At 40.9% G+C, this 53,194-nt stretch overlaps 3 protein-coding genes across 4 annotated transcripts; 1 reads left to right on the top strand and 2 right to left on the bottom strand.

The window, feature by feature from the left end:
* Nucleotides 1–3,575: 3,575 nt before the first annotated feature.
* On the bottom strand, nt 3,576–33,558 carry LOC147795235 (E3 ubiquitin-protein ligase TRIM33-like). Of its 2 annotated transcripts, XM_087132178.1 has the most exons (4): nt 33,382–33,558; nt 10,300–12,016; nt 7,486–7,594; nt 3,576–4,188 (listed from the first exon to the last, which is right to left on the bottom strand). In XM_087132178.1, the coding sequence occupies exons 2-4, from the start codon at nt 10,367–10,369 to the stop codon at nt 4,128–4,130; spliced, it is 240 nt and encodes a 79-aa protein (XP_086988304.1). In that variant the 5' UTR covers nt 10,370–12,016; nt 33,382–33,558; the 3' UTR covers nt 3,576–4,127. The 2 variants fall into 2 exon arrangements, with proteins under 2 accessions (XP_086988304.1, XP_086988303.1); XM_087132177.1 differs by lacking the exons at nt 3,576–4,188; nt 7,486–7,594; nt 10,300–12,016 and adding an exon at nt 27,312–29,439.
* LOC110978276 (uncharacterized) lies at nt 16,424–27,318 on the top strand. Its single transcript, XM_022233151.2, has 5 exons — nt 16,424–16,696; nt 20,262–20,651; nt 21,139–21,477; nt 21,808–24,035; nt 24,341–27,318. The coding sequence occupies exons 1-5, from the start codon at nt 16,621–16,623 to the stop codon at nt 24,626–24,628; spliced, it is 3,321 nt and encodes a 1,106-aa protein (XP_022088843.2). The 5' UTR covers nt 16,424–16,620; the 3' UTR covers nt 24,629–27,318.
* A 1,991-nt stretch (nt 33,559–35,549) lies between the features above and the next one.
* LOC147795234 (uncharacterized) lies at nt 35,550–39,204 on the bottom strand. Its single transcript, XM_087132175.1, is given in 5 exon segments — nt 35,550–37,762; nt 37,765–37,785; nt 37,788–37,848; nt 37,943–38,355; nt 38,548–39,204. Coding segments are annotated over 5 exon segments (774 nt in total). The 5' UTR covers nt 38,771–39,204; the 3' UTR covers nt 35,550–37,706.
* Nucleotides 39,205–53,194: the final 13,990 nt, after the last annotated feature.

The raw sequence follows: 53,194 nt of genomic DNA, 5'->3' as shown, positions 1-53,194 counted from the left end.
TATGTAACTCAGCCTGATAAATATTATTTAAACCATTATAAGTGAGGGCACTGTATGTCCTTTAATGCGAGGTTGGTAATGTACCTTGAATTTGCCAAATCTGAATCAAGCCAAGCCTGTCGCCCGATGAAGTAAATTTCACAGGACCCTGGATTGGATCGCAAGAGGCACAACATAGCCGGGAGGTTAAATCCGGTAGTTGAGGCTGTTTCTCAAAGCTTCGAAAAGAGAAATCATCGACTTTCAATTTTCCGACGTCTGTCTCACGCTCTGTGGCTGCTTTAATCCCAGAGTAAGTATCCCTTGGTCACATGGCATCAGTGTTTCCTAATCTCTGAAAAGCTCCATTGTCTCAGATGGACGTTGACCAGCGACGTACAATTCTACCGAGGACTTGGGGGTCGGGGATGACGTAAATCTATTTAAAAATTGTCTGGCAATAGAAATAGAGGCTTTGGTCAAAGCTTTCGTCATTGACAGTCCGTATGATAACCGACCGCAGTGGCATAATTTAAAATAGCCAGCTATCTGCAGCTCCTGGCTATTACGTGCATGTACAGGTATTATTTTTTTTTTAGGTCCATTTTTTAGGATATATATTTTTCCGACGTTGTTTTACAAGATATATTTTCCCAAAGTTCGTTTGTTCGAGAAATACATTCTCCAGTTCGTTTGGAGACTTTTTTCTATTTTGTTGGTAACGAATCGTTATTACGAGATGAGATTTTTTTTATGAAGTTTTGTTTTTTATGAGAAATTTTTTCCAAGTGCAAGGAGACATACATTGTCAGGTTTGTATTAATTTCTCAAATTTTTTTTAAAAATATATCTAGTAAAAACGATTCGTTTCCAAAAATAGAAACAACGTCTCTATCTATAGATTTTACGGGAACAAACTGGAGAATATATATCTTGAACAAACAAACTTAGGAAAGATATACTTTTTCTCTGAACGAAGTTGAAAAAAATATACTTTGATTTTTAAAAATATACACCTGATGGCATTCCAAGGCTGACTTATCAAGCACCACTGTCATGCAAACAAACGATATCAATTAATAATTTAAGTTGTGTACTTTTGGTAAATTTGAGCTCCTGACTATGCCTACAGTGCATATCAAGCTACCTGATGAATATACATCATAGCGTAAGTGGAGAAATATCTTTGGATGTATACATAGAATATTGTTAGTCGTGAGTTGGTTTTGTCATGATGGGACAGACCTTCCTATATAATCAGATATGCTGACATAAAAACAGATAAGCTGATAATAGAAAAAGGGAATTAATGCCCATGTGGCCTTAAAATTAATGAGACAAATGGATAAGTGGCCACTTTGTTCCTCCTTTTACGTTGATTGTCAAATTAGGGGCTTTACTGAGGGCAGACTAGGCGTGTCCAGAGCTTGGTTTCATGAGCAAATCAAAATTCGGTCATTTATCATAATGTTGTGGGCAAAAAAAAAATCAAAAGCCTTATCGCGGTCCCGACATCCTTGTTTTCATTGCATGGTGTTATTTCTTAGGGTTTTTGGGCTAAAATTTGATAATAAATATACCAAATACTTTTTTCAGTGAGGTAGCTAGGATTTACAAGTGGGGGGGGGCACAAGGGGGCACCAGCATCTCCCCCCCCCGTCCCCCTGTGCCGCTGGATACGCCACTGTCTTGGAGAGCTTAATGCCACACTGAACGAGTTCTGTCCTTCCCACGCACTGTTTATTTTTTCCATGCACGTTATTTTACCGTGTCAGTTGCTCAGATCAGTGACACACTAAATTTTTCCCTTTGTCTCGGTAGAGGGAGTGGCCTCTCCTGGCAAGTCCATTGGAGCTAATTAACATATTACTTTTTTTGAAGTCCAAATTCCACAACTACTTATCATATTGTGACGGAAAGTATATAGGACTAGAGCTAGTCTAATTTTATTAATGAGTTGCAGTGCACGTACCTGATTTGCTAGTGACTTGGTAACGCGTGCTGGCTAGGCATAGCGTAGCGCGCTGTGCGCACATGGTCGTGCTACTGCAGTGAGCGCTGCGATCGCATTATAGTTGGTTGCGTGTTGGACTTCGCAGAGTGAAGTTGGTGAGTTGGTACGGAGCTAAGGCATTGTGCGAAACGTTGCGTGGTGCTGATGCGTTGCAAGTACGTGATTGTATAGACTGTACGTGGCTGACTAGTGTGTGTAGCTGACGCGTTGCAAGTACAAAGCTGTGAGAGCTGTACGTTGCTGACGCTGGCTCGCATGCACGTTAGGTGAAGCTCGTACGAAGTTGTACAAGTTGTACGATGCTGACGCGGTGTGCATTGTTGATGCAGCGCATGTAGTGTGCATGGTTTACACAGCGGTGTGCATTGTTTACACAGAGGTGCGTTGCTTATGCAGGGGTGCATTGCTGACGCAGTGTGACTTTGTTGATGCGCTGTGTGTGGTAGATGCACAGTGAACGGCTGATGCGCATGGTGCATGTATGATGCATTGGCGTATTGCTGCTGCGGCCCTACGCTAAATTAGTGCTCAATCCAATTACGTAAATACACAGGCAACCAAACCAATCTCCCAATCACTTCATTGTACATTTCATTTGTTGATTTGTGTTGATTAATGTTGAATAAATTGAACGTCCTGTACCGACAGTTCTTCTGTCAAGGATTACTTTCTTTGCAGGTTGGTTGTGTAATTCAACAGAGACTAATTAACACTTGGTCACAATCGGCGGTATATTTCCTTCAAAACGGTCCTGCACCCTTTGCCTTGAGGTCGCTCTGTGTGGTCTCTCGTCTGGGGAAAAGCCTTAGGTTGGGAAGATCGACTCTGCCACTAATAGTGCTTGGTTTGATCCCATCAACTCAGGGTAGGCCCAGGGATGCCCGCCACAATATCCTACCACTGAACATGCTGAAAAGCCTGGTTTAGTCATTTTACAGCCAGGTCCTCCCCTAGCCAGAATAAATGCAAAAAACCTAGATGGCCTTGAGCCAGCCTTCAGGCAATTCCCATAGGACTGTGTACTAATGGGTCCCTTGTGCACAACCTAATAGGCTGTTTACAAAACGGTGTCTGGGGCAGTGTTCCTTATCAGTGACAGCTGTCTGGAACTTGTCAGAGGCGTCTGTCGGCTATCTTTGAAGTGTTATTTTTTGTTGGGGGGTGTGTGGTGGTGGTATGGCTTGGCTGGCGTGTGGCAAGGGGGCCCCCCACTTCAAAGCCGGTTAGCCTGGGAAAACGCCCCCCCCCGCGGTACTGTGATGTAGGTTTGGTGGGTTTTGGTGGTTTGTAAGAATTGTAGAGGCTGTGGAACAACCTCTAAAGCATTAATATACCTTCAGGACGGACTCAGGGCTCTGCAAACCGGAAAAATGCAATGGACTCAACGAAAAAGGCCGTCCCAGTAACCGTGTAGGTTTGACCTTGAGAACGCGTCGCAGGGTGGGTAGAGGGAACGGCATCTCCCGGAGAGGCCACTGGAGTTATTAGGGTGTGTGTGTTTGGATTTTTTTACGTCCATATACCAGAACCAGCCCCGGTTTATGCTGAGAAACGTGGTTTAGTCACTTAACCTGGCCTCCCCTTGCCTGAAAAAATTCCAGTCGGCCTCCAGCCAAATCCCATGGAAACGTGTGCTAAGGGGTCCCCTGTGTTTACACAGTGGGTTATTTACAAAAACCGTGGCTGGGCCAGGCAGTGGAATGTTTTTTATCAGGGACAGCCATCAGAAACTTGTCTGAGGCCGGCTTCGGCTATCTTTGAAGTATTATTTTGGTGGTGGGGGTGATGTGGCTTGGCTGACACGTGGCGAGCCCCTCCCCCACCTAAAATCAGGATAGCCTGGGAAATGAGGCCCCCTCGCTATGGTGGTGCACTTTTTGCGGGTTTTACGAGCTGTAGAGGCTAGGGGACAACCACTGAAGTATTGAAATATCTTCAGGAAGGACTGAGGGCTCTGAAACCCGAGAAATGATACGGCCTCTCCAAACGAGCAGCTCAAGCAACCGTGTGAAAACCAAAATATAACAGCGTCGTAACTAACAGCAGAATATGGACTTACCTAAACTGACAAGTTGCTTTTTAGCCTTGTGGAGATGGGGCAGCAGTCCATATGATGTCATAGCTGAATGCCATCTCAACCTTGCAAGGATTCCAGATTGTCTGAACCAACAGGCTCTTTGAACCTTTCCAAGAACCTGTGGGTGGTTGGAAAATGGCCCAACGATCAAATCCGTAGAACTGGTGTAATCTATTGGCGACAGATTGTCAGACAACACTGGTCGAGAAATAAACTGGTTAGTGCATGAACCAGAAGATTGGAAGGTCTTGTCGTATGAGCTATTTCCGGGTTTCTAATTGTAAAAGCTCGAGCCAGGCTAAAAATAGAACATAAGTGCATTCAGGATCGTGACCATTTTGGACTGTTGGTAGTGTTACTCTGCAAGGAAATTTTATGCAATCGGGTAAATGTCACATACTGAGGAATACAAGTGTACATGCGCAGTTCAGTCGAAGCACGTGCCACAAGGCAAACACATGTTCAGGAGGGAAGACGCCATGAAACAAAAGTTTGCCGTTTCACGGCAACTCTCCCCATCGCTTCACTTATCGCTTCACCTTTTCGCTCCTCATATAGCCGCCCCCGTTACTCTCCACGAATCACATATATTATCGAACAAACGCGTACAAAGGTTTGCATTCGTACACGTGCGTTTTAAGGCGAATGCGTCAACATGTGTGTTCACGCCCCATAGAGACAACGTTCACTACAAGGTCGCATGCGCACTTTAATTTCAAAGCGACAACAGCGGTTTTTAGTGTAAGCAGATGACGTTATAGCGCAGAATTTTTCAACGACTGACCTCGTAAAATACCAAAGTGTAGAAGCATGAATAAATTCCAGGAGGATCTAAACACGGTATCACGAACAGTTACACACACGTTTTACTTAAGTTAAGTTTTATTCGGACATAATTTTTGAGATAATGTGATAATTCACACAATTTGATGCGAAAATTTGGTTCAAATTGAAACTGATTTTACATACACGTTTATCCTGCGGCTTTCCAGTTTTTGAGTGCATCTATAAGACAGTCTTCTAGTTTATATGAATCCAATTTTATAACCAGGAAAACTCGGCATTTTTAATAGATATTGATCAAATTCGGTTACACTCAATTTTTCAGGTGAAAAATAAAATCATTTTATTTTCATTACTTGTTTAGGCAGGCCACAAATTCAATGCTATACTGAAAAATGAAACGATACATGTAATTTGGATTTGTCGTTTAATCTGTTAACGAAGAAAACGCCTCATTTTGCAATATCAGAGCGCACGAAATCAGACATAGCCAATATGAAATGAGACCTATCCCAGTTATTTATATGAATGAAATTTTACAACGCATACCAATTAGACATAGCCTGTTGGTATGCCGTTGCTAGATGAAAATCTTGCGCACGCTATTTTGGTAATGAGCGCCATGGAGGCAAGTCCACTGTGCTAGTGAGCACAATTACTCAAGTTTTTCGTGGGAGTATAAGGGTGGGACTTACAGGACCAATCTTATTAAATACCAAAGTCATTACGTCACAAGCACAATACATGACTTTTGTGTAAAATGCATTAGCACGAGAATTAGCCCATGAACCAAGACGCGCGCGTACCGTCCATTCTTTGCCTACACATCCTGGTTCTAAATGACTTCAGACTTCCGTGCTCCATAACAATAAAAGAGTTAAATTTCTTGGACTCGCCAATCCTGACAGAATCTGTGCTTGTCGAGAATCTGGAGGTAAGCTGAGCGGGGCAATGCCAAAGTGACCTATCACGACATCCGTCAGTTGGTCCAATGAACAGTCAATTGAATCGTCTGACACGAGCAAAGTGTGCAGGTTCAGGATTCCTGGAAAGAAAGTTCATCTTAGTATATAGTTTAAGGGTGGTCACTCAAAATGCTTAACGCTCCTACAGGTGTAAACTCTGACCGTCTTTAGTCCTCTAAAATTTTATCATAAATTACACCGAGGGGTGCTGCTACAATAAAGCAGCGTGTTTGATATACTAGTTTTTCCCGGCCGAATTAGTTAAAACAGCATTCAAATTCATGAAAGTGCATTTACATTCGAGCGATTTCTCGAAGCCCGTTACTCCCCTGCATGGTTGAGTTTCGAAACTTTGCGCATTCAGTTTCGTTTGTGGACGTCCAATCATGCACTGTCAAGAATTTAGTTTGGTATTAACACTATCATTCAATTTCGCGATGCACATGCGTCACTCAATTTCGCCCTGGGTGACTGGGAGGTGGATTCCTACCCGAATTTTACTTTCATAACCGTCAATGGGCACTCATATTCGCAATGTTAGATTTTCAAAGTATACGTACCCTAAGTATTGGAGAAGAGATAGAGTTTCTGTATAATTATGATACGTGTACAGTTCCAGAGACATCTTGATCGCCAGCGATATTTGCTCTGGATCTTTATTATCCCCAACCTTTTCATTTAACTTGTACTTGTATACTTTTGTTCTGTTAAATGCGTATGGGGATAATATCGAGTTGTTTTTTTGAAGTAGAAAATTTCGGATTACACGAAACCAATTTGTCCTTTTTATAAGCAGGAAAAATACAAATTACAAGATTACTGCTGAAAAGATTGAGTATTTGGTCATTGTTTTAACAATCATTTAGCCAGATAAAAATTTGATCATTTCTTTTTCTCGTTTTAAGCAGAAATAAATACATACATTATAGACAAGAGGTTCTCCCATCAAGGTGAGATTAGTGTACTGAGAGAGATTTTTTTTCTGCGAGTGAAACCCCTCTTCTTCATGATGTAATTTGAATAAATTAGTCCAGCATAAAATATTTCAAATTTGTAAATTAGATTTCGATGAAAAAATCGCACGGATAAGAGAAATGCTTACCTGTTCATGAAATCGTCTGGCTAATTACGAGTCACCACAGAGTGATCGTGCGAATTTGACTTCTGTTCTTGGGGTTTTCTGAACTGAATAGCGACTCAAACTTTGCTGTTTAACAGAAGTTTGCAATCGCTTGCTCAAGGAGTTAAATTGAACGATTATTTTGGCTGATTGAATGTTGATCTGGATCGTCAATCAATTTTTCGCTAAATTGAATGAGCCTGACGTTAATTGGAGCGCCAATTTTAAAAAGTTGACTGTGCGGGAAAACCTATATCTAAATAGACGGTCGCGATATACCTTCTCAAAGGCGTATTGGTTTGATTGATGATGTTGCTAATCTGATTCTCTGTGCGCAAGGAATCATTGAAATGACTGTAAATCTCGTAAAACAATAATTATAAAGGATTATTGTTGGTAGGCCTATTGCATATTCATATGCCTTGTAGGTCTGCAAAGGGCAATGGAATTTCAGTAGCCCGTCGATTCTAGTGCTTTGTTATCACTTTCTGGCACTGCATCACTCTGGACTTGATTGTTAATATCCTTCAGTGATATAATTATATACCTGAAACCATCCACACGTATTTGGCACCCGTACATCTTCTGGTGGTAGGCCTCACAGAAAACTCTCCTCGCCGTGCTGTCATAGAACTCAGAGACGATGATGCGAGCCCCTGGATATAGAGTGAAACATTAAGCGACTGTGTAGTTGGCAAGAAAGGAAAACATATTCTAGGCATTACCATGCACCGAACTTCAGTAATTCTAGATGAAATTTAAGCAGAATGCAGCAGAATACAAGACAGATTTTAAATCACTTGCTTGACACAGACATCTACACATTTAATTTATTGGTCTATTCTTTGTAGTTAAAGTTACAAAAAGGTATAAAACCGGACCTATGCATATCGTAAGAAATATGTTGTTTCTACTTGTATTTTGCTTTATCTGACGGAAATCAGAGAAATAGACCAGTTCACTAATGAATTCATTTTTTTTCCAAAGACAAAAGTGAAACAAGTGCAGAAGCTAAAGAGAAAACGACATTTAAATTTGTGCCCCTGCACATTTTCCATGGGCCGCTCAAGCTTATTGCCTTCACTTGCCATTTAAGCGCATGTGTGGATAAATTACAATTAATTAGTGAACTGGTTTATGATTATGATCTCAAATATGGCACATTATAAACAGTAGAGAAGCAAAGGCATTTTCCTTCGGGGTGTGCCAGCGTCAATTTGCTGACTTCGTGTTGCGTAAAATTCACGAAGTGAGCTATATTTCATGCCACAGGGGAAATACCGACAACTTATATCGTTTATGTGCCAATTTTGGATTTACTTGCCGACCGACGAGCTATTTGCCAACTCGAATTAATTATTGGGGAGTGCCGCAACCCCCCGAGCACCACGGTCGCTACGCCCCTGATAATAAATTAATGGAAACGTGCCACGGGTGTCAATTTGATTCTGTAGCTTGAGGTTTTCCACTTGCGTGGTGGGATTTTCAATGAAGGCCTCTGAGGCTATCACCTCGATCCCTGCTTCTTTGGCGTCTTGGTGGAATTCCAGCAAATGTCTGTGACAAAAAAAGGGCGGACAGTCGGTTTTTCCATGTTTTAAAAAGTCTGTTTTCTTCAGTTGGGAATGACCACAGTTATTAGCTGTTTTTGTCTGTCAGCGGTCCTGCCACTACTAATTATAGTGCCAGTGTGAGCACTACTCCGCCGGCCATGCCTTTGATTTCGTCTATGTCTGTTAGTGTTGTGCCATCCTTGTCTCATGCACATGACCGCCCACCTTTGACGAGCGTTTGACAAACTGGGGCTGGAATACCCAAGCAGACTCAAGCAAAAACTTGGAATGGCGAGTACGTTGATTTTGGCGCTTTATTGCGGCCGGTCCGCGGTGGATTTGTCAATAGCACTCCCCAAGATTGTGTGCTTTTGATCGGCTCTACTGAGTCACCTACTTGGCAAATTCGCCCTCCTGCCCAGTACACTCGCATCACGTTCACTCGTTTCAGGGAATCAGTTAAACTCAAGCGGTATATAAAACGTAGCCAATTAGTTTTGCAACCGTCCATAGTAAGTTTGACTTTTTGAAGAGGCACAATTTTGGATAAAATTGTGATATTTTCGATCAGTCGACCGTGAATGTAATGGGGAATTAATTGGATACATAGATGGACTCGATGTAAGGTATTGGTTTCTACACTCTTTTATTTCACGCCAAGTACAATGCAGGGATTGAGACCTTGTTTTGGCTGTGCTGAATGTCATGGTGTTGCGCTGGTTGCAACGACTTGAGAGAAATTAACAGGCGACAATGATGACGTACAACCACTTAAGTTTTCAGCTTCGCGGATCGCAACTACCGGAGGGTTATGAATAATAATAATGCTATAGATTGTTGTTTCGCGGATCGCAACGACCAGAAACAGTTGTGGAAGTTGGTTAAATTTCGCCGATCGCAACGGCCGGAAATAGACTTCCATGGTTGGTATTATGTTGGGGGTTTCGCGAATTGCTACGATTGGAGATTACATTTATGGTCGAAACTGTTGTGTATTTGCGGATCGCCGAGACCAGAAAACTTAGCTGATCTGACAATAAACTGCTCTGGCCATAGTGAACAAGAAAAAACTTTGTCGATGCCTGAATTTCTTACTGTCTTTTCGCATAGGGGAATAATTATCTCCAAAGGGGTCAATCTCAAACCTTTATTGGTTTTACAGGAGCTACAGTAGTCTATAGTAGACGTACCAATGAAACACAGGAACAGACTTGTAAATCTTTGCCACTTTCTTTCAGCCAAACCCTTTAATGAGAGCCAACTTGGCAACATTAAGCTTTGTCCATGGTGGATACAGACGGAAGAACTGTGGGAACAGTGATCGAGTTAACAGCTTTGGTGAGCCAGCACCGTTCGATATCTTAACAAAACACAGAATGGATGCAAAAGGAAGTAGATGTTTTCTGGATTTAATTACAGAAACGAACGGTTTGCCCAAGCTTCTCAAACTTTGCGGTAATTGAAAAGAATTGCAAGGTTTTGTAAGAATGACCTTAATTAATAATTAATAATTTGTAGTTTGCCAGGCTTATCCACCAACGCATCCAGTAAAATCCATGTGTACTACGCAGAAAACGAAAAAGTCATGTAAATAGCTAAAATAAAAAGACAAAACCAAAAGACGAAGAGAATGAAGGGAGACGACAACACTCTGAAGTCAAAGCAAACCAAAGAAAACTATGACATGATTACTATTCAGCCAAAACCTCACTGTAAAAGCTTGATCGGATAGAAACGCAATGAATCCCGTTGAAAGCAGAATCATAGTCTCGTTTGATAACATGGAAAATTATGTCAAAGATTTCTACCTGAATAAGGTTCCAGTAGTGCGAAGCTTGTGCTGTAGGTTCGGTATCTGGGGCCTCCTCCAATCACCATGACCTTGGTACCGTAGTGCCTTTGTTGAAGAGCTCTCGGTACATAGCTTTGCCACTATTGCACTGGACAAAAAAAACCCATCAAACTCCATGCTTCGTCGTTACTTTGCTCTTTGAGGCCTTGATCAATTTAATTATTAAAACTTATACAACCTTGTGTACAACACAATACAAAATGTGTTACCATGGTAAAAAAAAAAACAATTTTCTACCATTTACAGTGTTATTGTTAGGCTTGTTATTGTTAAAATTCAAATGATTTGAAAAGGAAATATGATCTTAGAATTTGAAGTAATGAAAAATTGTCTCTTATGACGTACGATACCCGGACAGTTGAGTCTGTCTTTGGATGAAAACGGTACAGGGCGTGTACATGCCTTCAGCCTTTGTAGTTGTGCGTTTTGTTTGAATCATTCTGCTCAGAACTGAAGACATACATTTTAAGGGGAAAAAGTCATTAAGTCATACTGCGCCAAGGGAAATGCACATACTAATCACCATAACTGGTAATCAGAAAAAGATTTCGTACAAACCAGAGGTTGCCAACACAAACACAGAAAACATGCACAACAATTGGTCAATGCATAAAATCATTTACATTATTTTAATTAACAAAATACACCACATGAAACAAACAATGGGCCTGCATTAGCGAAATTAGAAACAGCCATGCTAAGAAAAACAAAATTAATAAGATAGCCATGCACAAAAACATTAAAGTTTTACAGACACACAACTCAGTCAAGCAAAGGAAATCACTATTACAAGACTTTAACTTACCCTTTCTTGTATGAAAAATAAAGACCACTGCCCGGTCGGTGCAGAACGGTGAGCACAGCCATCAAGGCTGCACCCCCTAAACAGCATTGCCACACTAGCACGGACCCCAGTTGCTACGAAAACCAACCACCTCCGGCAGCCCACAGGCAGATCCCAGCAGCAGCAATGTATACAATCATCGGAATAGGGGTGCGGTCTTCAAACTGTGCTCACGCACGTTCACCATAACTGACACTGACCGAGGCCGAGCAGCCCGCTACAAGGCCTTAAATACGGAATGAGACATTCCATGCAAACAAAAAGGTCCATGCACCTTTGGTATTCAGCGAACAGCAACAAAAGACAGGTATGAGTAGAGGCTTTATGTAACGGATTGAAACTTATTAACGTTTCTACACCCCTCCTTGCCTTGTCAAAATATTTTCTTTATCCCCTATATCGTTATTTCCTCTCAGTCAGAAGTAAGAACCCACAAAAACGGAAAGGACTCCATTCAACATGCCGGCGATTTTATCACTATTGCATCGTGGAAAAAATACAAAATGGTGACTTCTATTGGCTTACATATGGAGCATTCACCCTCTCAGACTGAGACATGTTCATGCGGATTGATTTGAACCGCTGAAGTATTTTGCTGAAAGCAATTTCTTTTATATGTCGTTCCAATCTAAAAAGAGTCAATGTTCATTTAACAACGGCCACAAAAACGGTTATCGTCAGCCGTTATTGCGAAAGACCGATATCTTACCTGAGTATCCCTTGGTATGGCAACAATCTCGTAACCCGGTAGAATATCAGGATTGTCGTTGACATCCGTCACTGCTGGTTCGATAGCAGGTATATAGCGGTCTGTCCTCCTGCCAAGGGACTGGATTCCGGGTACAACCCAAGTAGGTAGAGCTTGGTAACATTGGACTGATAGACACAAGGAGAGCCAGCGTTCGCAACGAGGAAAAAAAAGCAGTAACATTTTTTCCTTCCCCCAAAGTCTCAGAGCGAATATGTCTGGCCATGTCATCTTATATTTTAAGGAGACGTCTATGTTTTCTCCTCACTTTCTACAGTTTGGCTACGAAATCTGTACAGCCGAAACTATAGTGTCGCATTCTAGTGCTTTTGCGCAGTCAGAAAATGAACAATGTCCCTTGCGATGATGGGGAATTGTGATGGCTTATCGGAAACGTTGATGGCCAAAGAGACTGTATAATTGTTTTTAGTTCATTTTGCTCCTACTTTTCAGACTATCACCAAACTTCAAAGGTTTCAATAAAGCCCAAAGACATATTTGCCTGTGTAAATTGTGTTCCACAAAGGCTTCCGCGTGAAATTTATGCATTGCTTCAAAATCAAATTATACTGGTGAAGTCACACCGTTGTGAATATGTTTTCATCTCCTTTGTAGTACCTTTTCATGATAACGATTCTGGAAATACACTTTTTGAGTCAAAGTTGATTGAATGTCGTCAAGTTAGCGCAAAAACTGGTATCTTGGTTTTGAGTAGTTTGAGAGAAATGCATACATAGATCGCGTCAGAGTAATTTTGCGCTGAATTTAAATAATTTGACTTTAAGCAGCTTATGTATTCAAGCACTTAAATCGGTTGTTCTGGGCTTTGGTATCTTGATTATTTTAGTTCAACATACTACGATTTAACTGGAACCACAAACTACCATATTCCAGTCAAAACTTCGTAATTCGTTGCCACACTGGATGCAAGACCTCGTTTTAAACAGATCCTTCAAAAACAGTGTATGTAACGGGTGTAAATCCTGTTTGGAAAAAACAGGAAATACATTTTTTGAAAATATGGAATGGGCCTTAGAAAAATCGCCAGACTGTTTTGTGCCCAAAAAAGTAAAAAGGCTCATGATCTCCTCAGAGGAAAAAATTAAGAGACGAAGGTATAGGCCTACTTTAATTAAATAAGACGGAGACATTCGTGTGATCAAGAAATGTCAGGTGATTGAGGGGTAAATGCAGTTGGGATAACAAGCACGAAAAGAGAACGTTAATTAAGGTGGAGAGTTTTTATGCTGAAAAACTGTGTTTGGGAAGTGAACACAACTTCGTTGTCACTTTGTATGCATGTTTAGATGCTAAACATTCAGTCTCAATGTCAGTGGCTGATCACTATGTCCATCAAAACCTTAAACACATGTACCACCTAACCATGTTTACAAACTGACAACAACAACGTGTTCAGAAAAAAGTGTTTCCTGGCCGAAACAGTTTTTGCAGTGTAACGTTGGAGTAATGTGACAGGAAAGCAAGTCGCTGGAAGCTTTTACATCTGCAATGGACGTCCCAGGAATGCTATCTTTCCGTTTGGGAAATACGTGTATTACGGGAAAATTGAGTGACAAACATACACGCAACGTCATGTAATTATGCATCAGATTACATGACGTTGCGTGTATGTTTGTCAACCTTCTAATCTAGTCATGCAGTTATACGTGTTACACGTGAAGTTTCCAATTCATGGGTGAATACAGCTACAGCATGCATGCAGTGAAGGGTTGTGTTCGTTACTTGGTGAAAATCATGCTGGACCAGTGCGGATGAAGTGATCGATTTTGCACATAAGAAACTTAACGTTGGAAATTAACAAAACACGGGTGCTTTTCATCAAATTCACTTTGTTCTTGTGTTTACAGGGTGGATTTAGCAGGAGTGTGGATATCCAAGCATCATTTTCTTTTTGATTTTCAACAAAATGCATGCTCCCGGAGGCAATCAGGACAAAGTTTCAGTTACGTTATCCAGTGCATGCTTTTCATCAGTTTCATGTCAGCTTGCATGGTGGTTAGATAAACAACAGAAATGAAAACCTAAATTAATTTAATCTATTACTGGCTGCAAAAAGCAAGACGAGGTATTCTTACGGATGTTAAAGATTAAAATTATCAAATTTGATGTTCATACCAACTTTCAAGTTCATTTGTCTTACGATGTTGAAAAATGGCCCGGAGAATGATTGTCCGGAAAAAAGGAGAAAAATGGAACCGTACGACTTCAAAAAAAGTGAATGGGTTAAGCTCAATTAGCGGTAGATACCTCATAGGCAACTCAATAGTATGCATTAACGTTTAGTGTTGCTTTCAAAGAAAATGGACAGATGCAATGCAGGTTTGATTTTCATGCTATTGTCTTTAAAGATGCAGTTTATAGTTTATTGATGAGCTTTCGACATTCTCTCATTTCAGTTAGAATAGAATAGAGGAGCAACCTGCCTACATATACATTCATACGTCCAGTATTTTGCTCATGTTATAATAGACTTCATAAAAAATGGAAAAAAATATGCAATCTCTGTTAACCTACCGAAAGAGACGATGATAATACCACCGAATTTCAAAGGGAGCACGGGTCCATTGAAATCTAATTTTATCGGAATGGCTGAGGAACACCAGTCCTGAGCCATGTCCCTTTCTCTGTTCCTCCTGGTCATCCACCACCCCTATTCACGCTCATAATAGTTATTGTTACAAACACACCCTCGAACAATAAGTGCGCCAACAAGCGAGATTCCTAAAGCAAACGAGCATGACTCAACCCAGTTACGTCCCAGAACCACACGTTACACGTTTTGCAGTATTGTTTTAGTGTCATGGGCACAGATACCCATCTAGATGTGTCCGTCCAGAGTTCATTTGTCAAGTTTAGATAAACGGATAAACTTATCTAGAAGCACTAATTCCGTCATGTACTTTTTTGGTATTCCGGTAGATGAAGACATGGCGTGTTTCCTCGACATCCCGAACGAGTTCATAGTCTTCACCCCTGCATTCATTTTCTGCAAGCACAGTAATTAAGGTCATCACAGTGATATGACTTTTCGTGAAACCTCCTTCTGTGCTGTGGACTATCAAAAGTGAAAGATTTCTAAAGTTTTTTTTATATTTCTAAGTAAATGCTCGAAAAAAACCAAGGCTCAAAATGAGACCTTTAATTGCAAAAGTAGCACTGCCAAATTCCTTGTTAACTAAGTTGACAACATTTGATCAATTAGCTTCTCTTCGGATGTTTTCCTGCTGTCTTTCTCAAGGTAAAAGCATTTCCTAATTTTCAAGGCCAAATCGAAACCACACCAAAGAGGGAATGTTCAAGAACGACTTGAATTAATTAATTGAATTCCCAATGAACGCATTATGATATATTGTTTCCTGGTGTGTCTTCTGTTCAAATAAGAAAATTATGTGTTTCTTCTTTAAATAAATACTGATTTTTATTTGAGCTAAACAAAGGGCAGCTTTCGTATTGCATAGCCTCAAGACGTTTACAGACTGACAGCTAATTGAAGATGTAAATCTGAAACAAGCATCGACACTTCCTTGTAACTGAATAAAATTATGCCTGATGCTGCGTTTGTTTTCTCGGTAAAACTATATTTGTACTTACAGTCCGATTCAGGTTTTGTTTTGTGAACAAGATCGCGCCTTCATTCGTGTTTATGGTCAGCAACACTTCGGGCAAGATATCTTTTCTAGACGTGGATTTGAAAAGGCGCATCGTGCTCCTCCAACATGGGCATTCGTGTAAAGGTAAATAAAACATGATTAACTTAAATTTTTAAAGTCACAGTTTCAATAATGGAAATTATCAAATAAGCTAGCAGTCTACAGTCTTAATCGTCCGTTTTTATCAGGTCTGCAGTGTTTGGCAACTGAATATTTTCCCAGAATGACGTACAACGCGAGTTCTTTATGACGGTCCATAATTCAGTACACTCAAGTTAACCACGCTTTTCATCGTATTTTAATTACTATAGAAGTTGGGAGACCGTCCCTTCATCGATATAGATTCTTCTGTGGGCACAGCTCCCGTCAACTTCTAAGTCCGAAAGGCCCGTACACAAACGAAGGCTAACACGACTAACGACACACAGACACACCACTGTAAAACATGGATCTGTGTGAGCTAACGCATAACAATGCAGAGCTGAATACATACAACCCTTCAGAGATTTCTTCTCGCCGATCACTGTCATTTAGAATCCGTGGGTGTGTTTTTTTATGAGATCTTGATTTCCATTGAAGGTGTGTTAATGTTTGGTTTGTTTATTTATCTTTTATTGACTTGTTAATTTTTTTCGATCAGTAGAGTTTGTTTATCTCAGAATCATTCTCATCTCAACTGACCGGAGGCTGTTATTCTTGCCTCAAACATTTCCGTTACCCTTGGCCAGGCAGTCCTGTGTGCTCCATGACGGAATTACGTCATTGGAGCCTGCTTTAACCTCAGTAAAATTGCGCGCGGCGTCGAAGCCGAACAAAGCGCAGGCGCACCTATGACCTCTCCCAAAGACCTTGGCTACTGAGCTGCGTGTTCAGCTTGGAATCTGATCAACCTTTCATCAAATACGTACGGCCTTCGGCACACAGAACTGGGACAGAACAGGATTGTAAACTGACACGTACTGGTCGATCATTGCAACACGGAGCTGCTTGATGGTTTAAACCAAGCGCAGTCCGATGGCGATGTCATTTCTCACACTTCTGGGTTTCTTTCTGAAACTCGTGACAACTGTGGCACAGCGGGTACCACCCAGTGAGTATGGCACTGCTTGTTTGTTTCGTTGTTTTAACTTTCTCTTCTGTAGCCTACACGCAGTAGCGTACAGTGCCTACTAGTTTAACTTGTGTTAGGGAACCAATGGTCCGTGATAGTATAATGGCACTGTGACGACATTTTGTAGTAAACGTTTCCAAAGTTTGCTTCAACCTTTGCAATTTGAAAATAATTGCGCACTATTCTAGCTTTGATTATAATTTCGGAACATTGATCCTTGTACACAGTGTACATATTTCCTATAGTTTCCACATGGTCAGTGTCCGCGAGCTTACCGTCTTTGTGTGAGTGTAAAGTGTTGGACCACCTTAATTCCTTCTACACATGCACTTGATTGAATATTGCTTCGCCATACCATTAATTACTACCCAAACCAAATGGGGTACATTGCTGTTTAGTTAAAGCCGCTGTACTCTTGAGGTGTCTGTTAGTATATAGAGTATGATATTCGCTGCAGGTATTTTAGTTTCCTTATAAATTATATAAACTTTACAAACGTTTGACCTCAACCCCACCAAGCCTCTGCCGCGCCTGTGCATGTCATTTGTTTTGGAAAACGCGGCCGTACGTGCAACATTATTATGGGGCATGCCTTGGTCAACTCGTGTTTGAGCGTTTTCGTGGGCGCTGATATTGATCTTTTACTGTATCACATCTTTTGTTATTTTTCGTCAAACTGGAACTTAAATGTTTTGAATGTAGGGCTTTATGGAAGTTAGTAATCACACTTGAGTCTTGTCAATATTTCACGCGATCCACCTCGCCGCGATTGTGATTTAAGATAATTCAGATCCACTTAAATTTTGTGAATATCGTTAACTGGGCGACTAGACGTTCCTTTGTTGTAACCCGAGTGATAAATATGACGAAGCAAACAGAACAGGTTGCCAGTTTATTTATGGTCCGCGGTCGCCGCGATTGGTGTCTGACCTCTGTAAGCGGAAAGAAAGTGTTGACTATTTAGGTGAAGTGGCAACACACAAGAACCCTTGACTCTAGGCCCAGCTTGCGACATTATTCTATCTAATATTTTAAACCACAAAACCTCACATGCGTCTTACTCACTGTGATATATTTTGATCCACAATCTACAATTTAACAAAAGAATGTTACACATTTTAATTCATTTATAGTGAAAGCAGACGAGCATGGACAGGAGATCCCCACATAAAAAGTACAGGCAAATTAAAATGAAACCGGAACGAATGAAAACGAAGCTGGGATGAGAATATAATCCTTGCTGTCTGTGCCAGGTTCATTGTTATCAGAAAGTTTTCCGTTCTGCCGCGATTACCCTCCCCCATAGTTTAAGGACTACTTTGAGGCCCCCGGCCGCCAGTCCTGGTCTTTGGATCACACGATTATATCTAGGGGTTCAGCGCACTCTTGTGCTTTCTTGAACTTGCCAGTTTTGGTCAAAAAGGCATTAGTAGGAAATTGTGGGGGTAGGCAGCAGGAAATAAATAGTCGTGTCCCTTTCTGCCTGTCCGTCATTCACCGCACTGTAAAAGCAGAAAAACGGGCAAGCAGTTATCATTACGTAAATTATGGACACTCTTCACTCGTGAATCACTTTGGAGATAGTAATGAATTTCACGAACACTGCATGCAGAGTCCCCTATATCAGATTGAAGTGTTCAAATGCATTTAGGAGTTTGGCGAATAGTTTGCTACTTTCATTTGGTACTTTTAATTCATATTTTCTGCTTCAATATAGAAACGTTACACAACTCTTGTTTTTATATTTTCTGCATCAGTTGATCGTATTCAACACCTGAACCGAAACGCAAGGGGTTTTGCGCTTGGAACTTGTGGCCCAGATGCCGCGGTCACGTTGTGCAATGTCATACCTTTTACTTGCTTGACAATACCCACATCTTGGATAAGGATGAAAAGGAATTAAAATTACTATTATTAATTATTTCTGATAATGACAACAAGGATTCCTTCCAAGTGCCCTGGGCACTGTTGCTCGCAAGCCCGAAGAAAGCTGACAATGAGAAGGGGGATCATATTTCCCTAGGCTTGTACGTTTCTTATACCAGAGTGTATACAAGAGATCTTCGCAGTCAATTTTGAACTTAAATGCAACAAATGTAACGTACAGGAAAAATTGCTTTTCATATTTTCTTACAACATAATAGGCCTTCGTCTTGTGATCTGTACTATTTATTTGAATGGATCTATAGGCTGCAATTCGTTGGTTTTTCACTGAAAAAACGTTTAGCCTGACGGCCAGCCGAAAAGCAGACACTTTATTCTATTTTCTGTTTTCTATTTACTGTTTTCTATTTCTTATGTACCATCGACGAGAGAATTAAATGCTTCGCAATAAAAAAAAACCACACAGGTAAACACTGATATTAATAAGGTTCACTTTCAACTCTCACAGGGCCAACTGAATGTAGCTGGTTTACGGTATTTCCTGGGAAGTTGATAAAGGAGTGCAAAAAAAGATTTGCCGATCTTTCTTCTCAAGGTTACTAAGCTTCCTTTCAACGTGACCATACAGCAGACAGCCGGCTGCAAATATGTTGAATTACAACAGCCACAATGCAAAATGACTGTTTGACGTGCGAGGTCACGTACTCAGTACATTTTCCTGTAGTTGCGTACAGGCACGAATGCAAAACAGGTTTACAATGTACCCCCGTACTAAGAATCGGTCTTGTTAGCATACAAATTACTTTTTGTGAAGGGGTATACAGTTTAATTGCACAGGCTGAGGAGGTCAATTTTATGTCCCATAAACACTCTTACTTGAGTGGTTTTGTTGAGGGTATGCGAAGTTTCTTCAGTGGAATAAATTGTCAGCGTTAATGACGAAAACCTCAACAGCGAAGGCTCAATAAGTGAAATATAAAAATACAAATAGGGAAGAGAGGAGAAGACAAGGCAGTCGTTTTGTCACGATATGTCACTATCTTTTTCTCATAAAATTCGTGTTAATTTAAGTCAGTTTCAAGTTAAGCCCGCGTTGAGATATCGGTTCCCATTCTTAATACTTGTTTGTTATAACCTAGCACCAATTTTTTTACTGCCCGTATTAAAAAAATCAATAATGCAGTATAGGACTGAAATTACGGTACCTGAAATTTTTCAACTCACATTAAAGTGGACATTTCCCCCGTTAAGACAGTCCTCTCGCATAGTAGTTGTCCAGAAAATATGATTAAATGTTCTCTACCTTTAAAATATTCCTTGTAGTTACCGCATGAAGCTTTCAGTCCCAGTAAAATAGCAACTGTAACTGGCTTCTTTGCTTTAATAGTAGCCATACTTGTGTATATAAAATAAATAAAACTGGATTTTGGAGAAACCCCTGGCCCCTGAGAAAGCCTTTCTTAGCACACCAACAGCCATTTTATCATATAGAACTAGGCTTGCTAACTTGGCAATTGTACAGGCACTTGATTGGGTCTGGCACACGACAGAAATCCTAACTGTGTTATATGCATTTTATTTTCAGTTTAAATCGGGTATGTTCTTGGGTAATAGATAACCTTTGGATTAAATGTCAACAAATGTAACATTGGTCCCACAGTGCGACTCAGCATCGATCAACTCGACGTTCAACTCGTGATGGGAAGCTCCCCCAACGAAGGGCGAGTGCTCATTCGCTGGTCCCCGGATTCTCCCTGGACCGCTGTTTGCCATGATTTCTTCTTGGTTAACAACGCAGTTCCCTTCCAGATGTGCCGGCGAATGGGATATCCGTTTGCTTGCGGACAAGACTATGCTGGATCCCGCCGGACGGACGAGGCGTCGCTGGTAAACATCACTAATGAACGTTTCCTGGTGTCCTGCGCGGCTGACAGCACTGATCCGACTTTTGGTGGCTGCAGTTTGGAGCCTCTGCCTCCCAGCGGCGATCCCACTTTAGGACCACCCTGCACACATGACAACGACATGTGGCTGTCTTGTGGATATTCAGGTGTGATACACGTGTTTACCAAACCAATAAAGCCATTTAAAGTAATCAAATCAATAAAAATGACAATCATCATAACATGCTTAAGACGTTCTTTTTCAAAAGATACAGGGAGTGACATATGTATTTCGACTAGAACTTGGAAGCATCCAATTATTTGTGTTGGCCCTTCTTTTTTCAGTGGTTTTAGGCAGTTTTCCCTCGATTTGTCTGTAGAAGTGAGGTGAACATAATTTATTAGGTATTTCTGGCTGGTAGATCCCATCTACAATTACCCGAAACTCGACTTGTAATTGCCACATAAAGTTAATCGAAAATACTGAAATAGTGCTGGTATTTAGGAATGGGAAAGAAGTAATTGCCGTCGTGGTTTGCATTATGGTTACTTTTGTAATCACCATTTTAAAGTGGGCATTATATGATTGTTGTGTTTTGTTGTGATAAGGTTTTAATTTGGTGTATTTTTTTGGTTTTGACGATTCGCTGACAGGCATGCCTGACTTCGAACTACGTTTGGTAGAGGAAAGTTACCTTGATCCTGGCGGTCTCCTAGAAGGCCGTTGCAGCCCGCAAGACGAGTGGAGGGCCATCTGCGGCAGTAGTTTCCATCGCCTGAGACTAGGCCGCGTGGCGTGTCGGGAACTGGGGTTCTCCGATTATGCTGTCAGGGGCCTAAGGGTCCCTCTGGAAAGACTGGATCCCCAACGCAGGCCGAACTTGGACCTGTTCGTGGACATCGGCTGCATCGGGAACGAAACAAGCCTCACCGAGTGCCAGCACTACTCGCTGCGGGAGTGCTCCAAGTACCTCACGATCGAATGTTTCACTGGTGAGCACCTCTAACTTTCTGTCTGTGGGCCACAAGCACGCATGCATTGGGTATGCCCAGTGTGTATGGCACTTAGAATGGCGCTTAGAACAAGGGGTTTTATCCCTTTGTGCACAAAACCTCAGCATTTATACGTGAAATGGCCAAATCCGAACGTGAAAGCTGGGCTGAAATGGCCCAAAAATACAAACATAGTGGATTTTTTTCTCTGCGATGTGGTTTGGATGTAGTTTTTTTCATGTTAGGGTGTGTTTTATTCATTTAAGTCGTGAGCTGAGGTTCAAGTTCGCTAAATAATCTTTAACTCCGCTTATTTTTTCACAAATGCAGGGGTTACTGAATATGAAGAGACTTCGTATCTTTGTGGCTCGAAGCAGCTGTGTCGAGAGCAGTGTGAACAGCCTCATCCAATCAATGGCTCAAGTGATGACATTTTCCACTACTGTCAATGTGACGACGTTTGCGGTCTTTTTGACGACTGCTGTTACGATTACGGGGGTATGTGCAGTCCGGGTCCGCCCGAACTCAACCGTGGAGGCTTTTCCATTGAACAGTTTGGATGCGTTTGGGTACCAGGGAGTCAGTTCACTCATATCGGTTACGTGGCTGTAGATCGCTGTCAAGCTGGCTGGACGGATGAGGGCACGCGTGATTTATGCGAAAGACCCGTGAATATCACGGATGTCATCGGATCGCTGCCAGTGTATGACGAGAAAGGTGTGGATTTTAAGAACACCTACTGTGCCATATGCAACGGTAGGTCTTTGAAAACGCTCAAAAGATGGGATGTATCCGCCACATACGATGATCAGTATCCATCACTTGATACTTTTTACCCATCCCTGAACGAGACATTACCGAGCTTAGGCTGGATAATGACGCCCCCAAGGGGCCATGATATCATACGGCAGTGCTCAGCCCATCTGATAGACACATGCATGGAAGAATTTCGGGGAAGCCGGTTGGAAGCTGGGTGTAAGGCGTATTACGCTCCTGTTAAAGTCGAAGACAATTACATTCGCTACAAAAACCCTCACTGCGCCATGTGCAACGGAGAAAACATTTTTCCAGATAGCTCCTGCATGGATCAGACGTGTACCGAGTACTGTGCACCCGACCCCTGGGGACCATGTGCTGGTATATGCAGTCCCTTTGACGGCTTCCTGACGATTGAAGTTCTCTTTGACTTCTCCTCCTCGTCTTCCATCAATGGGATGTCTTGCTCGATAGGACAGATCTTCGACCCGTTTCTGGAGAGGTGCCGCGTACTAACGTGCGCAACTGGATATGAGATCCACGGTAATGAGTGCGTTCCAGCTCCGTCGATCTCTCCATTTCCATCTAACAACGAGTCACTGGTCATCGATTGTCTTACAGAGGGATCTAACCACATGACCACGGTACTCCATGTCGGGACGAAGGTACAACAAATGATGTCGACTCTGTCTGTGAGTGTATTAGTACGTTCAGCCTCTGACGTCCGCAACCTGGAGATCATATTTGATAGCTCTGTCAAATCTGTCGTGAACGACTCTTCCCTACCCTGTAACATATCAGCTTTGTCGATTTTCTTGCCATTTCATTTTAACGTGTCCAGCCTTTGCAACAATTATTCCGTGGCAGGGAGCGACGTTTTTCCTGACTACTCAGGGCGTATTCTCGCAGCAGCGCGATTCCTTCACATTTCAAATGCGCAGTATGCGAAAGAAAGTGTGGCCCCGTCGTGCCTGAGGATGACTGAACTGAATTGCTCATCTCTTCTGACTCTGAGAGACACAGAATACTCTATGGTTTCGGCAAAACGTATCCACGTTTTTGCAACAGAAAATAACCTGTCCGCTGATGAGTTTGTTCTTTTACCAGATGGCTCGGTCGTCGTTTGCTCCTATATTGGACCGGTACCAGAAGGCGTGGAGCTGCAGGTCCGCCGGGCACTTTCTTTTGTTGGCAGCTGCCTGTCGCTAATCGCCCTTGCAGCTACTTTCGTGACGTACTGCGTGTTCCCAGACCTGAGGAATCTAGCCGGCATAGCAACGATGAACCTCGTGGTGGCGCTCTTCTTAGCGATCCTGCTATTTCTATTATCCGGTTATCTGAGCCAGAGCCAGGCTGCATGCGAGTTTGGAGCTGTGGTGGCGCACTTTGCCTGGCTGGCTGCTTTCCTGTGGATGACGATGCTGGCGGTGAAAGTTGCCCGCACCCTGACGTCCATGGTGCCGAGTAGCGGGCGCAGGAGGGTCAATACCCGGGAACTCATTGTCTATATCTGCCTTGCCTGGGGTGTTCCTTTCCTCATCGTCTGCATCTGCATTATCCTCCAGTACTGCAATTGCCCCACCTTGCCTGTGATCTACGCACAGGGCAGTATTTGCTGGATCTCAGACGCCACCACTCGGCTGGTTGCCTTCACTGTGCCTATGACATTAAGTCTTGTCTTCAACCTTTGTTTGTACGTCTGCACGATCATCAGTGTCAGGAGAAACAGACGTAGTTCTAGAGCAGTACGCAAGCACAGCAAGCTAGACGATGCCAAGGAGGAGCTGGTCATTTATGCCAGGGTAACTGTATTATGTAAATTGACAGTGTTATTAAAGTCGAGTACCTCAAGACCATCACAAGACTAGGCCCCACAAGACAATCACAGGACCAACAAAAAACCGCTAGTCTAAATACAAATCACAAAAACATTCCGTTGCAGTTGTTTACAATGTAGTTGATGCACTTGTGTGTGATTATTTGATGGCCTCTACTTCAGCACTGTTATAATTAGACACAAATTGCTTGTTGTTAGTTGCTAATGGAAATGCAGTCATGTCCAATGCCTAAATTAACAGTAACATTTATTATTATCCTTAATCTGTAGCTATGCGCTCTTGTGGGCGTGACCTGGGTGTTTGGCTTCGTGTCTCAGTCAGTGACGGGCATCCTGGCCTTCTCCTACATCTATATCATCCTCAACTATCTCCAAGGAGTCTTTATCTTCGCCGCTTTCTGCCTGAACAAGAAGGTTCGGAACCTGTGGAGGGAGAAGTTCGGCATGCAGAAGGAAGTCACGACGACAGGTGGGACCACTGATCCTAAGCATCGTTCAAGAGAATCTGCACTGGTGGCGTCAACGCTGCCGGACACTTCGGAAGATTCAAAGCTGTAGCCTGTTCAATAAACGATGGTGAATTGATTTCGGTCAGGACTGGACTGCGTGGAGAGGAAATGTTGACATCCTTTCTCCATTCTGTAAAACATCAGCATCTGTTGGCGAAGGCTCCTGTGTTGTTACATACTGTAAGCCCAATAAAAGCTGGCGAGTTTTAGAGTCTGATCAGTGAATGAAAGTTGGAATTTGAATCGTTTATTTTTAACCAAAAGTTAAACTGATTCTGTTCTGATTGAGGTATTCTTCAGTATTTGTTGTCATGTTTAGATTTTAGCAATTTATGTTCAAGAAGGGGATTTATTTCATTGTGAAATATGTGCCTGAAAATAAAAGGACGTTTAACTACATGTAATTTAAAATACGTATACAGCGTTTCGTATGTTCAGCATCAGTGCATTTGTCTTGAGTCATGAAACGGAATTTCAACTTCTTCTTTCCAAACATTATAGAATAAACTTTCGCATTAAGGTCTGCAAGACTTCGATTAAGTTAAAAGAAAGAATATTCAACGAACACATGAATGCATCTTCAGGGCTTTGAAAACTTCTGCAACCCCATGCACATTGAAATTAGACTTATACATGAGAAACGACGATTGCAAAGGGTATAAAAATGAGTTCTATTCAACGTCCAAAAAGATTAAGCCTTGACATCATGATTTTATTGTAAAATATAATGCCAAGACCCTACCCCAATAAAAGGCAAATTTCATTCATTGGCTCGGTCTACATTAGCAATTAATTAAATCGATAAGAATTCTAGAGAGAGACTCAACAGTAAAACAAATCCAGCTGTGTTTCTTATGAAGGAAGAACAGGAGTGACGTTAAATTCCAAAGAGCTGCAATGGAAAAATTATATAGGCGTATACTAGTTGATTATGTCTTCCCTGCAGACACCTTGATACTTCACAGTTTTCACGTTGTTGCATAGCCTACAGGGGCGAAACGTCTTTCCAAAATTTCTTTGATATTGACTTCCACAATTACATTGTTATCAATCGAGGCAACCGATTTGATCAGCATGTCAGACTAATGTGACAAGGGACATATTCTTTAGGGCACAAGTAAATAACCAGCGGTTATCCCCTCCCCCCCTGTAGTCAGTTCAGTTGCTTGGGTTTGCACGACTCTATACTGGTTACTGATAATTGCGCGAATTTATTTAAATAACTGAATTATTCCCTCGTTGTGTGGCGATGTATTTATTTGATGGTGCAAACTGAGCTTTATGGCATTGACACTTCATACGTGTTAGTGGACACATGCATGAAAAATGCATCACCTGAGGCTCGCATAGCTCTGTTTTGATTTCTTCGAATACCATCTTGTGTTAGTCAGTCCAGTGCCTCCAAGATTCACCCACTCGGGCTGTTTCTTTGGTCGGGTTCATGGGCCGGGGCTGAGGCCACGGTACTTCCTACCAAGATGGCTCTTCGGGATGTTAACACTAATCCAGTTGTATTGCCAGACTACGAATTGGTCAGGGGTACGGAGGTAAATGATTACACTACGGGTAACGTTTCATATTCTCTGAGCGTCATGCAGTACTATCGGGTCATTTGGTCAGAATAAAGTATTAACTTTTCTTAACTAGCGATATGGCTTGAGGTTGCCTGACCCGACGTTACTATTATGCTAAATCAGTGGCATTGAAGCCCCTGCCCAAATGGAAATATCCCCCGTGTAATTTTTTGTGTTTGTTATTTTTTTGGATGATATCTTTGAATATATCTTTGATATCTATACGTCGAGTCTGCATGGCCTCGTGGAAGGAGTTACTGTAATGCACGAGGGCATGCACGCGTGTGGTCTTGAACTTCAAATAACTGTAAAACAAATTCCCAATTGAATTGAAACGGCACATTTGTACTGACAGTGGCTGTTGTTACATGAAGGAAAAGTTCTAAAAGAAATCATACATAAGCCAACCAAGTTTGGGGCGGTGAAAGGCCTCTGAGAGTGAGATTGCCCAAAACAAACTGCCTTGAGGGGTGATGACACTAATATCTAAAACAAATAATAAGCGAATCGTGAAGCGAAAATGAAAAGTAGTACTGGAGTTAACTGTCTTGCTGAACAACGTTTTGGAGTTTAGAGATCTGTTGTACCCACTTTTTTGCTCACATTTATTGAAATGGCTAATGTTTTAAAATTTGTACTTTTTAAAAATCCGCTTAGCGTTTTAATACATTCCTTAATGCACACAAAAACATGTCGAGGTTTAACATGTTAAAAATTGGGTATAGTATAAGTGTTTAGAAATCTGTTTAATCTCTGAGCACAGTTATAAGAGTTTAAAATATCTAGAACAAAGGCAGAAATGCAATCTAATTTCGTATTAAATTTCATTTAAATAGTGGCTTTTAAACAGCAATAACTAAGTAACTGTTCGACGTCAGTGAAATTGTCGCTCTGACCAGGAAATATGCGTCGCTATGAAAAGCTTTGTGAATAAACATCTTTTTACAGTTTTTGCTTTAATTGGTCATAGAGAAAATATATAATAAGTATAGTTAAATAGTAAAGATAAAAGTTTTATCTGATTTATTTGCCCAATCTCTTCTCTGTCTCTGGGCTTTCTACGATACTGAACGCTTTTGAACAATAAGGGCCGATGATACGTGCACTGGTCATACTTTAGAAACTTCTACTGATGTGCAAATAAACCGTGTAATGTCAGAAATAAGTCTGCACTGAGTTTAATGTAACCTTTATTTGTTTTATTGTTATTTTTTGTTTTGTTTTGTTTTGTTTATTTATACTGAGTGTTGCTCGGAGAATCTAAAGAATATTTCTTAAGCCTTGGTTCATTTCTAAAGCTTCACTACCAGGGAGGCATAAACCCAGCATTTAGACGATCACATCCTCTCAAAGATCTTAATGGAATGTCTGTCTGCGACAACGACGTCACCTGCGTGATTGAAGGTCATTTCTATCGGATTGTACAGCCCTTCAGCTACTGTTGTTACGAATGCACCGCTCGAGTCATAATGCTGAATTGCGCAGTTTCCCGCTTCAGCTGAATGAACGGCAACATAGATGTCCCCGCTATCATCGCACAGAACACCAGTTGGCTTTGCAGGTCTGCTATTAAAAAATACCCCAACGCTGAACACCTCTTCACCATTGAAGTCAATGCACAATAGCTTCTTACCCTCGTACTGTGCGAAGATCAGGCTATCGTTCTTGCCAATTGCCACGTAATTGTCAATCTTGTCGTTAATTGCGCATGTAACGAACGATCCGTCCAGGCCGTAGACAGAAATGGTCTTCCTGCTTCTGTTAACCACTGCTAGTCTTTGCTTGTCTACAGCAATGCCAGTGTTGCTACTCTTTGAGAGTTCCTCTGAATCTTCTCTTGAAGTTGTGAAGCTGCGAATCGGCTGTAGGTTGTTGTCGAAAACTTTTACCTTTTCGTTGTCTGTGACGTAAAGTAGGTCATCGCAGGTCACTGCAACACCCCAAGGAGCTTTTAGATGATGCTGATCATCCCCCTGAGCAACTGAGGTTTTGTACTGCCCACTGGATTTAAACACCGTCAGCCGTTTTAAAAATGTATCTGTTACAACAATATCTCCATTGCTGAAACATGCAACACCCCAGGCAAAAGAAAATTCCCCTTCACCTGTGCCCTCCTTGCCGAACTCCTCCTTCAGTTGCCATTTCTCTTTGACGAAAATTTCTCCGAGATCTGCATCATTGCTGACAACATCATGACATTTCACCCCGATGAACGACTGGTCATACTTAACCGGTTCACACTTGAGTTCCGTCGGCAATTCCAAGTTGTGCATCACTTTCGGCTTGAGCTCCATAAGTTCGAAGTCATCAGCTTCGTGCATCAAGTTATTCACAGCTGTGACGATCTGATCCGCGCATTCCACTTGTTCACGGATGTGTGTCAGTGCATTTTCGAACTCACTGTCTCTGTCACGACCGATTATGTTCACTTTTTCGGTAAGGATCTCTACCTTGATTCTGATTTTAGCCATCTCCGCTTCTGCTTTTGCCGAAATGTTATTCAGAGCCCGAGCTATATTCTCTTGTAATCTCTTTCTAGCATTGTTGAGTGATCCTTCAGTGGATTCAAACTGCTGTTTAAGTTGCTCAAATTTCTGCAATTTGGCATGGACATTATCACGGAATGATTCGATGGAATCAGAGATTTTGGTGAAACTGTGTTCTCCTGAACGGTGTTCTGTTGCTGCACACATTGCACAAATCATCACATCGCAATCTTCACAGTAAAAACAAAAAGCGTAGTCGTTGTGTTTGCTACACTTCCTGGTGTTGGCTTCACCTGGCTTGGTTTTAGACACCGTCGCTTTGGGTACTTCGTCTAGTATTTCAATGATTTGGTGATTTTTAGTAAGTTTCCAACGCTGGTGCGCTTCCCAACAACTCCTGCAGATGTTCTCCTTACAGTCGAGACACCTTGAGACAGCTATCATACCCTCCTCACACTGTTCGCAAAGAAGCGATGGCTTTGACACCTCACCAAGGACCTTTTCCTGTCTGTTGAATTCCTCAACAAGAGAACTAAGGTAAAAACAGCCAGAAAGACCCTGCAATCCTGCATTGGGTATTTTTGTGTCTCTCCTGCAGACTGGACACGTCACCTTGCCTGTCCCTGGCTTCTGTTTGCTCGTCATCTCATCCAGACACTTCAGACAGAAACTGTGTAGACAGCCCAATATCTTGGGGTCCTTGTAGCGACAGCAGCAGATGGGACATTCCAGATGCCCCTTGCTGATCTTGTCCAGTACGGTTTTTGTTGCAGCTTTTGCCATTATTTGACAAATACGACCTTCAACGTAAATTGTCACAAAACAGTAGGTCACCAAAAATGGAATATTAAACTTGAGACGGCATTTTTAAGTAATAGCTGCCAACCATGTTAGATCAATTTGTCATAGAATGGGGAAAAAATGGGGGTGGATGCCACCCTTGATCATGACCTCGAATGTCAATTTCCGATCAAAGGTCAAATTAGGTAACATGATATAGCGGTTGAATTTTAAGAGCCTGGACTTAATTTTGTGTCTGGGCTTAGAGGTGAATGACACGAGGTACCCGGGAGCTGCGATTAGGATGGGAATAGTGGTGGGTGGCAGTTTTGATTATGAGCCTAAAGGTCTATTTGAGGTCAATAGTCAAATCAGGTAGGATGCACATTTTGAGTGATTTTTAAGCTGGTGAGCCTCATTCTGTGTATACCGTTTCAAGGAAAAAATTAGTTGTGTGACAAAAGAAGTAGCCAAAAGCGGTACTTTAAACCAAATCATGAAACATGTACGTGTTTGCATAACTCCTGCAAAGTATTTTTTCGAACGATTCACTGATTTTGTGATTTGTTGTCAGCAAGCAGTTTGCAGCAGTCTTGCATGAACTCGCTCCCTTCCGTTGCTGTATCCCTTCGTGGTGATCCTCCTTGCTGTCGACGGTTTAAGTTTATCAGTTTTGTTTGTGATTTTCTCCTGTTGTTTCCTGGTTTTTATTACAGCTTATCCATCTTGTCTGTTTTTCTGCTAATGATTTGCTCCCCCCACAGGTAATTGCAGCGTCGTCTTTTTCTCTGTTTATGTACTAATATTTCCAAATAGGTCACTTAGGAGACATTTTGTGGTAAACTTTTCAACCGTTACGGAGGCATCGGTCATTAGGGAGATATTTCAAGGAGGAAAATTTTTATCTCCCACATTTTGAGAGATGATAGATTAGGGTCTGAAAGGAAAACATGCATAGTTTGGCTAAGATCAGATTAAATATTGAATTAGGGGACGGTAAAGTTTGAAAAATTTTCCTATGGGAATGTCTCCCAAGTGACCCACTTTCAGTAATTATAATAACATTATTACCTCTTTTCTACAGGTACTTGCAGTGTTTTCATCTTCTCTCTTTTATGTACTAATGATACTATGTGATTTTCAATTTTCACACTTTTGTTGAATTCCCCTGAGATCATCGGTGACACTGTCTGAAAGACTGATAAATTTTTTGTACATATGAGCTCATTTTTTTCAAGATCGAGAGCCATTTGTCTGAAATGCGGTTCGTTTTTCATGCGAATTCAAATTTCCACTCTAAACACAAATCATAAGAAAAATTCTGATTGATTTTTTGTGAAATTAATTTTGACTCTTTTGGCCGATTTTACCCCTTTTGGCAGCCCGGGTTTTTTTACAAACAAACTCAACGCAAATCAATAGAAAATTCTTTCACCAAAAAAATAAGTATTATTACAACCAAAATTGTTTCAGAATTTTTCTAATGATTTGCGTTTAGTTTCGTTGTGAAAAATTGAAGTAAACTGCTGGCGACCTTTGGTTTGGACCATTTTTTTTTTTTCAATTATTTTGTATTTTTGTTTACTGTTTTTATTTTGGGAACTTTTTAGGGCATATTGTTTTCAGATGTTGGTTATTTATTTCTTAGATTATTTCTTTTATAAATGTTTTAGAGTTTGTTTTGTGTTTTACCCTTTACATTTTGATATGAAAATGCTGTTCGCCCGTGATTATTTATTTTTGGTGAGATTTATTTTTGTGGCTAATAACTTTTAATTTTGTTTAATTAAATATTTTAATAAGTTGTTTCTCAAATGGTTTTGTTCGTTGTTTTGTGTTTTATTATTTAGATTTTTGAATAAGAAGATTCTGTTTGCTCGTAATCGTTTATTTTTGTTTAAATTAATTTTGACCCTTTTGGCCGCCCATAGAGAGCATGGCGCTAGATTAAAGGTCAAATAATGTTTGCTGGTCATTTATGAATTTATTTATGTATCACTTATTGCATACCAACAGCTTTTCAACATCTTAAAAATATCTGTTCATTTTCGTGTGAATCTAGGAAGCTACGATATTTGCTTTTTATGGTACAAAATAATACAACATACCACGCGAGTTAAGTCGCGGCCGCGAGTTAAGTAAGTCGCGGCTGCGAGTTAATTAAGTCGAGGCCGCGAGTTAAGTAAGTCGCGGCCGCGAGCTAAGTAAGTCGTGGCCGCAAGATACCAGCAACAACGGAAGAGAAACGCACTTTCGCAAAGCGCACTCTCCGTTTTCTCATTACATACTTTCTCATTAGAGTGTTCATGGTATTCTTCACCATTCACAAGTAGAAAATGTCAGGGACAAACCGGCAAAACTGAAAACAAAAACTCTAAAATGTTGACTTTACTTCCAACTTCTGACTCGCTTACTTTGGAGATACGTGACAAAAACAGGCAAAAATTTGGCAGAGAATGGATTTTTATAGGGTGCAAGTTAGCAAAAGGGACTTTGAGTGTTTAAATTCTTTTCAGTATGGAAAACAGGGGCAAACAGCTTTATCTGAACTTGATGTTGATCGATTACTTTTGGGGTCCACCTGCACGAGTCAAGAGCCATTTTACTGGCTTCTGTCGCTATAGTGGATTTAGTGCGCATGCGTACAACTAAGTGAGGGGCATGAAAATACGTGCGCTGGCCTCAGGTAAATCAACTTCCTCCTCCTCAATGCTATGTTCTTCCCAGACGTCTTCGCTTCTAGACTTTTTTGTGTGATGTACAGTACATGAAGGGTGTACGCTCTTTTTAGACGTGTGCTGTACATGTATGTGTTCATAATTATGTACATACTGGCCTAGGGTGCGTTGATTAAGTACCGCCTCCTACGTCATCGTTCACACATGCATTATGCAGGATATTTAAATTGGTTGATGACGACAATTCCATTTTCGCAAAAGGCTTGTTCAGCCTGGACAAAAGAGCCTAAAATTTTGTTCTCTTTGAGACTTAAGAAAACATTGGACATGTTTTGTTAGCAAATATATGTGAAGAATTACAACAGTACATGGTACTTGTGGGATAAAATCACAATTTTTAAATCCGTTTTAGTGCAGCTTTAAAATAGTTGATTGAACATGGTTGCCTGCTATTACCAAAGCATGCCCTGAAAAAGAAATCTACAGTACTTTTACACCTTTGCTTGACCAACTGAACCCCTTTTAAAATTCGCTCGTCGCCCCACACCCGAACAGGGCGCTGCATGGGAAGGGCTGATGGCTTTGTACTGATGTGACATGGCTACTACGTGCACGACGTCCAACCACGAGGTTATCACTTCCTGTAGTGTTAGCGAAGCCTTGTTTGAAGCTTTTGGTTAGACATGCAATGGATATGTGTCGGTGTATATGATAAAATCATGGCCTTGGTTCAACCATGGTAATTTTTGCCCTTATTTAAGAACTATCATTATTCACGTGTCTTTGGGCGATACTTTCAAATCATATAGTTATTTTGATTAATTTGGATGAATGAATAACGCGTAGTAAGAATATTTTCAGCAATGAGGAAGAAAACGAATTGATAACCGCCACACTGAACGAGCTTGCACGCTTTGCAAAAATTCCCACTATGCTCTTCGCGTCATTAGCTGTGATCGGGGGTGACGTATTTCCTACACTAAAATCTGTGGAAGCCACCAGCCCTTCCTAGTGCCCGAGCGACGAGCGAAGTCTTAAAAGGGATTTGAAAGAATAAGAACTTCGGTTTGTGCGGCCTGCGGGTTTCATGTGAGCAATGTACATGTATATTGCATTACTGAATGGTGCAGGCACTACGGCAGACGCACAGTGTCAAAGCCCACAAAACATTTATGACAGATCGATCAGTTCCTTGTTCACGCTCTATAGGGCGCGACATGGTTGTTCAATGATCAAGCTATTTACTGATTTACACATAAGTGTTAATTTCTTGGAGTCACCCACCTGTGCTGTAGGCACGACGTGAAGCTCAGACTAAAGGATAAATTCTTTGTAGGCCCGACAACAGACGCTATTAGTTGGAAAAAAACGTACGAACATGAGCTGCAGATCCGAATGGTGACGGGGATTTCTATTGCTGTTTAAGCATACATGTAACGCTGAGGCTGTGCGACCGTCGGATAGAAGACCTCATTGCTCACAATGGGAAAAACCAGTTGCGACATTTAGAACACGTGTAAGCATCCGACCTAAACTTGTGCGGTTGATGAAAGCTGGTTCAAAGTTCAATGTTACCACAGGGGTGTGCACACAGTGAATGAGAAGGGCGGAAAGGGTATGTGATGGAGCAAGTAACTGGCGGTTATTTTAACGCGCTGTGGCTGGAAGTTTAGGTAGGTTGCGGTCTACTGTTGTCGACCTAGTCTGTTTCATTGGAAACGGAAGCAAGACCAGTTTATAAAGGATGAGTTTTGGAGTTTATTTTACGCTAAAATATCCTCCAGGGGTAAAAAAAAATGTATCGAGTAACATACGATCTGATTTAGAAAATAAAGAAACTAAAGGGAAAACATTGGAACATGACGTGTATATGTGTGGATCAAACCCAATACGCAATGAGCCTGCTGAAAAAGTATGCGCATTGATTAGCCCATCACGTCCGCAACAGCCGACGATATGTGAGTGGAAATAGGAAGCATTACAATATAGATAGGCAATAATATCTTATGCGCTGCCACAACTATAGAATATGGAGGTCGCTATTCCGTTACACTTACTATAGCCATTTCGTATTTCAAAGCTTTTAATGTCATTAATCGTGCTGAGTTTACTGTTTCCCACGGGGTAACTCAGTGTATAGAGATATAAGACCATACATACAAATACCACATTGCTAGGCCTTTAATTATTTCTTTATTAATTTATTCATTTATCGGGGTTTTTTTGTTGATTTTTTCATTATGGATATTAGTTGAGGTTGTAAATGAGACATCATTTTAACTCAGATTTGGAGATCAGCGCTCAGTTTCTTGTTTTCACACCAGTCATTATTCTTTAATAAAAATCACATTCAACTCAATATTTTGATTTAAACAACTACAATTTAATAAAATATATACCTTTCTTTAATAATGTATAAATCACCTTTCATAAACAGCAAATGATTAACATTAAGATTATGTTCATTATTAACCAAAGGTTATGATCATATATTGGCCACTATACAGAATGACAATGTTTAAGCTTGCGGTATTTTACAAAAACTTGGACTTGGAACTGTCCCAATAGAACTGTCAGAACAGAAAAACTCAAACATGCAGTCTGAATAAAGCGTGTGGACACTATTGTAAGGAAGTCACTGTTTATTAATTAAAACAAGATCAAGCAAATCAACAGGGAGGTGTTGTGTTTTCCCCAAGATTGTTGGCTTTATATTTAGCAGCACTAATTTTAACGTGATAATTGTTAATAAAATATTTCAAAATGTTAGAATAAAGGAGATGTTTCCAAAAAGTTACCAATCGTTATAATTGTAAACAGGTTTTAAAAAGCATAACTTTCGATTCTGGTTTTATTTTTTATTATACTTAAATCTTGTTCATTTTTGTTTATTAGTTTGGATTTATGACCTCCAGTTTATAATGAACATTATTCCCTTTCAAAAAGAAGAGAATTTTCACTATTTTTCCTATTCCCTAAGCCTATTTTGAGGAAAGTAATTGTTATGAAGCTGATTTCTGAAGTGTGATGTATAATGGAGATGTTCTTCCAGTGTCATGGATGGATTAATTAATTTCCTTCACATAAATAACAAAATGACCAAGTGGGGATGTGAGTACTCACTGTGCCCACGCAATTAAAGAAAGTAGACCTCATTAACATGTTACAACAATTTCTTTAGCATATGCAACCCTCCCATTTTATGACTTAGTGATACTTCCACTCTGTACCGTAAACACACAGCACACACTCTGGTTAAAAATCGTTTTACGTAACACGTTGAGTCTTTTATGTTTGCACGATCAGATTAGAATTACACGAAAAGGTGTTGAAAGCTATGAAGACTTTGTCTCTCTGGTTCAAACAAACAACAGTGAACAAAATTCAGGATATCGCATTTTGGAATTAATTGTCATCAAATATTAAAACACTCGATGTGACCGCATAAAATATCTATAACCAATTTTTATTTGCTTACTGATATAAAAGATTTTGGACTTTTTAGAAAACTTAATATTTGACTTTTCTGTTCCCTTTAGCAGACGTTCACATACTGGAAATTATTTACAACATTCAGGCGATTTTGAAAAAGCTGTTGGTTATTTATTTAGCATTGATGTATATCTCAATGTACATTATATCTCAGTGTACATTTTGAAGAGAGTACATGTACTTCTACATTGATGTACATAGTATGCATATGTAAGCATACACCCCATGTACATGTCCATATACATTCCGTTGTACTGCATGCAGCTTACTTTAGTCAGCACTGAAAAAAGGAAGTAGTACACAAGTACATTCACGTACCGATGCACAACAAAACCTAGCTTAATAGGGTTCAAAGTTGACGCAGTGAAACGAAGAGTGCGCTTGCCCGATTACGGAAGATAATAAAGGACAATATATGACAAATAGCGTTGAGGAATTAATTGTGATAAGTCTCTCTCAAACCCCAGCCCTTCTATGTTCAAGTAGAATTATTGTTCTTGCACAGTTATTTAATAGCAATATGTACTAATGACGTATCACTGTATTTGGGCTAGAATGGGGTCGTCGTATAATCGTTTTTTTGCACGTTGACGCCATAGGCATACGGACCCAGCTTCAATGTGGCAGCTTTACACAATCAATATAGCCGGTTGAGTGATTCCCGTGATTTTTTGCGGGTTCTGCGTTAAAGCGATTCTGCCGCGATCGTACAAGTTGCCAGTGAGAGTTTCTGCATATCTTTGGCGGTAGCGTGCCAAGAGCGGATGCCAAGAGTGGGAGAAATATCGCACACGTGCAAGTTACATTTGATTAAAAGAAAGTTAAGGGCACAATATTACCGTTTCCAATTGTTGAGGGTAAATTCCCTGGAAGATTCGAAAAGACAGTTACACAAAACAACTGTCTTTCCCACACTAAATAACTGTAGTGATATTTTTTTATCACAGTGTGTCCACTGATGACCCCATTCTATCTCAACAATGCATTGCAGTAAACACCGTTGTACGTCATTAGCACATGAGCTGTTGATTGGATGGTTCCACATGCATGTTGAGTGTTCACTCACAAGATGCTTCTTACAAGGCATATAAGATAATTCTGTGTTGTATATTTCAGACAGAAAAGTGACGTTCTAAGCAGACATGGAATACATAAAACGAAAAAAAAACTTTCACACGTTACATATTAATTCATTTTAAAGACATATTATTGTGAATCCCATTTATGTAAATCAAGGGATACGAAAGCATTTTTTATAAGCTTAGCTGAGTGACATCATACGATATACAGCCAGTAAGAAAATAATATAGTTTATTCTAATTACACTATGTTCGTTGAATTATTTTCTGCATTAAGCTGGAAATTAAAACAGTAATACATTAAGTCTCCGTTTTATGCACAGTCCTCCCCCAGCACTGCAGCGATCCTTTGGATTGAATCATTTGCCAGAGTAATATAGGTTTTCCCGGCCGAATTCGTAATCTTCCCGGTCAAATTCATGGCTGTTCATAAGTATTCTAACGATTCATTTTCCAGCAGACTACTCCCATGTTTCTTTTTGATACGGCAGAACCTTCAATTATTCGATTGAATAATGTATAACTGTCATTAGATTTCCCGTTGGATGACTAAAATGAAAAAATCGTCCCAGATTTTACTTTTGTGTTCGTCTATAGGCAATCAATCGCATTGTGAGCCTTCAGATAGGAAAACTTCAATGTAAGAGGATTATGCGGCAAATTAAGATATGTATTGAACGGAAAGGGAGATTACAAGTGTGTCCAACGTATTTACTTGAATGAAATTATATGTCTCAAACAAATTACTCATCAAAAATACAGTACAATACAATATGGCGTACAATAACACGCATTCCATAACTCAGCCGTGCTGTAGTTTGTACAAGCGTTGATGGGTAGGTGACGCGCAAACTTGATTGGACCATAGAGATCCTTAGACTTATAATCATATTTCTCAGTAAAGTTTACCGTCGGTAATATTTTTTAGGTATATCAGTGTTTAAAATGTAAAGCAGGTTGTTTTGTGGGGTCAGAATATTAACGGTACGCTGATAACAACAACAACGCATCGCCGGAATACAGTGTTTGCCTTCAAACTCAGCGGAAGATCTTAACGGATCGTCTATCAGCCATGATGAGGTGGCCGCTGGGACGGTCATGCCTAAGGGGGAGAAAACCCGGATGCTACAAGACCAACATGTGTACCGTCAGCAGCATAGTGGTGTATTTCGGCACCGCCCTCTTTGCCGCGTTCATAGAAAATACCGACATAAATGTCGCCCACTTCATCACAGCATACTCCAGTTGGCGCAACCATGGACGGACAAGCTTACATTAAACATCTCAGTACCAGACAAATCTACGCTCACCAACCTGCAACCTTTATAGTCCGGCAGACTAAGTAGATTTTTTCTACTTATCGCCAAAAATTCAGGTCGAAAGGCGAGGGAGATCTTTTTGATGAGAGATCCATCCGCCTTCTCCAGATATACAACGTTTCTTGCAATGCCAACAATTGCTATTTGTGTCTCCATGTCGACAGCAATGCCTGTGGAATGACTCTTGGGCTGTTCGTGGGAATCGCCTGGTTGGAAGTTTTGGAACTTTTGCAGATGGGCATCAAACACATGCACGTCCTGACCATCTGTGACAAGGCGCAGGTCATCAGAGGTTACAGCAACACAACACGGTCGGGACACCTGATCTGAGCTCAGAGTGGTCTTAAACCGTCCAGTTGGTGTGTACGCTTATTTTGTTCTCCTTTAAATCTATTATGTCGCCATTTGGAAAGCAACCGACGTCATGTCTATGGACGGGATTTCTGCCTCGTGGTCTTCCAAATGTCTTCATAAACCGCCACTTTTCTTCATGGAGAAGTTTTCCGAGACCAGTGTAACGTTCGATGTTGTGACATCTTATTCCACGAATTAAATCCAGTGATGGGCCTTTTCAAATGACAAGTCCTCGAGTCCCAAGTTACCCATTGCTTTCGGTTTCCGTTCCGAAACTTCGAAGTTGTTATCTGTTTTCATCTCGTTGTGTACTGCCGCTGTGATCAACTCGGCACGTTCTATTTTTTCCCTGTTGCTTCTGATTGTTTCTTGGAACACATTGTCTCTCACTTGCAATGTTTGAGAGACAACTTTCTGAGGCGCTGGCATTCATCTTGGATTCGGGCAATTTGGGATGCTTCGTGTTTTGTGATGTCGCAGAGCGCTCTATCAGACATTACTTGCAATCTCTGCCGCGAAAGTTCCATACAGAGCTCGATTTTATTCATCCGTTCCTTTTCTTTTTTCAGATACTGGAAGACATTGTCTCATACTCGCGGTAGGATCGCGCTGCTTGAGAATCGTATTGCATCTGTGTCCTTGCTTCAAGTTGGTGAATGTGGCGCACTCTGCACACGCTACGTTGCACGCGTCGCAGTAGTGAGACACGTCTTGTTCACGATTTTCATGCTTCATTTCCATCGTTGCATGCCCTTTATGAGCGTCATCACCAATTAAAACAATACAATAGTCCTTTGTGTTCTTCAAAACTTCATGTTCCTCAAGACACGTCTTGCATTTGCTCTGATTTGCTTGAGCACCTTTTTCACACTCGACGGCTGACACAGATTTCCCCTCCAATATTTTTTCCTGCCTGGTGACTCCGTCTACTAGAGAAATGATGGCGAAACTGTCCGCAAGACCTTGTATCCCGGAGCTGGGAACTGGCGGGGTTTTTTTCCCTACAAACTGGACACGAGAGACTGCCTTGCTGGCGTTGCCTGCTCACCATATCGTCCAGACAATTCAAACAGAATGTGTGCATACAGGCTAGGCACTTCGGATCCTTGTAACGACAGCAGCAGATTGGACATTCCAGATGTCCCTGTCGGATTTTTTTCCAGCACAGGTTAAGCTACAGCCTCCGCCATGTTTTTGGATTTAGCCTAAAACAAGAAAGAATTGTCAAGAGTTTTGTCAATTAAGTCAATTACTTAGTCATTTAATCATTTGAGATGTGTTCAATTAGAACTTTGTCAGTTAATTAATGCGTCACTCGCCTGGGTTAGGAGACGCTTAAACTATCCAACCATTGCTATCCTCGGGTACGCATTGTTGTAAATAATTCAAAGAAGCTGTTGGACCCCAGAAGAACTAAAACGTTGAACTAGTATAGTCTCTGACGCAGCGGTGTACAACCCAAGACAGAATGCTGGACACTCAACTGTGTCTACACATTTATTCTTCGTAGTTGTTCAACACAAAGCAAGCTAGAATGCTCCATGTGAAAAAGACCTTGATATGTGCGTGTATGCTGATGTGGTTCAATATTAACGACGATTTGAAAAGGTGCCATCCTCGAACGAAGATCGAGTGCGTTGTAAAGAAGTCATTTCGTATTGATATTGATCAATTCACTTTACCGAAAGATCTTTATCTTAACTGTTGAAAGTACGCACAACTGGCACACAGCAAGTTTGTGAGAGTCAGGACTGTTATTTCTATTTAATACCACATGAGATAGCTATCAGGATCATGCAATCTACATGGAATTATTTTGGTGCACATTATAGGGTTTTTACCATTACAATGCACGTAGTGTAATCTCGTGTCAGTTAAATCGGAACCTTTGACTGTCCGCCATAAACTTTGATCAATGAAGTTAATAATATAGTGATAAAAAGAAACGAAAGGTCAAGAAACATACTTTAATCGGAAACAGCAGTAGGCCTATACACCCCAAATATCAAAGTGACTGAACAGCTGCAAACTTCACGGGTCAGTTTATTCAGGTAAATGTAGCAATAAAATATAACAAAATGATAATTTTATCCCAACCCCTTCCTACGCGTTATGATAGAAATGCTTATATAGAGCGTTGCGACGTGTCTCACTGATGGATTATGCGTCAGTGCGCCTGGACAGTTAGTACATAGCTGCCTGTTATACTGTACACTTAATGCATGAGCAGCCATTTCGGTTTCAATGTCTGAAGTTGGAGCTACTCCATAGTTCCGTTTACAGCTCTGACTATGAAATGTAAAGAGCGTCCTCTAAGCCAGCTATAGCAATAATGTGATTGTCAGCGTTTGAACGTTCCGGCCAGGTTGGGGGCGCTGCTGTAGTGTCTGGATCTTAACACTGGCAAGACGTAATGCATGAAAGTAGGTGACTTCTGCGAGATCACTGGTGAAGTGCCAATATCCGCGTGTTGAGGCGACATGAGTGACATCAGTCACAAACACTCGTCAGACACTCAGAAAGGTCTGGACGAATTAAATGTCTCTTTGTAAGACTTCAACATTAGCTGTTGACTTAATTTACGTCAAAGTGTCTGTTCGTTGATAACGGGCTTCCACTGGCTCCGGGTTATCGACATTTTGCTCTGGACATATAGCCTGCTTAGGGCAGAAAAAGGAAAGAAAATCTACATCAAGCAGACAAAATGCACAGAAATTCCCCTAATCTATGGGTTATCGTTTTTTTTCCTGGCCTGTTTGTAGTCGATCATTCGAAAGATATTCAAATTGGGCGTAAATCTCGGGGGATGCATGTATGCCCCATATTTTTTGACAAGGCAATGGGCTGGCCATGAGATCATCCCCACACACTTTTTTCATGGTGGAGAAGATGTAGATTTTGAGGTATTTTTGGAACTTGTAAACAATAAAAGAAAGAGAAAAATGACAAAACCTCTTAAAACGCCGTTTTAAAATGTAGGGTAATGGATGTATGTATACATCATCTATACATCTGTGACATTAGCGCCCCCTGGTGTCATGTGGGGGCCAGCAGACAACCCCTCCCCCCTCTGATTTTCAAATTTCCACAGCATTCCAGGGTCGTCCCCAATCTCCCCGGTCTCTGGAAAAGATTTGTACTCCACTGTAAAGATCTTTCCATATATTCATGCTAAGGGGGATGAAGACCTGGATTTCTGACTGAGGGGGAATCAAATATTTCCATATTTGGTGGTTAAACAAAGCAATGGAAAAGAGAGAAAATATTCGATGTGGTAGTTGGGGCGATGTTCAGTCTACCCTAGAGATGATTTTATTGGATCACGTCCTCTCAATGTTAATATTTTCCTATGCTGCCCATACAGATGTTCGTATGGGGGATAATGGATGAGGCTTAATGTATCTGCAGGTCGGTCAGCAGCACCCTCAGTGACCTAATATTACCGGAGCAATCTGGCTAGATGATGGGGATGAGGGAATAAAATCCCGAGCAGGTGGGATAGGTCAATAAATGATTCAGAAAAGATTCCAAGAGCAAGCATCCCTCTTTTACCGTGCATGCATTTTATGCACGGTAATATAACCATGAGGATGTCAACTAAGGCTCTTCCGGAATATCAATCTTGAATTTAACCCAGAAATTTCAATTTCAGGATATTTAAAGAATGTACATCACTTCACGTCACCATTTGATTAAGAAATTTCGATCAGTCTATATATCTGAACTTTTATTTGACAGCAAAAGGCTCCCTGGATTGATAATAGGGCTAGGCCTATATTGTAAATATCTGACGTGCACGAGGCTTAGCCTCATACTTTTTTAGTTTCCCCTGGTTTAAATTGTTTTCTGTTCAAAAGGCATAGGAAGCGAAGATTTCAAAAGCCAACTTTCTTAAAAATTCTATTACGAACTTATGAGATTGGACGGTAGTAAGGGGGAGCCGGTATTCTTGCTTGCATAAGATGCACGTGGGTGTTTCAAAAAAATTCCCAATCATAAAATGACCAACGGGCTTTCCTTTCTCTGAAATTGGCATGCCTTGACGTAAGAGCGGTTTCACACTGAGGCGCACTGTCGCCATTGAAACCAGGATATTTGTCGCCGAACAAACTAAGACTTTAATTTCACATATATTAAACACTTTAACGTGCTTTAAACATCTTGTAGCGAAGATAAATGCATCATACCAATGCCTGTAATATACCATATATCGTAGAAAAGTTAGGCGGTGCATTTAAAAAGACTTGCAATCGAACTCGACAGATAACCCCTTTCCAAATTAAAATCCTGTCTGACATGTCTTCTTCTTTTGTTTTGTTTTGTTTTTTCCTTGTTTGCATAATGGATTCAGAAGGTTACAATGCAGCTAATATTACTTAGGTTCAGTTTTGTGTAACATAAAGAGTCTATCTGGAAATAACTCAAATTATAAGGAATTTGAACGCCAAACAGTATCACTTTGCAGCTTAAACGCGCTTATCAGCCAGATGCGTACCACGATATGAATTTGGCTGGTAAGCTATTTGGAAACGGGTTGCCTAGCCCTAGCCCGTTCCTGAAATTGTCACTGATTACTGCGCGCAAATTCAGCGGCGACAGTCTGGACGTTTCCAATAAAGATTGACTATGCGAAAAATATTAAGCGATACATATGGAAAGGCAGCGCTGTGTTTCCATGGCCTGTATGGGGAAAATATGCCAGCTTGAACGTTTCTGTTCCCATTTTAAGTAATTTCTTCAGAATAGCGTCTTGGGTAACGCGTCCCCGTCATCCTGTTGCTGTACTGCCAATAAGATTGGGCTGATCTCTCTGCTGGCGTGATGGCTTGGAGCCGTCAGAGTCTCCTGATATCTCCTCCTGATAATGCGTCTGTCCGGGGCATATCAGCAGTTAATGGGAAATCTATGTATGTCACTCCAGCTGTCTGAAGGAGATCATCCCGGTCAAAGACATACAGCATCAAAAGTTTCCTCGGTCGTCTACAGGTTGGCCGCGTGTACTTGTTTCAGTTTTTGTGGGTTCATTTTGGGCGAGATGTTCGTCTTTTGTCATAAATGTGTGGCAGTCAGGCTTCAAGTCACTTTTGATTTTTTTCATAAACACTTTATTAGATTATTTTTCCTCTCGTTTATTTTTATTGCCCTGCACTGTTAAAAAAAGATTTCTGTCAAATAACAATAGATTCTATCGTCAATTGGCATTACAGAAGTTGCTTTTGGACAGCACATTGTACTGCCATTTTTTCTGCGTTTTACTAACAGGAGATTCTTAAAGAAGTGTATTAAGGACATTGTGAGAAAAATATTATTCGCACTTACGGATTACTAAACTGTATTAACGGATTAGTAATCCATATGTTGTACTGCTTGACTAAACTTCCTTTCAATGGGCCCGAGCGGTACCAAGAGAGAGTGCCGCTGCGATATCTTAACAAAGCAGGTCCCTTTGGTACGTAGGAACTCCACTTTGCTGGTTCCCGAATGACAGTGAGTTGCAGTGGCGTTGCGTACACGTCTGGCCCTTTCACTCTCCACTAGTACGGCTCTTTTCGACCGATGAGGGGATGCTAGGGGGTGCCTAGGATCATTATTTACAAAACCGTACGTACGAAATAGTAATCCGTATTTACTTTATAGTAATCCGTACGTACGAATTAAATTTTCTCTTTCCATGTCCTAAATACACTTCCATACGAATCTCCTGTTAGTATACAGAGAAAGCTGACAGTAGAGTGTGCCATCCCAAAACAGCAACTTCTGTAATGCCACTTGACAATAGAATCAACTATTAGTTAACATACATTTTTCACCAGTGTGGTGCTATTTCTATCTGGCCAATTATGGATTGCTTTGTAGTCTTTCCTGGTTGCTTGATTTCCTCCAGACCCCTTTAGCCCCTTGAATTCCATCTCAATTTCTTAATGTGTTGAAACTGTTTTTCTTTAAGGACTTAGGATGTATCTTTTGGTGACTATCCCACAGCATGAGCTCGATTGTAAACTCGGGACATACAACTACTCAAAACTATGACATTAAGGGGTGCTTGCTCGCTATATCTCTCAATTGTTAATTGCATCGTAAATCAAGAAAGGTAATTCAGAATGTAATCAAGGAGTCAAACGACATTTGTGCATCATCACATTATATCCTTCTTACGAGACTGAGAGAACAAAAATGCTTGGAAACCACATTCAGATGATGAAAATTTGGGAGGCCCTTACTGACGTTTTACTGATCATTTATTTGGGGTCCTTCCTTCTGGACAACGACCTTCCACGAAAAACACTTCCGCAGCTACTGGTAATTTTTGTAGTGACGTGACTATTACCACGATCCGAAAACGTGGGAAGAGGAGACGGCAAGATGGGACCGACCGTTTATGTTGTCAGTAGGATGAGAAAAATGGCAAAGCCATGGAGGACACAAGAAGAAGATTGACTGTTTTGAGAAGGCCTGGTCCAAATTGCATCCGGTTTTCCCCGTGGAAATGCTGAAAAACAAGCTCATCTGCGAGGTTTGCTCTTTAATCGTTTAGAAACCTTTTCCTGTTTGGGTAGATAGAATCTTTAAGTCGTTGATACTGTTTATCAATTTAATATACTACAAACATAATATTGAGCCTACCAACTTTATAAATGCATATTTTCTTAACTTTATCAGGTGGCTGTCAGGAAATAAATATCTCTCATGTCATTTACAATTACCTTTGTTTACATTTTCGAAGATGTCTGACACTCGTTATGATCAAGACAGTGATCAAGGCATACCTTCTTATTCTTAATTAAAAATCTTTAACTATTATATTTCCCCATTAATTCATTATCTTGAGAATAACTCAAGATAAATGTACCAACCCAACTTCCATTTTCTCAGCTGATTCCATTATTACCTGTCTCCTGGTTCATGTTCTTGAAATATTCTTCAGTATTACCAGCAGTGGTTCCATAACTCCTTTCCAGTAATGTGTCACTGATTTTGCTCCACTGATTGGCTTTTAAAACTGTTCTTATGTTGCACTAATAACGAATCATTGCAGTAGAATAATAAAATCATAACGCACGAATGCATACTAAATAAAAAATTGCTTCAAATAGTAAACCCATTACGTGTTAAATTAAGCTTAATATATATGTTTTGAAAATGGCAATTTTTTAATTGGACTACAGTGTACTGACTTCAGGCCGCTCTATACAGTGCTTGCAAGGGCAATTTTTGTATGAAAGGAAAGGAAGCGGGAACGATTGAAGCTGTAGGAAATTATCGAGAAACGTGAGATCAACTTGCAATGTTCGCATATAAGACGTTCCGATGTGCAAATGCGAATGTGTTTGTATCTGATTGTCACTTTTAGACTCAGTGTCTTTTATAGCATTCGTTTGAACAGTTTACGAGCGATTTCCAGTTGCGAAATTCCGCACAAACTCGAAGTCTTCTTATCAACGACATACCAAAGGAAGAGGCTGGCCTGTATTCCAGAGAGTTAGTGGACAGTTCAGTGTCACTTCAGTCCACCTCGGCCACTAGTGATCACAGAGCAGATCCGCCTATCGCCAATCTATCGGGGAGCGTGCGACTGCAGCACTCTCTCCCAGATCTGCCGTTCCGTGCCTGTTAATAACTTGACACACAATACACGTATGTTTAGTCATTAATTTTCTCTGTCACTGCGGATGGGTTTTTCTTTGCTAAATTCATCCCAAGGAGCCTCTTGATTTGAAATCACGGCCTTCCGTATCTTGCTCCCCATCTCTAGCTAGTCCAGTATGTCTGGAGACCTTATTGCTTCTAGCAGCCAAGTTATATACACCATCCTATTAAGGCGACATCCATAGGGATGAAAACAAAAGCCTTTTCCCGAATTTTAGAACTAAGGCATCTGTATAAATACCTCCCTTTTGCTCGACGTTTGTACACAAATCTCAAAATTCAAATATCAATTTCATAAAGAAAAATTATAAATCGTAATTGAGGCATCAATAAGAGCGGACAATCTTTTTTAAATGCAAACCTTTCGCATTGGTGAGCTTTGATGTTGAAATGAAGATTGACTGGTGGAGAGTTTGCTTATGCTCCATCCATCATGATTTTTCGTTTTAGACTCCCGCTAGCATAACACGAACCATTCATCATCGGACACTTCGCAACTCGGTCAGCCGACATCCTATTAACGGAGGATCTTTCCCTCTCTTTTTCTCCTAAAAGCTAAGATGCTCGGCTGAAAGCCGTTTTAGTGTCAGCAACAAGCAGCAACAAGCGTTAGTGCCCTTTTAACTGGGGCTTGATTTGCTGACAGACTGCTGGAAAGGTCGTTACAATGTGTCTCCAGCTTTATGGATCAGTTTTTCCCTTTGAGTCACGTTTCCACATTGTGAATAAGTTCAGGTTCTATTATTTCGTTTCAGTCGGGCAGCCGAACCCTCTCACGTCTTTTAAACTGCAAAAACGCCCTCTAACGTTTGCGGGAAGAGAACTGGTTTGAAATCCGACTTGTCTAATTGTTCCCTGAGCCGTATGTAAACAAGTAGCATCTATAGTGCGAAGCACGTCTTACGGGGTGACACCACAACAGCTAGAGCAGCCTAGAGGGCAACGGAGGAACAGAAAAATGGTTCGCTGTTGGAGGTCGAACCATTTTATACATTGCAGTTTATCGGGATGCCCTTTCTTTCAGCCTATTCCAAACTGCTCATCCAGCGCACACTCTGACGTAGCAGCGGGCCCCTCAACCTCCACTACTGTGATCTCGAGTACAACTACTAAACAAGCAGATGACGGCAGCGAACGTTCAGGAATCACTCAGTTTGTTTTGCAGTAAATCTGCCGAGTGATTTGCTTGATTGCTTCGCGTCTACGGTCACGTTCGCGGAGCAACAACCGGCTGCCATTCACAGAAAAAGCTTCCAGATTTTTATTCAGACACAACCAGTTGTCTCAACGGGGATTCGGTGCGGGAGGTAAATAAGCAATCAACCTCTCGTCTGCAAAAGGAAAAAAAATTGTCAACAGCTTACTCACGGGGAGACTGGTGCGTCATGAACGTTCTTACGTCAGCGCACCGCGAGGAAATCTGACAAGATATCAACAAATAAGACATATTCTATTCACTTCCCTGCGTTGGTTCCTTCGATCCGTTCTTCTGGTGGCAAAATTATTTAAGCACTTTAAATCCAACAGTTCAACTGACAACCTCGTATTTGCATTTTATTGCTTCTAGAGCACCATAATTATATCATAAACCTGGTTCTTTAAATTCCATTGATAAAAGTATGTTCTTCAAGCTGTACCAACTTTTACGATTGTGTACTTCACAGTGCACTCAAGTCCAAAATGCACAGATGAATTGAAGTCCAGTTCAATAAGCTGAACATTACCCATTCTGCTTTAACTTATCCCAAATAGCAAAACAAATCTTTAACCCAAGTTTATCTTAAACCGAAAGTTGCTGCCTGTATTGCTTCGCGATCCTGGTACCTCATCGTGGAATTAACAAATCATCAATATACCCTATGGCTTTCCCTCATTCACATCAACAGGGAGTAACCCCACGCGTAGGTAGACCAGCCGCAACGTGTAAAATTTGTCTCTGAAACTCAGCCCTGAACGGTGCACGATAGATTCACGCAACTTTCGCCGATCATCCTGGCAAGTCATAGTGAAATTTGCCACCGTATTCAGAGCAAACTGAAAACAGGGAAGCTGTTGTGAAGGGACCAAATCGTACCCAAGGAGCAGAGAGGTAACATGGGCGGGGGAGGTGTAAGTTAGAGGAAACATCACACCCTCTTTAGGTCTTCCTTACTTGCAATGCAGTTAATTTTTATCTAAAGTGATATTCTTAAATGAGGCATGATAATGAGGCTCTTTGGTGAGGAATAGAGGACGCACAAATAAGTCCGGTGCACATTAAGTTATTGGGGGTTTTTGTTCCCAATTCCCGCTGCAAATCACCAGAGGAATCTGTTGCCAGGGTTATATGAGTTGCTTGCTGCATAAATACCTTCTTGAAAAGCTTCTGGTTTCGTTAATGCGTTACATGAAACTGAAATTGGTGCATTTGTTTGAAAGTCTTCGTTTCATCATTATTTTAGTAATTCACACTCTACTGTTGACGTTTTATTTCTGTCGACGTTCCAAGGCCTGGCATGCTTAACATATGGTACTCCTACAGAGTTGGTATGTGATCTCTTATCTGTGGGTATATAATTTTTTTTCTCCTTCCAGTCTTTTATTTCTTCCTGGACGTTTGTACATGTAGTCAATAAATAAACTCTTACTATCTCCCCGCTGTAATGAGGTTTTCTTTATTAATTAATCAAATGAATACTTTCGATAATAATGGCTTCGGATTTTCTTCATTATCTTGTCGTTACAATGGTTTATCTGTTTGTCAAAAATTATACGTTTCAAAGCTTCTTTTGGTTTAAAAAAGAGGCTGGCGTTATTTTCTTTTGCAAGAGGTATTTGCAAAGACCCCCCCTTTTTTAACTGAGAATTTTATCTGGGTAAAGACAGGCATGCAAGATTTACGCCGAGGATGATTTACATACATCGACCACGGTTTGCCCTGGACTGGGTTTTTCCCTTTCATAAAATCTTCTTTCATTGTCACCATTTTCCCCTCGGGTGTTTGCTAAAGATGGGATTACTTCAAGGTCATTGTGATTCGGAGGGGATTGTGATGAATATATCAAAGGACGGGGATAATAGCACGCTCCAAAATACACTGCACAGTCCGGATTGCAATTTGTGTAGAGCTTTTCCTAGGGTAATGCGCAAGCGACTATAGACCCGTTTTGCTGTATATCTAATCCTTCTAAATCAAGCCAGATTTAATTTGATTTTTCCGCTCTTAAATCAGAAGAAGCATGGTGTTTTTAATATTTAAGGGGAATACAAAAGGATATATAGGATTCTCCATGTTACGTTACTGCTATAGGAAGCTGCAATGATATTAGAAGAAGTTTAGGATTCGGTGAAATAAAACTGACGAGAATGGGACGTACCGTGTCATTTCCAGGAACATTATGACTGATTTTAATAAGAAGATGTTCCCAAAAGGACAAAAGTAGATAAGATGCCTTAAAAATTAATTCCTTTCAGTTTGCGTTTCGTTTTTATATACACCGTTGTTTTGTGTGATGTTGTGTTCTTATTTTTTTAGATGAATAGCAGCATGTTACGTAGGTCTATGATGCCAACAAATGAATGCGATAAGCTCTGCACACGTCTGGTCATGAATACATGCATCATACAGTTGGTCTCGACTTCAAGATAAACTAGTCGAGTGGAGTAAAAACTCCACTCTGATGTGGAGGAAGGAATTTTAATTATTACTATCCCCTCACAATTAGAAGTATCTATCAGTGACATCTCAGGGATAGATTCAGTTGATGATTTAACGAAGTATTTCGGGGAAAACGGTATTCCAAACTAGAGGAATTCCAAGTAATTGTGTTGTCGTCAGAAAAATTCTGGAGATGGATCCACGTTTCAGTCATCAGCGTGATTACGACTTAGTCTGAACAGTCGTGTCATAGCTAACCACCGCCATCGTCACCTAGAGTGCTTGATGTCTTGGCAAGCGACACTTTCATAAATGACTTGTTGCTTGCACGCCCTACGGGCGACCCTCTACAAATTGACACTTCCGCATGTCCGTCCACGGAAGATCACCCCTTCCCACTCTACGGAGCTAATGAGACTGGAGAGGTCCGATACACTGGGTAAAAGTCACTGCCAGCTACCTTGTAATTAGCGACCCGTCTCGCTGGCTGTGGGTGTAAGTAAAAAACCCGTCCAAGAGTGTTTTTCACCGGCGGGCAGTGAACGCTATACCTAAGCGGGTTGAAAGGGTCATCCAGGCTCCATACTCTCGGCCGGCCACCGGAAGCATATTGGATATCGTTATATCTTAGTGGTGTTGACAGTATAAAATGGAAAAGCAAGAATTAGTCATTAAAAATCCTGTGTTGAAATAGATACGCTCTATCAAAGGAGTAGAGAAAATATAAAGTTACGTTTTAACACGAAAGGGTTTGCTAAGTGCAGAGAAATTGGAATTCAACAACCCCTCGAACTCAAGGGAAAACATTTTTATTAGACGGGCGCAACCTCCTGGAGTAAAAGTCGCGCTTGTTTAGCGGACATGGTTCAATGGAAAATCCCTAATACTACACCATTCAAAAGGAGGTTTAAAGTGAGTAGATCATATTTTCATTTGCCATAACTCCCCATAATTAATTTCCCGCCATTCTGACCCATCCTAGCTCGCAGCTCTTTGTTATTATGTAGGACTTCAATTAACAGCAAGAGTAGACTTGTAATTGCTTTATGATCAAGACTCTGTAGACCCGCCAATTTCATTTTACAACGGATTTTGAAACTCCAAAAACGTAGAGCACGGACGATCTAGGATTCTGGCTGATTTAAAAAAACTCGGTGAAAGTTCGCCCAATACGTCACTTGGTGGTGCTCCCAAACTATGACGTCCTAAATTTTTGCTCCAAAGACGACGGTACGGCTTCTCTTACTTTTGATATTCGCTCACATATATACTAAAAAGACGGTTTCTGCCACAGTTTGTCCACTAAAAGTGTCATGACATTGTTTGTGCATGTTAGACCATTGTATGAAGTAACCCCTTCTCGAGTGTCAGGTTGGCTTTACTGTCAGGTATTGACTCTGTTCATACTTCCAACTTTATATTGAACTGAAAGCGATGTTAACGTTGAGAGTAAAATCACTGTAATAAAATAAAAGTCCACAAAACGTTGCCAGTTTACGTTGATGAATAATTAAACATTTGTGATGAATTACATCTTAATGTTTAAAGCCACAATTGAAAATCGAGGCATCAACACGAAGTCTGATACCACCCCATGTAACAGATTACAATGCGATCAGGGTCGAAAATGGCTTTTTTTGTCAATAAGGTTACTTTCTGTGACATAATCTTGCTCGTTGTGGTAAATCTTTGCCATTCTGGTGGAACTGCGCATGAGATAAATTTTAGGTACGCACGTGAATGTAAAAGGGCCCATAAGAGTGCATGTCTACTTTATAATGGACCACAACCTTTTTCCATTACTCATATAAAACGGCCTTGCTTAAGAAATCCCCAGTTTTCTTAGTCATAATGCTGAAAAGTGATTGTGTGAGTTTTCCTTGTGATGTTCTTCCCTGATGGAGGCACTGGACGTGACTTTCAGTGAACAACCACCTCCGTGGGCGTTGTGAAGTACATTTGCAATTCAAATGATGACAAGGATTAGCATGGTCGAGTTTTTAGGTGAACAGACGCTTTTTCAGATGTGCAGAAGAAAACGTGTTCTTACATAATAATATATTAAGACTTAATTGAACACCGTCTATGTTTAAAAGTCCGATGTTTCAATTGAAACAATGAAATTTCCACGAAACATAGGTATCAATCAGTGTGCAGTTTCCACTTCAGTTCTTGTGGTGAAAGGGTTTCAATATTCAATACTTATGATTTCAAAACCTTCTAAATACCCAGTTATAAGGTTTCTTTTTGTCCTTGTATTACATGTTTCATAAAAACAATGGATCTGAAGTAAGGGCAATATCAATTGAGGGAGGGCCGATCGGTGGAAAAAATTATAAAATTCCAGAACAAATCCATGCTGCTGCCATATAGATGACTAAATAAACCGGGCGAAGTGTGGTATTTATACTTGGTCACTTGTTTTTTACACTGAGTACCGTGAATGTTTTGTTTCTAGGTGAGAAACAGAAAAAATGTTTTTCTTGTCACACACACAACCTACTTTTTTTATAGTCAAGGTCGGTAGAAATTGGGAACCAAAATGGGGTAAGAAATGAGCACCACAAAATTTAAAAATTAGTCCCTAATCGATTGCAGAAGACGCAGAGAAACATTCAAAATGGATAACGAATATTAGCGTGTGTCAGGCGTGTGAGTTCGGGCACGGGTCCTGAGTGCTATCCCACCTGATAACGTATACACTTCCAACGGGTAGTTTTTAACGCAAGAATAATGAGCGGAAATGGAAAGGTCTGTAGAGTTTCGAGTTTCAGCCAGGTAGGCTGTGCATTGTTACTTTTATCAGATGGGTGGATGTGACAAAATAGACAAGATACGGAAAGGACCTGCAACGCAGAAACACGCGCGCGCTGGCGTCAATGTCCATTCATGATCCGCCCTCGCTTTCACACAAAGCGCCCGTGACCTGCGCAGTTGACGCATTATCCCATCCACAGCCTAGTCCATTAGGATCGGCAATTGGACATTGGGGGTGATGCTTTCCTTATAAAAGGGTCAGAAGCAGAAGGCAGTAGCGTCAGTTTGGCTTGGAAGACATACAGTCCCGTCGACTATTTGTGATATTCCTCTGCTATAGGAAGGCAGTTATCAACACCGATTTGACTCAGTTATTAACTCTCTCAAACGGAAGTAGCTAACCCTGCGCTTTTTGGCTTCAAAAAACATCGCTGCATTCACCACGAGGGCCTTCAGATAGGTAAGTATTAGTGCTAATTTATACGATATTTCTTTTTTGAACTTATCTTGTGGATATCAGAATATCAAAGATTACATAATGTACAAGCACCCAGGCGATCTGACACTTAGTACTTATGAAGGCGTCACCAAAATATATACAAGTATAACTTGAATTAATGACTCGACCAAAGTTCGACTCGACTCAAGTTTTTCATGGAAGATCTGAATCAAGTGAAAGTTACTGAGACTCTAGTATACCAAAATGAAAGTAAACTTTTTTTGCGAAAAACTATTTGCAATGATTACAGTGCCGGTTTACAAACGTTCATGTCATGTCCTAATTATCGTCAAGAGTAAAGGGTTTGACAAAA

The sequence above is a fragment of the Acanthaster planci genome, unplaced genomic scaffold (genome assembly GCF_054643075.1).
Source record: "Acanthaster planci isolate LZ-2023a unplaced genomic scaffold, COTS_SCS Contig115, whole genome shotgun sequence".
NCBI classification, from domain to species: domain Eukaryota; kingdom Metazoa; phylum Echinodermata; class Asteroidea; order Valvatida; family Acanthasteridae; genus Acanthaster; species Acanthaster planci.
The sequence above is the reverse complement of the archived record's forward strand: the minus strand, read 5'-3'. Positions and strand labels throughout refer to the sequence as shown.

Excerpts from the sequence above, each read along its gene's own strand:
- LOC110978276 (XM_022233151.2), top strand. The coding sequence starts at position 16,621 with ATGGCGATGTCATTTCTCACACTTCTGGGTTTCTTTCTGAAACTCGTG. Across the intron at positions 21,478-21,807 it reads CACGATCGAATGTTTCACTG|GGGTTACTGAATATGAAGAG; the intron begins GTGAGCACCTCT and ends TCACAAATGCAG. Across the intron at positions 24,036-24,340 it reads AGCTGGTCATTTATGCCAGG|CTATGCGCTCTTGTGGGCGT; the intron begins GTAACTGTATTA and ends CTTAATCTGTAG.
- LOC147795235 (XM_087132177.1), bottom strand. The coding sequence starts at position 29,422 with ATGGCAAAAGCTGCAACAAAAACCGTACTGGACAAGATCAGCAAGGGG.